Raw genomic sequence first — 72,089 nt, 5'->3', positions numbered from 1 at the left:
CATGAAGAACCTCTTTATACACAGTTCTACAGTAAATTTGACTTGGTAAAGTATTCATATACTACATACAAAACAATAAAGACCTTGTAAGTATTACAAGACACAAAGGCAGTCATATCTTCACATGTATAGGCTACATGCTTCAATGTGTCATGAACACATCACCTAGTGAGGTAACAAATTATTCTTCATGAGTGATCAAATCATTCATGAATAACAGGAAATGCATATCTCTAAAGTTGATTGTACAGAACGAACTGTTAAAGGTCAATTCCGTCACTTTTCAACCTCATATTCATTATCTCTAGCAACATACCAACGTCTACATCCCAGCCAACATTTCCATGTGGTGCCCATATGGGTTAATGGAGGGCTGTCCCACGGGCCCTATGAGGGATACCCAACAGGGACCCACAAAGTTTTGTCCTCAACATCCATATTGGCCCCACATGTGGTTGCCATGTTGGAATTTATGTGGGTTAATGTTGGGCTTCATAAGTTGCCCTAGTGGTTTACCCAAATGTGTTACATCTGGGTAAAGGATGGGTGTGTAGTGAGACCTACGTATATTGGCAATAAGTAGGCTGTGCATGTGATTTTTAATTGGGCTGATAAAGGTTCAATGTTAGCTAGCTAGCTAACATTGAACCCAGCTGGTTAGCTTTAGCTACATGCAGATTCATACTACAGCTTTGACAATCAGTTTGTATTCGCGGTAGTAGTATGAGTTGGGATTATGCAAGTTCAGTGTTTAGCTAGCAAGCTATATGTCTAAACAAAAGACTCCACTTCGCCAGATGATTACATGACCCATCAAGTTAGCCAGGTGGGTCTGGGGGAGATTATGGCCATTAATTGTATTTCCTGAACATGTGTACATGTCTAGACAATTGTGATGCATCCACTTAGCTAGATGTGGCTAGGGGTTGTTATAGCATTTATTTCACATTACCCATTAATTTAGACAAGTGTGTCTGGGAAAGCGTCATCTAATAATGATAAAGTATTTATAAAATATTTTTATCTGGACACTTTCTGTTTTTGCTGCTATGCACATATGCAAATAACCATTTCACTGTACCGTTTACACCTTCTGCCTCCTGTGCATGTGACAAATAAACTTAGATTTTCTTTTATATAGTGTGTGTTTACCCCAGATGGTAATGTAAAGAACAACATGACGTGCACCAAAATCATACTAGGCTATAACTAGCAATATGGTTAGTAGCCCATCAAAACATTTTGCCAACTGATCTGTCGATAGTGCCTGCTAAATTCAGGGCATCAATGTTGTTAAGAAAAGTTGTACAACTTTTGTAGTTCTCGATGGCTAACGTTATATCTTAAAAAAAAAGCCGCGGTAGGAAGGATTATCAACACATACTGAGCAGCTCACGTTATAAACAGAAGCCTGCTACATGGCAGACCAATTCAAACTCATCTCCCGGCATGTCCAGCACATCCATTATCTCAGCCAATCATGGCTAGCGGGAAGGTTCCTGTTTTTTCCTTGGCTAAATCAACTAGTAAATCAACTCGTAATTTAACAATTTAATTCATATTTACAGATGGGGGCGGGTACTTTTTTGGATCCCACGTCACCATAAATCTCATAGTGTTTGAAAATCTTTTTTTTAAATGTTTAAACTTTTGATTATGTCATTAGGTAGAACTTCTAAACTTTATATTTTTTCTACAAAAGATAGAAATGTGCCGTTTTCACATATGTAGACACGGTATTGTGCTGGAGATAATGACAATTAGGTTGAAAAGTGGTGGAGTTGCCCTTTAAAGTTCTGTTTCATAATCTACCTCACAAAGTATGTATGTAACAATAATGAAGTTGTACAGTATTACCAGCCAGTAAATAACAAATAACTATTATTCTTCAAGCTGTTGACGCGCTCCACTGAAGATGGTGGGCTCTTTCATTCCTTTGAATCGTGGTGGGAGAGAGAGAGCTCACAGAGGGCTTCTGCCGTCTGTTTTCTGAAATGTTGTTCTGAACTCAAAAGACCCTCCTGGACTAGCAGGCTGGGGAATCAAATCCTGCTCCACACAAAGGAGACTGATTTCTGATGAGTAAAGCAAACACCATGCTTGTACATTTTATCAGAATCTGCTGACAGTTCTCTTGAAGTTTTGGCCCCAAGGGATCTCACATAAAAAACAACAAGACATCATCTGCACATGGCAAAACACAAGCTTCTCACTGTTACAAATGAAGCTAAAAAGAAAAACTCAGCCAAAGCAAATAAATGTGAGAGGGATAAGATCTGTGTGTGTGTGTGTGTGTGTGTGTGTGTGTGTGTGTGTGTGTGTGTGTGTGTGTGTGTGTGTGTGTGTGTGTGTGTGTGTGTGTGTGTGTGTGTGTGTGTGTGTGTGTGTGTGTGTGTGTTCACAAGCAAGCAGTTTGAAAGTACAGTACAACACTACCAACCCCTGGTCTATTCATAGACCCCAACTTTACCTTTGACTTTGCATACCATAATTCAATGGAGTTGAAGTTGGGGACAATTTAAGTTGAAACAACATGTTAAGGCCACGGGCCTCCTGCATCCCACACCTTTGGTTGCTGAGATCATCAACCATAGACAAGTAACCTTTTAATGATCTAAAAACACACAACTTAAGAAATAAAGGAGGCTTTATCAAACATAATGTGCTCTATCGTGTACCTCATCTGCATCAAAGCCATAGACACAGAGCCTTTCGATTCATCTTTATTTCACAAAAAAAGAAAAAAACTGCAAATCAGCTCACATAACAATGATGGTAAACATGCATTTAGCTGATCTAGGGGGTAATCATTAGTCCAACAAGTTGTAAACAAGAGATTCTATTGGACAAATTCAGGTATGTTTATCCCTGTTTTGTTCTGTTTGCTTCCGTTGAAGAAACATTTTTCAACAGAGTTAACGGAATGAATACACCCCTGATCACACGCAAACAAAGTTCACTTTCATAGCAGCCACATACAAACAGCATGATCATTTTGCTCATTGTATAATTTCTTCTCGCATCTACGCGCTCTGCTCCTCTCACCTTTTCCCTTCCCTTGTGGACTTCAGCACACAACAAATCAGCTGTCTGTGACCAGGAGGAAATTAAACGTTCCAAGCCAAAGATTCATATGCTAACCACTACACACAGCCTACATTGTTTTCACTATATTAGCTAACGTCAAAGTCAACATAGCTTAAAGAACTAACGTGTTAGTAATAAAACCAAAAGCTTACCTTGACTTGGAAGAGTTCCAGTGTCGGATAGCCAGCTAGTTAACACAACATCCCTTTATGTTTGAGCTGGTTGTTTGAGTAGGCTTAACTAGCTTGCAGCATTCACTAGCTAAATTAAAGATTAAAAAAATACTCTCACTCTCTCTCGCTAGCTCTCTTGCTTCTCTTTCATTTTAAAATAAAATTAATTTATTCAAAACTGTTCATCTATTGTATTTCTGTCTCTTTGAGTCAAATACTCACCAAATATTATGCACTGGAGTGCTAGCTAGCTGTAGCTTATGCTTTCAGTGCTAGATTATTTATCTGATCCTTTGATTGGGTGGACAACATGTCAGTTCAAGCTGCAAGAGCTCTCATAGGTTGGAGGACTTCCTACGGAAGTTGTCATAATTACTGTGTAAGTCAATGGATGGGGGTGAGAACGATGAGCCTCCTAGGTTTTGTATTGAAGTCAATGTACCCAGAAGAGGACGGAATCTAGCTGTCCTCCGGCTACACCATGGTGCTACCCTACAGAGTGCTGTTAAGGCTACTGTAGACCTTAATTGCTGAACAGTATGTTTTAATCAAATATTTGGTGATGTGACTATATTAATATAGTGTTATCTAAAAATGCTAACTTTTTTAATGTTTCACCCTTTACATTTTTATGAAATTCACTGAGGATGGTCCTTCCCTTCCACCTCTAAGGATCCTCCACTATTTTAAGCAGACCACCATAGTCCCTGTGCCCAAGAACACAAAGATAATCTGTCTAAATGACTACAATTCGTATACCGCCCCAACAGATCCACAGATGATGCAATCTCTATTGCACTCCACACTGCCCTTTCCCACCTGGACAAGAGGAACACCTATGTGAGAATGCTGTTCATTGACTACAGCTCAGTGTTCAACACCATAGTGCCCTTTAAACTCATCACTAAGCCAAGGACCCTGGGACTGAACACCTCCCTCTGCAATAACAATGACAGCAAGACAAAGGAGCTGATCGTGGACTACATGAAAAGGAGAGCCGAGCACAGCCCCATTCACATCGATAGGGTTATAGTTGAGCAGGTTGAGAGCTTCAAGTTCCTCGGTGTCCACATCACTAAGGATCTATCATGGTCCACACACACCAACACAGTTGCGAAGAGGGCACAACAACACCCCTTCCACTTCAGGAGTCTGAAAAGATTTTGCATGGGCCCTCAGGTCCTCAAAAAGTTTTACAGATGCAACATTGAGAGCATCTTGACTGGCTGCATCACCACTTGGTATGGCAACTGCTTGGCAGGGTATCAAACTGTAGAACCCAGTTCCTACATTTGAATATAAAAATTGATTTTATCAAACAAAACTATGCTATATTTTATCTATGGGACCCTCAGGATGACAAATCAGAGCAAGATTAATGATTTGAGTACATTATTTACATTATTTACCTTCAGAGGTGAATGTTTCAAACCAAATGCCGTGATAAAAGTTTTTTGTTGTGCACTCTCCTCAAACAATAGCATGGTATTTTTTCACTGTAATAGCTACTGTAAATTGGACAGTGCAGTTAGATTAACACGAATTTAAGCTTTCTGCCCATATAAGACATGTCTATGTCCTGGGAAATTGTATTGTTGCTTACATCATGCTAATCACATTAGTGCATGTTAGCTCAACCGTCCCGTCCCGTAGAGGTTAACCAAACAGCCACCCAGACTATCTGTCAGACTATCTGTACTGACCTTTTTTGCACAAACTTTTTTGACTCATCACGTACGCAGCTGCTACTGTTTGTTATCTGTCCCTTATTCCTAGTTGTATGTAAAATATATGTTACATTTATCATTACCCATTGTGTATTTATTATTACTTTTATATTACATGTTTTACTTTTCTAATATTTGTCTACATTCTTTCTCTCTGCATTGTTGGGAAGGGCCTATAAGTAAGCATTTCACTGTTAGTCTACACCTGTTTACGAAGCATGTGACGAATAACATTTTATTTTATTTGATGGACACGGCTTGCCGCGTACTTGTGGCTTGTGTGTGTGTGCATTTTATGTGCTCTTACCATGCGCTGTGCGCAGCAGCTTGTAGGAACAGAATAGTTGGATATACAGATGTCTCTGTCCTTCACAGGCTCACTGAGGCCTACTGTACATCCAGTCAGTGCTACTGGAGACAAGACAAAGCAGCAGTCCTGTTCATACAACGTACTGTACGGTTCAGAGCAGATTATTACTGTAGTCGATAGCAGTGTTTTTTTTTACACCAGGTGCTTGTGCTGGCGGGACTGGATGTATATTGACCCATAGGATGATGCATTCAAATGTGTTTAAGTGATGCCTTTGACACACATCATGATTTATAATGTTTTGAACAAAAGGCCCAAGCCTAATTCCCTAAAAGACAACCTATGGTGACAGTGGCATGAGTGGATAAAGGGGTATAATGGCAGGGAAATGGGTTAGTGGTCAGAGGGTTACTTCACTGTTGAAAATTTGTCAGGGTAATAACTTCAGAAGAAAGTTGGGATCTTCCCAATTAGTTGTGATGAATATAGTTGTGCTGGTTTTTGGTGCAGTGCGCTATGCATAACTTTCACTCTAAGAAAGAGCTCTGGCGCCATCCTGTGCAAGTTAAATATATTGCACTCTACATGTTTTGACAAACTCTTGGCATTTGAATTCCACACAATGCACACAATTACCTAACATAAATGTTTTTCTGAGATTGTATAGAACCCCAAATATATAAGACAAGCACTTTTCTTTCATTGAAAGTAATACGGGTTATTCTCATTGAGATAAAGTATAGGCCTACAAGGCAGCAGGTAGCCTAGCGGTTAGAGAGGGTTGCCAGTTTGAATGCAGGGTCTGACAATAAATATTTGTCTGGAAGTGAGCTGGCAACTGGAGGGTTGCTGGTATCAAATCTTAGATGCCATTGCCTGCTGTTGTGCCCTTGAGCAAGGCACTTAACCCCCCAGAACAACTGCTCCACGGGTGCCCAGTGTGGCAGCCTCCTGCACCAGCATCTCCAACCATGTATCTGTGTCTTTCTGAGGGGTTGAGATAAAGCAGAAGTCACATTTCGGTTGGACCTTGTGTACAATTGATTAATAAATAGATCTTAATCTTAGGAGATGGCAGTTTAGAGTGTATTTTGTTTAGACATTTTGGGGCCATACTTGTGTACATTAGAAAAAGTAAAATTTTTACCTGGACCTCTGTCTCAAAATGCCTATGAGCCAATTAAAATGGTCAATTTACTTGCACGTGATAGAACGCTACATTGTGTACAGTAGCTGGTCCCATCAGATAACCTGGCACACGTTAAGCCCCATGCAATCTCACCAGGTGGCAGTGATTATTTCCTGTAACAAATTCAGCGTCGGCCTATCAAAGATCTTAAACCTTTTCTTCACAAACCAATGGCATTTCTTAAAATAGGTCAACCTGGCCACCAGAGGGATATATTTAAAACTCCAAATTCAATGTTTACTTTTGTTCCCCTTCACTTAGTCTGTCTCAAGTGTAGAGAGTGACAATATTGGTCCTTGGTCATGATGCACTAGCGGGAGTTTAACGCTAGCGGGAGTTTTTCGCCCACCCTCAGCTCCGGTATCTGCTCTATGCAAATTGTTTGAGTTAATGTCTAATTATGCAAACTCTGAATTATTGATTATTGGAGTTCTCAATCTGGACTGGCTGATGCCAGCATCGTTTAAATTAAAAGACATTTGTAACGAACTAAATCTTACTCAACTAATAACTATACCTACCCGCCCTAATCCAAAAGACCCCCAAAAAACTACATTAATAGACCTTATCTTAACAAATACACCTCACAAATATATAGCTAATGGGTTATTTGCTAATGACATCAGTGACCAATGTATCAGAGATACTAGGCTAAAAAACCCTGACCCCCGTATAATTCTAAAGAGAAACTATAAACACTTCTCAGAGTAAGCCTTTATCCATTACCTTTATTATTCCGAGCTTTTATCCGTAAACTGCATAATGCACCCAGTTTTAGCGTTCTCTTTCTTTTCATAAATTTTTACCTTCATGGCTGATAAACACGCCCCGTTAAAGCGACTTAGGGTAAAAAACCGAACTAATCCTTGGTTCTCCTGTGATTTGAAAATCATTTTCCTGCAAAAAAATCAAGCACGGGCTTTGGCGAGGAAAACTGGTGAAACAGCTGATTGGCTGTATAAAAATAAAGAAGGAATAAAGAAGGCAAAATCTAGGTATTTTCTTGATGCTACGACAGAGTCTGCTGGTGATCCCGCTAAATTCCGAAAACTGTTAACTCACTTAAACGAGGAAATTCCTTGACTTCCCTGCCGAAGCAAATTACATCAGAATCTGGGATCATCAGTGACCGAACTGAAATTTGTGATGTTTTTAATAAGCATTTTATTTCTGCTGGTTTTCTTTTTGAAAGAAAAAATGGCCAACATGATCCTGACCGACCTATTGTTTCAGTCCCTCGGCCTTCAGCTGATGTGGAAAACAATAAGCCGGTTTTTAATTTTCAAAAAGTCACAGAAGATGAGGTCTTATCTGCACTATCTGCTATAGATTCTAAGAAATCATTAGGCGCTGACAATCTGGATCCATATTTACTCAAGTGTGCGGCACCTATTATTGCTGGTGTAGTGACGCATATCTTTAGTCAAACATTTGTCGTAGGAAAAATTCCTAAATCTTGGAAAACAGCTTTTGTTTTACCACTCCTCAAGGGAGGTGATGGTAGTGAATTGGATAATTATCGGCCCATCTCTACGCTCTCCTGTTTGGCTAAAATTCTAGAGTCATTGGTGAATAGGCAACTACAATGTTTTTTAACTGTTAACAATACTCTTTCTAGTAATCAATCTGGCTTCAGACCTAAACACAGTACAATTACGGCCACTGTACATGTTGTAAATGATACTACTAATGCCCTAATAATAGAAAGTACAGTGCCGCCTTGTTCATAGATTTATTTGAAAACTTTTGACACTGTAGACCATGCAAAACTTTGGGGTAAGCTGTTGTCAATAGGACTGGGATTGGATGCCTGTCGTTGGTTTCATGACTATCTAAAGGATAGAAGTCAGGCTGTTAGAGTCGACGGCATCCAGTCAGAGCCATTGGAGTTGGTTAAAGGGGTCCCACAAGGTTCTATTCTTGGTCCATTACTGTTCACTCTCTACATAAACAATATCGGTGATGAGATAAAAAAGTGTCAAATTAATTTATATGCTGATGACACTGTCATGTACTCTATCGCTTCAACGGCTGACCAAGCATTATCATTATTGGAGACATATTTTAAGATATTACAAGGGTATTTTATACAGCTGAAACTTGTTTTAAATGCAAAGAAAACACATTTTATGATTTTTAATAGGTTAAAAAAGTTGGTTGAAAATACACTTGCACTTACGAGCTTAGATGGTTCTCGAATTAATCAGGTCTCTGCATATAAATACTAGGGATATGGTTGGATGATAAACTGTCTTTTAAAATGCATATTGACGAACTTTGCAAACGGCTAAAAATCAAGCTAGGCTTCCTCTATAGAAACAGGAAATGTTTGTCCTCTACAAATAGAAGACAAATTGTGCAAGCTACTTTTATGTCTGTTATAGATTATGGGGATATTATTTACATGCATGCTACGGCATCAACACTTAAATTGCTGGATGCTACTTATCATTGCGCACTTAGGTTTATTACGGGTGCTAGCTACAGAACTCACCACTGTGTTTTATATCAAAATGTGGGTTGGACTTCGCTGTCCATGAGACGAGAACAACATGCTCTCGTGTTTGTCTATAAAGCACTTCTGAATAAACTACCTTATTTATCATCACTCATCAATATTAGAATTATAATTCCTAAAACCAGGTCTCAAGCATGGATTACACTTGAGGCCCATGCGATTTCCACAGAGTTGGGTATGGCTGCCTTTTCTTGTTACACTCCGTGCCTATGGAATAGCCTGCAGACTAAACTTAAACTTGAGACTCTTGTCCTCCTTGCCCATTTTAAATTTTTATTGGAGGATTATTATTTTTGTATTGCTTGTAACTGTTTCGGGTAATGCAAGTTCTTGTGCTGTTAGGGGAATAACCTATGTGTAAATGTAATCTGTTGCTGTATTGTTTGTCTTGTGTAGTTTCTTAATCATTGTACCTGTATGGGTAAACATGTATACGCAGGGCCCAGCTGTAAAAGAGACCTTGGTCTCAGTCTGTGTTCCTTGTTGAAATAAAGGTATAATAATTGCATGATCATTGAATCCTTGACTAGGCTACTTACTAACGTTACGTTAGGCAAACTAGTTTTCAAATATATGACAAAATCCCACGTTTTTGCCTATCTGTTTCACACACATTCCTGTTCTTTCACAGCAATAAAGCTGTAGGGGGATGCTACTGTACATGATGCAAGTTTATATTTGTATTCGTATAAAATGCTGTAAAATCTTGTAAAATAGATGTAATTTAATTTATAAATGAGTGGGGTGAACTGAGTGTGGCTAATGCAGAGACGGAAGAGAAAGCGAGACGTTACACTGCCTCCTTTATCCAGTTTTTGCTCCTCATAGGAAGTAATCCATCCACCTGTACTTAGACCATCAATCTACAACTTCACAGATGTAGCTACACTTTCAACCCCATCCCCTCCTCCCTTCTCCAGGCCAACTCTGGAGATGTTCTCCCATTCCTCACTTCCCTCATCCCTGACCACTGTCTGCATACCCTCTGACTTCAAACTGTCCGGTGTCGCTCCCCTCCTCAAGAAACCAACACTCATGTCAAAACTACAGACCGGTATACTTTATTTTTTTTCTTTCCAAAACACTTGTGTGTGCTGTCTGACCAAGTCTCTCGCTATCTCTCTCAGAACAATCTTCTTGACCCTAACCATGCTGTCTGACCAACTCTCTCGTTATCTCTCTCAGAACAATCTTCTTGACCCTAACCATGCTGTCTGACCAACTCTCTCGCTATCTCTCTCAGAACGATTTTCTTGACCCTAACCATGCTGTCTGACCAACTCTCTCGTTATCTCTCTCAGAACAATCTTCTTGACCCTAACCATGCTGTCTGACCAACTTTCTCGCTATCTCTCTCAGAACGATCTTCTTGACCCTAACCATGCTGTCTGACCAACTCTCTCAGAACGATCTTCTTGACCCTAACCAGTCTAACTAATGGTTAGAGCGTTGGACTAGTAACCGAAAGGTTGCAAGGATGAATCCCCGAGCTGACAAGGTAAAAATCTGTTGTTCTGAACAAAGCAGTTAACCCACTGTTCCTAGGACGTCATTGAAAATAAGAATTTGTTCTTAACTGACTTGCCTAGTTAAATAAAGGTAAAAAAGACTTCAAGATGGGTCACTCAACCAAGACTGCTCTCCTTTGTGTCATGAAGGCTCTCCGCGCTGACTCTGTCTTCTCATCCTCCTAGATCTATCTGCTTCCTTTGACAACGCTGCCTACTTTTCTCCTCGCCCCTTCTGAAACCCAGGTGGTGACACGCATCCCTGCGTGCCTTGCAGATATCTCAGCTTGGATGTCAGCCCACCACCTCAAATTCAACCTCGACAAGACGGAGCTGCTCTTCCTCCTGGGGAAAACTGCCCTCTCCAAGACCTCTCCATCACGGTTGACAACTCCACGGTATCCCCCTCCCAGAGTGCAAAGAACCTTGGCGTGACCATGGACCACACCTTGTCATTCTCTGCAAACATCAAAGCAGACTCAATCCTGCAGGTTCATGCTCTACAACATCCGTAGAATATGACCCTACCTGACACAGGAAGCGACGCAGGTCCTAATCCAGGCACTTGTGCTCTTTCATCTGGACTACTGCAACTCGCTGTTAGCTGGGCTTCCTGCTTGTGCCATCAAACCCCTGCAACTTATCCAGAATGTCGCAGCCCGCCTGATGTTCAACCTTCCCAAGTTCTCCCATGTCACCCCGCTCCTCCACACACACCACTGGGTTCCAGTTGAAGCTCACATCCACTACAAGACCATGGTACTTGCCGACGGAGCAGCAAGAGGAACTGCCCCTCCCTACCTTCAGGCTATGCTCAAACCCTACACCCCAACCCAAGTACTACATTCTGCAACCTCTGGCCCTATGGGAGGGTAGCTCCTGCTCAGCCCAGTCAAAGCTCTTCTCTGTCCTGGCACTCCAATGGGGGGGGCCAGCAGAGTCCCTGCCCAACTTCCGAAAACATCTGAAACCCTTCCTCTTCGAAGAGTATCTTAAATAATCCCACAGCACCCACCCCCCAAAATGCCTTTTGTGAGTTTACACTTGCACTTGACCTTTTTCCCCCCTACTAGCACTGACTTTCCTGATAGCTACTTTATTGAGGAAAAATGTACTTACTATGACTGAGATATGTGGTTGTCTCACATAGCTATCTAGAGATGAATGCACTTACATTCATCTAGAGATTAATTGTTAAATTACAAAACATTTAAATGTAAGGCTACTCTGAAATGTCTATTTTGGCTAGCCATGTGGTGGAGAAAGAGATGGTTGTTTGGTTTGGCCTACATGGAATGACGTGGGACCCAAGACCCTTTGATAGACATTTTGATGTATTGCACACGTTGGTATCACAACAACTGAACGACCAAACACTTCTGGAGCTGGCCGGCCCAGATAGTCAGTGCTGTCAGTCAGAGGTCAGCAGCTGGAGAAGGTAACATGCCTTGTACCCAGATTTGACTTGTACCTGTACAAATGGTTGTAGAAACTTCACTATTCCAGCAGGTGGTAGCAATGCAGCACCATCTTCAATCCAGAGACCACAGTGATCATCAGCTGTTCAGAAATTAAAGCCTTTGGTCCATAAATGAAAAGCAACTATTCAAAGATGTAATTTGAAAATGTCCTAATAAGCAAGATGCAAACTATTGTTCAATATACCATAGAAGTGTGAAAACATGAGATCATTAAAAGTGCATATGGATATCTTCCAATGGAACAACACGTGGCTCAGACGGGCAGCTCCATTAGCCAAGTAGGCCTACATCCCCTAATAAAGAGAGGATCCATAATAGGGAGAGAGGACGCCCATTGCGTTTGAGCCATAATGTTCTTTGACTTTCCCTGGTACAGAGGCAATCTCAGTGCATTTAGATGAAACTGCTCTGATGCCTCTCAGTGCACACAGAGAGAAAATGAGGTCCGCTGGGTTCAGCGCACACAATTACTCTGTCTGCTATGGATGCCATCCATTGCACTGCCTACTTGTGCATGTCATGCACGATTGGCCATTCGCAAGTTTTCTGGCCGCAAATACTTTTTCATGGCCAATAGCGCTTTAGGGAAAAGGGATTTGAATGGGAATTGTATTTTCCATCGCTACATTTTACAAATGCTATGCTCATTTTATTTTGTTATAGAAGTGATACATTTTGTTATCATCCATTTATCAATTCAGGTGGGAATTTCATTGAATCAATTAACAGTCAGTGCATTCTATTTAAATTAGGGTGTCTTATATCCTCTTGCCTTCCACTGTAGTCCGCGGCGCCACTGCTTTTTCACTCTGGCTAGCACCTTTGAGGTTATCATGCTATGGAATGATAGGCTGGTCATATAGAATGAAACACCTTTTCATAGTGGCAGAATGTGGTGATGAAATAGAATGCTTGCCAAAGTGTTCTGGAAAGATCAAGGTCATTAGATAGGATTCAAGGTCTTACCACTATCTTTCATCCACTGCACTCCGTTAATTAAGTGTATGTTCACTGTTTAAGACATGACACAAAAGTCGCCTTTACCAAGGAAACCAACCACTTTGTAAAAAACAATATATTCAGTAGTTTAACAGCTTTCTTCTGGATGTTCAAGGCACACTAGAAGGCAGCAAGTTTGAGTTTAAAAATACTATTATCTTGGCGTTTCTAAAGAACTTGTTAAATATAGACAAGCAATCAAAATGCCAATTTGTTTCAGCACAGCCCGTTTTGACATCAGGCCTACATCATTTACCTTTTCCTTTCTACTCAAAAGGGCTTCAATAAAGATAGGCTATTCAGAAAGATTGGGTTAAGGACTAATAAACAGCTTTGAGAGAACACAAAGTCTGAATATCTCAGAGGAAGCACTCAAATGGCTGTCACTTACGGCTGGAGATGGGGGAGTAGATTGAAATTCTGTTGATTCTGTGGTGGGATGTGTTACGAGTTGAAAACTGGTCAAGGTGTGGAGAAATGCCAGATGCAAAAGATAAGGCTAACAACTTCTATATTTAAAGGTTTAATAGACAAAGACAGACATGCATATGGGGAGACAGACACGTTCCTCTACGAAGTTCACAGCAATCTACCACCCTCCAGAGGTGAGGACAGAACTAAATACTCTTTCCTTATCTGTTCGCTCTTTCATCCTTCTGTGCACTCAAGCATTAAATCAAGGCTGAGACCTTGGGGTTGAATAGACTACACATTTTTGTCAGAGTCGTGTGTATAGGTGGCAGGGAAGTCAGGCGCAGGAGAATCAAACTTAAGGTAATGGAGTTGTTTAATAACAATAAATAAAACATAACTCCAAAACTATAGTAACAATAAAACAAAGTGGGTACGAGGACCTGTCGCGCACCAATACAAACAACACTAAACTGAACATCAAACAATCTCTGACAAAGACATGAGGGGAAACAGAGGGTTAAATACACAACAGGTAATGAGTGTGATTGAAACCAGGTGTGTAGCTTCCTTCCTATCGGTCTGGTTGTTCCAAGACAAAACCAATGGAAAATGAAAAATGGATCAATGATGGGGCCGCCCGAACAAGGAGAGGCTTCGACTTCGGTAGAAGTCGTGACAATTTTTAACATCTTTATCACTTAAAGTGAAGATTGCAGAATTACTGTTTAACATTCTGATTGGTTTCATCCTTCAAACTAAAAGTCCCAATATGACATATCACTTTACATTTGTATTTTGGGAGAAATGTATATTGTAATGACCTGACTAGATCATAAATGAACAATTGTCCAGACAGAGGCTTGAGTTTGCGAATTGACGGTTTATTAAACCAACTTTACACAGGCTACTGTTTGGGCCGTAGCACACGCCAAATAGATGACAGATAACCCACAAGCCAATCGTGACCTTCTCTTGTGAAGCCCAGACGTAAGAGAGAGAGAACAAAGGCTGAACCTGGTCTTAACTTCCAATGCTCCACCCCCCTGCCCAACCCCCCTCCACGCCACTCCGCCAACCACCAGGATGCCCGGCATCAGAACATTCCAGGCATTCCCGTGATTGGCAGATAGCAGGTTGATTGACATGTCGGACCCCGCGAACACCGGGTACTGGTCAGTACAACACAACCACCTCCTAGCCTAACACATAACACACAGCTGTCTGTGCGGGTCGCTACAATATTTTATCTGAATTTGACTGAAGTTATGTCGGAAAAGCATTTGAAAAAGTGACGCAAAGAGAAGAACAAGCGTGTGAATCCACAGCAGGAGTGGAGCCACTGTCCACATAAGACGGTAAAGTCCCACATCATAGTAGCTATAGCTAGCCATATGCTAAACTGAGTGCTAACGTTACTAACGTTACTAGCAGCAGTAAATCCAGAGTAAATCCAGGTATAATGGCTAACACAAACATTGGCTACCATCATACCCTTTACGTTATATCGGCCAATAAAGATCAGGCAGTTCAGCAAAAATAAAGGGATACCTTAAAATAAACAGACATTAATCCGATTGGTATTTGACCATTTATTTCTGCAAAATGTGCAGTGTTGATGCAGTTGTTGTAGCTTGCTTGCTGGATTATTCCATCCCCTAAAACCATGCTAGATCCAAGAGGGCCAGTTCATTTTGCATGGTGTACTTATCTTTGTTTTTTTCATCTACTAGCAACATAACATGACAAAACTCTTTGGGCACTTTAGTACCGACTTACCTGATTCACCTCCATCACCAAAGCCACCAGCAGGCTGTTCCTTTCTTGACGCCAAAGCCGCAATGTATTGTTGGTATATGAGGTTTTGATAAATGTAATTCAAATTGCAAAAATAGAAGTGTATAATTATTTTTTTATTCACTTTTGCATTAAAACAGTTTACGTTGATCTCTGGTCTTAAGGGCTGTCCACACCAAGGAAGATAACTATAAAGGTAACTATAACGATAAAACAAAAAATCTTGAACAGGGGCGTTCACTACAACAAGAGTGAAGAAGAATAACGAGAGCTATCGTTTGGATCACTTTCAGAGGTATTTTTTCCCTGTCCCGCCGACGATAAAACAATTGACAACCAATCAAAAACATGTTCCGTTGAAGAGTTCTTACTTCTAGGTGCACGAGGCTGCTCGGAGAGAAGGTTGAACGCAAGGTAAGTTTGCCTGAATAACTGGGCATGTGTGAGCATATTGGTGGCCCCATTAATTATAGGATGACTTGGGAGAATGATGATCCACGACAAACAGCCTATGAGAAAGCTGGTAGGCATATCTGTTATCACCAATACAACCTGACAAAATACACACTATGACTGGCATGCTAATATGCCGTTCTGGACCTTGTAAACTGTCGAGAATAGAATCATAACAGCATAATCAGGCCTAGGCTGTATGCATTCATTTCAGCATGATTTTGGTTATTAAAATTAGCCTACATCGCTGCAGTTTACAGCCATAGACAAAATGGTGTACTCACTTGATAACAATAACACATCCCTCATTGCATTGTGTTGTTGTGGCCTAAGTAGAATAATTTTCTTGTCTAAAAACGTAGACCTAATCAATAGTGGAGCTTTGCGTATCTGGGACTGCAGACCACAACCTGGAGGAATGCGCATCTGCCATTTCATAATCTGTGAACTTTTTATTCTTGCATTTTGAAGGGTAAATATTTATAGCCCTACTATTTATCTAATGAATGGCCTAATATCTAGCAAATATTTAGCTTCTTAGTTCAGCTACACATCCCCAGCCTCTCTCTTCCAGCTGTTCCCGTGCATAATAGGCTATAGGCTACGCAAGCCTCTCCGCTATTCTTCTTCACGTGAAATCCAAGGAAAGCTATAGTCTACAAAAGCAATTGAACATTTATTTAAAAAAAAAAATATATATATATATATATACAGGTCTGGAAACAAAAGAGACCACTGCAAAATGATCAGTTTCTCTGGTTTTACTGTTTATAGGTATGTGTTTGGGTAAAATTAACATTTTTGTTTTATTCAGTAAACTACTGACAACATTTCTCCCAAATTCAAAATAAAAATATTGTCATTTAGAGCATTTATTTGCAGAAAATTACAACTGGTCAAATAACAAAAAAGATGCAGTGTTGTCAGACCTCAAATAATGCAAAGATAATTTTTTTAACAACACAATACTAATGTTTTAACTTAGGAAGACTTCAGAAATCAATATTTGGTGGAATAACCCTGATTCTCAATCACAGCTTTCATGCGTCTTGGCATGCTCTCCACCAGTCTTTCACATTGATGTTGGGTGACTTTATGCCACTCCTGGCGCAAAGATTCAAGCAGCTCGGCTTTGTTTGATGGCTTGTGACCATCCATCTTCCTCTTGATCACATTCCAGGGTTTTTCAATGGGGTTCAGGTCTGGAGATTGGGCTGGCCATGACAGGGTCTTGATCTGGTGGTCCTCCATCCACACCTTGATTGACCTGGCTATGTGGCATGGCGCATTGTTCTGCTGGAAAAAACAATCCTCAGAGTTGGGGAACATTGTCAGAGCAGAAGGAAGCAAGTTTTCTTCCAGGGCAACCTTGTATGTGGCTTGATTCATGCGTCTTTCACAATGACAAATCTGCCCGATTCCAGCCTTGCTGAAGCACCCCCAGATCATCACCGATCCTCCACCAAATTTCATGGTGGGTGCGAGACACTGTGGCTTGTAGGCCTCTCCAGGTCGTGAATTTTAGTTGAGGATCGGTGATGATCTGGGGGTGCTTCAGCAAGGCTGGAATCGGGCAGATTTGTCTGTGGGCTTCCAATTAGAGATCATATCCGGAGGTACCTGCGCCTTCATCCTCTATTCTGTCTCCCTCTCCGGTGGCTTCTACCTCGGGTTCAGATCCTCAGATCTTCCCCTTCATCGGACCGTGAGGCTGTCTGATACTCCGGCCCATTCATCATCCACGATGGTTACTACAGCTGGCTTGGGAATGCAGAGGGTGTTCTTTAATGGAAGCCTTTCCAACATAATCCAGGTAGAATCAGGCATTCCCCAGGGCAGCTGTCTAGGCCCCTTACTTTTCTCAATATTTACTAATGACATACCACTGGCTTTGATTAAAGCCAGTGTGTCTGTATGCGGATGACTCAACACTATAAACATCAGCTACTACAGCTAGTGAAATCATTGCAACACAAAGAGCTGCTTGGAGTAACCCTGGATTGTAATCTGTCATGGTCAAAACATGTTGATGCAACAGTAGCTAAGATGAGGAGAAGTTCTGGCCATAACAAAGCGCTGCTCTACCTTCTTAACCTCTCTTGGGTACGTAAGACGTTAAAGTCCCACCTCTTCAACAGCCAGTGAAACTGCTGGGCGCCAAATTCAAATACAGAAATACTCATTATAATAATTCAGAAAACAAAACATATTTTACATAGGTTTAAAGATGAACTTATTGTGAATCCAACCACGGTGTCAGATTTAAAAAATGCTTTACGGCGAAAGCATACCTTACGATTATTTGAGAAATAGCCCAGCAGACAAATCATTACAAACAGTAACCAGCCAAGTAGAAGAGTTACACAAGTCAGAAATAGAGATAAAATTAATCGCTTACCTTTGATGATATTCATATGGTTGCACTCAGCAGACATTCATTTACTCAATAAATGTTCCTTTTGTTCGATAAAGTCTCTTTATATCCAAAAACCTCCGTTTTGTTTGCGCGTTTTCTTCAGTAATCCACAGGCTCAAACGCAGTCAAAACAGGCAGACAAAAAAATCCAAATTGTATCCGTAAAGTTAATAGAAACATGTCAAACGATGTTTATATTCAATCCTCAGGTTGTTTTTAGCCTAAATAATCGATAATATTTCAACCGGACAATAACGTCGTCAATATGAAAGGTAAACAAGAAAGACACTCTCTCGGTCTCGCGCATCAAAAAGCTCCGTGACACTTTAGGGTCCACTCATTCAGACTGCTCTTACTTCCTCATTTTTCAGAATACAAGCCTGAAACAATTTCTAAAGACTGTTGACATCTAGTGGAAGGCATAGGAACTGCAATTTGAGTCCTAAGTCAATGGATACTGTAATGGCATTGAATAGAAAACTACAAAACCAAAAGAAAACTACTTCCCGAATGGATTTTTCTCAGGTTTTCACCTGCCAAATAAATTCTGTTATACTCACAGACACTATTTTAACAGTTTTGGAAACTTTAGAGTGTTTTCTATCCACATCTACCAGTTATATGGATATCATATCTTCTGGGGCCGAGAAGCAGGCAGTTTAATTTGGGCATGCTTTTCATACAAAATTCTGAATGCTGCCCCCTACCCTAGAGAAGTTAACAACACTATCAACAAGGCAGGTCTGCAGGCCCTAGTTTTGTCTCACTTGGACTACTGTCCAGTCGTGTGGTCAGGTGCCACAAAGAGGGCTCCGATCAGGGCAGCACGGCTTGCCCTTAAATGTACACAGAGAGCTAATATTAATAATATGCATGTCAATCTCTTATGGCTCAAAGTAGATGAGAGGTTGACTTAATCACTACTTGTTAATGTAAGAAGTATTGACATGCTGAATTAACAGATCTGTCTGTTTAAACTACTTTCACACTGCTCAGACACCCATGCATACCCCACAAAACATGCCACCAGAGGTCTCTTCACAATCCCCAAGTTCAGAACAGACTATTGGAGGAGCACAGTACTACATAGAGCCATGGCAACATGGAACTTGTTCCACATCAGGTAACTGATGCAAGCAGTAGAATCAGATAAAAAAAGAGATACAAATACACCTTATGGAACAGCAGAGACACACACAGGCACAGACGCACGCATACACATGCTAACATCCGCAATCTACACATACGTACACATGGATTTTATTATTGTAGATATGTGGCAGTAGAGTAATGCCTCGAGGTCACACACTTAATGAAAAGTGTTGTGAAATGTAATGTAATGTCCGCTGGTGTGTTATCCGCTGGTGTGGATGCTCGCCAACGTTTATATACTGAACAAAAACATAAACGCAACATGTAAAGTGTTGGTCCTATTTTTCATGAGCTGAAATAAAAGATTCCAGACATTTTCCATTTGCACAAAAAGCTTATTTCTCTCAAATTGTGTGCACAAATGTATTTACATCCCTGTTAGTGAGCATTTCTCCTTTGCCAAGATAATCCATCCACCTGACAGCTGTGGTATATCAAGAAGCTGAAAACAGCATGATCATTACACAGGTGCATCTTGTGGTGGGGGCAATAAAAGGCCACTCTAAAATGTGCCGTTTTGAGCAAGTTTTGAGGGAGCGTGCAATTGGCATGCTGACCGCAGGAATGTCCAACAGAGCTGTTGCCAGATAATTCAATGTTAATTTCTCTACCATAAGCCACATCCAATGTTGTTTTAGAGAATTTGGCAGTACATCCAACCGGTGTAACCACGCCAGTCCAGGACCTTCTTCACCTGCGGGATCGTCTGAGGAGGGGGGATGCTGAGCAGTATGTCTTTTGTGGGGAAAAACCTATTCTGATTGGCTGGGCCTGGCACCCCAGTGGGTGGGCCAATGCCCTCCCAGGTCCAACCATTGCTGCGCCCCTTCCCAGTCATGTGAAATCCGTAGATTAGGCCTAATGAATTCATTTAAATTGACTGATTTCCTTCTATGAACTGTAACTCAGTAAAATCTTTGAAGTTGTTGCATGTTGCGTTTATATTTTTGTTCAGTATTTTTATGTATAATTTATCATTATAGTTATTGCTATAGTTATCATCCTTGGTGTGGATGGTCCTATAGAAAGGGTACCTACAGTACAGGCCAAATTCCAATAGGGAATGATCATCAGAAAATAGTATTCTTAAACGGTCCGCTGGTGTGGATGCTTGCCAACGTTTATACATTTACATTTACATTTAAGTCATTTAGCAGACGCTCTTATCCAGAGCGACTTACAAATTGGTGCATTCACCTTATGATACCCAGTGGAACAACCACTTTACAATAGTGCATCTAACTCTTTTAAGGGGGGGGGGGGGGGTTAGAAGGATTACTTTATCCTATCCTAGGTATTCCTTAAAGAGGTGGGGTTTCAGGTGTCTCCGGAAGGTGGTGATTGACTCCGCTGACCTGGCGTCGTGAGGGAGTTTGTTCCACCATTGGGGTGCCAGAGCAGCGAACAGTTTTGACTGGGCTGAGCGGGAACTGTACTTCCTCAGAGGTAGGGTGGCGAGCAGGCCAGAGGTGGATGAACGCAGTGCCCTTGTTTGGGTGTAGGGCCTGATCAGAGCCTGAATGATAGTTATGTATCATTTATCATTATAGTTATCATTGTAGTTATCATCCTTGGTGTGGATGGCCCTTTAGAGAGGGTACCTAGAGGCCAAATTCCAATATGGAATAATCATCAGAAAATAGCATTCTTAATAGATGTTAATGTTGAATGTGTATTGAGTGTGCTGAGAGTCGGGAAGCAAGTACAGGGAGTGAGTGTTTAAATAAATAAACAAAATAATAAACACGAAACACAAACAACACACCTACATGAAAGCTGAGTTGCCTGACTTTTTGACACATGGGAAGTCTAGGTTCACCTAGATCATATTACTCAACTTCTTCAAAAATATTCCCACAATATTTTTTCCTTGGTGCTAAAATAATGGGCATCGTGGAATTAAATGTACCTGCTGTATTGTAGACCAAAATAAATGCTGTTACGAATGAGGAATGGGGATATGTACGGACTTTGAGGAAATTTTCATACTGATAGATTTGTGTATACCTGTATTAGTAAATATATCAGTATGAAGACTGAATGAGAGACTGTAAATGGAGAATCCTGTACTGTGAAAAGCTGTCAAGCGAAGTTAAACAAGGTTGTCCACTATCTCCATATCTATTTGTTATGGCCATCAAAATGTTAGCTATTAAAATCAGATCCAACAATGACATTTAGAGGTTAAAAATCCAGGGCTTAAAAGTGTCAATGTATACCGATGACTGAAGTTTTCTTTTAAATTCGCAATCTGGATTACTGCAAGGTCTCATTGAGGATGTTGATCATTTCTCTATCTATTTGGACTAAAACATAGGCTGGGATTCAATCAAACTTGCCATAGCAATGTTTACACAGTGTGTTTATTTTTATAATATTCATCCCTTGCCTAAACTTCTAATTCTGAAAAGTGAAAGCATACCTGTGAAAGGAGTTGCCCTGGCAATAGTTGTAGGTTTTTATACAGTAATTTGACCATTGGAAAAAAGATCTACTGCGTGAATACTGCAATGCGGGTTTGATTGAAATGAGCTCCTAATTATGATGTGTACCATATTACATATTGAATTGTTAACTGTTACAGTACCCTCTAATTTACCAATAAACTGGTCTGATGGTGAAGTAGACAAAATTAACGAACTCACCAAATTCTATAAAAAGTTAGCAAAATTAGACAAGATCTTGCAACCATGGTGAGGTAAATACCAGTCTATTTATGGAAAAATCACACTGATGAACTCTTAAGTCATATCACAGTTTACTTATTTACTTATGGCGCTGCCTACTCCAGATTACTTGTTATATATAAGCAAAAAATATTTCACTTTATTTTGTATTTTGTTCGGCCAAGGCAGCAGCTACTCTTCATGGGGTCCACACGGGAATAAAACAATTACATCATAATAAAACAATATATCATACAATAACTTATTACATTATTACTCCATTATTGCACATTTACAGTATACATTTTACAACACTACAATAATACAATATTACAATGTGTGTGTGTGTGTGTGTGTGTGTGTGTGTGTGTGCGCGCGCGTGCGTGCGTGCGTGCGTGTGTGTGTGTCTTCACAGCCTGTGCTGTTCCCTGATGTGTTGTTTTATCTGTTTCTAAATTAGATTTTACTGCTAGCTTTCACTTTATTTGGAACAGTAAGCCAGACAAAATTAAACATGCATATTTACGTAGATAATGAATATGAGTTTGGGCGGCTAAATGTATTAAATATTAATGCATTAAACCTCTCACTAAAAGCTTCTGTCATACAAAAATTATACTTAAACCCAATCAGGTTATCCAGTAGATTAGTAGGAATGGCTCACCTTTTGTTAAAAAAATTCATTTTTGCCTTTATCCAGATTACAACCTCCAATTCTTGGTTATTTTAAATTACACCTTGTTCAACGTATCGCCTTTTCTAAAACAAGCCATACAAAGCTGGTTACAATTTCAACTTAATCCTCTAGAAAAGACAGAACAAGTATTCCCCAAAATATTATGGTTAAAATCAAATATACTGATTGATATTTTTTTAACATTATTTATGGAAAATAGGTGTTAAAAAATATGTATTAATGATATTATGCATAGGAATGGTGGAGTTATGTCACACGTGTAGCTAACAAAATATATGGGAATGTTTGCTCTATCCAAAGTTACAACCAACTGATTGCAGCACTATCGCAAAAATGGAGGAGGGAATGGGAAGGGGGAGAAGGTAGGGAACTTGTTTGTCTGCCTTATATTAAAGACCAAAATTTGCTGAAAAAAAAATCATAAATAGAAAAATATACCAGATTCATTTCAGGACCAAAATGTTGATAGCTGCAGGTTGCAAAATAACTGGGAAGAGATTATCGATGTTCAGAATCTATGGCACATTGTTTATTAACTGATAGATGAAACAAATCTTGTTTCAACAAGCTCTTCAATTTAAATTATTATAAAAAATGATTGCCACCAACAGAATGTTATGTGCAGTATATGTGGCATACAGCCAATTCAGCTCTGCATATTTTGCTGTGAAGAAACAGATAATCATTAGATAATTTATTCCGGTATTGCTCCCATGTAGCTAGTTTATGGTCACAGGTTCAGCAGTGGCTGAAAAATTACAACATTCACCTAAAAACCTAACCCTACAAATAGCGCTGTTGGACAATTTGGAAAGCCATTGTCAATCAATAATCTAATAATATTCTTGTCACGCCCTGACCTTAGAGATCATTTTTATTCTCTCTTTTGGTTAGGTCAGGGTGTGACTAGGGTGGGCAATCTATGTGTTCTATTTCTTTGTTGGCCGGGTATGGTTCCCAATCAGAGGCAGCTGTCTATCGTTGTCTCTGATTGGGGATCATACTTAGGCAGCCTGTTTTCTACCTTAGTTTGTGGGATCTTGATTTTGTTAGTTGCTGTATAGCCTGCAGAACTTTACATTCATTTTTGTATTTTGTTGGTTTTTGGTGTTCATTTGAAATAAAAGTAAGATGTTGCCTACCACGCTGCAACTTGGTCCAGTCTATCTTTCAACGGACGTAACAATTCTTAACAAAAATATTGATCTTTAATTTACAATCTATGGATACTATGGGATTAGAAAAACACCACAGCACAGTTGAAAAATAAATGCACATGGAAATCAAGAGAGGGGGAATCCAAGGAGATAGGTGGGATGGGCTGAGTGTAGCTGAGGGCTGGGATTAAAAGCTCATGATCTGTAATCGCCAGGACCGAATACACCATATCATGTACACCAAATATGTCTGAGTACCGTGTAATGTGTATATCAAACTATATGTACTGTATGTCATGTAATACTGTGTATAAAAGTAACATGTATGTAAAAGGCATGAATAATGTACTGTATATGTAACAAAATAGCTAAAAAATAAATACAACAAATTCAAACAAAGTTACTTTTGTCCTCCGAAGCGGTTGATGGGCCAATAATTTTTTTTGTATAATCTATTTGCAATGAAAATTAGAATCCACAATGTGAGAAACAGAAGGAAATGCTCTTTCTGGCTGTGGAGAAAGGGATTGGGAAGCGTTTTGTCACCATGTTGACTGTTCCTGTGGGTTTTAAAGTCACATATTATTTAGCAGATGGAGTCGTCCGTTTGGACCGTCAATTCAACACAGACCCCCTGTCAGTCCAATAAAGCTGTTTGGCAGGCTACCACACAGGGGGTCCATTATGCGTTCACGTCACTATTTTAACCCTATTATTCACACTGTAAAGTGTTGCTGAGAGAAAGAAGAGTGAGATGACAGACAGACCTGTTCTAGTAGGTAAGGCAATCAACATGATGGCCAACTATACACTTGTCACTCTGGATGCAGAAATTCAGAGCTGTCAGTGTTATAAGGAAAAGTGGTTTAAGTTTGGATATCATTAATTACTATACTTCACTTTGCATCCCCCTGAGAAATGCTTCTCATACTTTACTTTTTTCCAAAGATGCATAATTTATTAGACTTACCCTGGGCAACTTTTCTCCAAATGCTTTTCTAACATTTTAGAGTAGAGTATCCTTAAAGCTAGAATCCTTGAAACAATAACAACTCTGTCACCCCGTCTGTGTTTTGGTAAAAAGCGGAGGGGTGAGCCTGGAGAATTCTAACCACTCTCAAATTCATAGACAGAGCTATGGATGCAAGGACTGACCATCCATGATATCAAAATTATATGTTTTGAGGCTATACTGTGTTTGTTTATATTTACATTGTTTACAAACATTGGAGTAAAACAAGCTTGTATTTTGGGTTCTGATTTGGTATGACAGTTGAACTAAGCTCACGAGGCATTAAAGTTATATTCTTAAAGTACTTAATTCTATAGCTAGAGTCCTGATATCTTCACGAGTGAAAAGTGTAATTTATTTTGTCTTCATCTGTTGTTGTCTAGTACTGTCTTTTTGCTAGCTAGGGCCATCTACTTTAAGTGCTGCTTGACTTCCCAGCGCCCTACTTGATGTGGGAACTGATGACTGCTCATAATTTGCAGATAGTTGATGACTCATCAACCAGGATCAAGGTGCAGAGCAATTTGTGTCTTGTTTTGGTAATCAGTGGCTGTATTGGAGGGGGAGTCGTTTCACCTCTCCTAAGCAATTAGCAATTAGTACAGGGAGGCGTGCTCTCCACCTCTGCTAGGCAATTAGCAATTAGTGTTAGTTCTTCAGTCGCCCCTGGTTCCTTAGCGGAAAACTAAGACCGTCGCCGAAACAAAGACGGTTCTGCGGAGTTGTTCGAGGAGGGAAAGAGAGGAAAGCTCCACTCTCTCACTTGAGTATTTTACAGATGATCTAATTTTGGTATTTTGTAGCTTTGTCATCTATGTGTTTCTTTTCTATACCTGTTCGCACCTCTCCATGTAGGCTTTACAGGCGTTCCCCACCTCTTGGCTGCAACCCTTCTAATTTAGTGTACCCTGTGCGCACAACCCGTGTGGAATTCCGGGTCTCTGGCAGCATTTGGAACTGCCGAACTGCAGTCAAGAACACAGAGTTCATCTCGGCCAATGCTGCCCTTCAGTCCCTTTTACTTTTTGGCCCTGACAGAGACAGGGATCACCCGAGAGAACACTGCCACCCCCAGCTGCTCTCTCTTCATCTGACTATTTTCTCTCATAGTCCGAGAGCATCTGGTCATCACGGTGATGGCACAGGTCTACTCATTTCTCCTAAGTGGAGATTTTCTCTTCTCCCTCTCTCAAATGTCCATCTCTTCATTTTAATTCCATGCTGTCACTTGTCCACTCAAGCTTAGCATTGTCATCTATTGCCCACCAGGTGCCCTTGGAGAATTCCTCAATGAGCTTGACACCTTGATAAGGTCATTTGATGACGATGGTTCATCGCTCTTCATTCTTGGCGACGTCTCCCTTCGATTCATTTCCTTACAACTCTTTCCCCTCGTCTCTTTGACCTCACCCTTTCGCAATATCCTCCAACTCACAAGGCAGGCAATATGCATCTTTAGTAGGCGAGCGGCCTCTAGTAATCTCACTAACTCCCCCTCCAGGTGTCTGATCACTACATTGTTTCCTTTTGTCTCCCTTTCCACCAACCCTAACCACTCAGCCGCTACCCAGATGATCATGCACCGCCGCAATCTTCGCTCTCTCTCTCCCACTATTGTCTCCTCTTCTATCCTATCATCTCTCCCTTCTGCTAAATCCTTCTCCCTCCTATCTCCTGAATCTGCCTTTTTCGACCCTACTCTCCTCCCTTGCCACATTCTTTGACTCTCACTGTCCCCTTTCCTCCCAACCGGCTCGGCTCTCCCCTCCTACTCCATGGCTGAGTGACTCATTGCGAGCTTACAGAACAGGACTGCGGGCACCTGAGCGAAAATGGAGGAAAATTAAACTTCCAGTGGACCTATCATCCTTTCACTCCTTTCTCTCTACCTTATCTTCCTCAGTATCCACTGCTAAAGCCACTTTCTACCACTCTAAATTTCAAGCTTCTGACTCTAACCTTAGGAAACTAATTTCCAACTTCTCCTCCCTCCTTAATTATCCACCCACTCCCACTGCAGATGATTTTGTCAACCATTTAGATTTTTTTTTGATGACATCCGCTACTCATTCACTCAGCCTATTGAGTCCACTGGTCTCTCCCACACACAGAACTACCCTATGCCTTGACCTCTTTCTCCCTCCCTCTTCAGATGACATTCTGCAACAAGTGATGTCTGGCTGCTTGACAACCTGCCCGCTTGACCCCATTCCCTCCTCCAGACCATCTCTGGAGACGTTCTCCCATTCCTCACTTCCCTCATCAAAATGCCCCGAGTTGCTCCCCTCAAGGAACCAACAATCATCTCATCTGACGTCAAACTATAGACCTGTATCCCTTTCTTTCTAAAATAGTTGAGTGTGCTGTCTCTGATCAACTTTCTTGTTATCTCTCTTTGAAACAATCTTCTTGACCCTAACCAGTCAGGCTTCAAGACGGGTCACTGTTCTTCTGTGTCATGGAGGCTCTCCGTACTGCCAAGGCTGATTCTTTATCCTCTTTTCTCATCCTCCTAGATGTCTCAGGTCTGGGTGTCTCAGGCTCTGCCCACTCTTGGATTGCATCCTACCTGGCAGGCCGCTCCTAACAGGTGACATGGAGAGGATCTGTGTCTGTACCACATACACTTTTTACTGTTGTCCTTCAGGGCTAGGTTCTAGGCCCTCTCTTCTCTCTATACACCAAGTCACTCGGCTCTGTCATATCCTCACATGGGGTCTCCTGTCACTGCTAAGTGGATGACACTCAACTACTTTTCTCCTTCCCCCCTTCTGATACCCAGGTGGCGACATGCATCTCTGCATGCATATCTCAACTTGGATGTCGGCCCACCACCTCAAGCTCAACCTCGACAAGACGGCACTGCTCTTCCTCCCGAGGAAGGCCTGTCTGCTCGAAGACCTCCAACACGGTTGACAACTCCAGTGTCGCCCTCCCAGAGTACAAGAACCTTGGCATGACACTGGACAACACCCTGTCATTTTCTGTAAACATCAAAGCAGTGACCCGCTCCTGCAGGTTAATGCTCTACAACATCCATAAAGTACGATCCTACCTCACACAGGAAGCGGCGCAGGTCCTAATCCAGGCACTTGTCCTCTCCTGTCTGGACGACTGCAACTCTCTGCTGGCTGAGCTTCCCGCTTGTGCCATCAAACCCCTGCAACTTTTCCAGAAAGCTGCAGCCCGCCTGGTTTTCAACCTTCCCAAGTTCTCTCAGATCACCCCGTTCCTCCGCACACTCCACTGGCTTTCCTACAATTATACACATTTTGCCATGGGGCTTAGAGGAAAAAAATGCAGTTTCATAGCTATTCTAGACATTTTACAATGAGACAGAGAATTTAGCATTTTTAAGCAAATTTTCTGCTATTCTACAAATTTGGTGCCATGTCTTATGACAGATGTGATCTGTGGTGGGGTTATATATTATACAATGCCTTTCAGAAAGTATTCTCACCTCTCACCAAAATGTTCTTTCTACACTCTGAATTTAAAATGCATTACATTTAGATGTTGTCACTGGCCTACACACAGCAGGACTGTGAAGCAGCACAGACGCATGCATACACACAATAACATACCCACTATACATACACATGGATTTAGTACTGTAGATATGTGGTGGAGTAGGGGCCTGAGGGCACACAGTGTGTTGTGAAATCTTTGAATGTTTTTAAAATTGTATAAACTGCCTTAATTTTGTTGTACCCCAGGAAGAGCTGCTTTGGCAGCAGCTAATGGGGATCCATAATAAATGCAAATACAATACCCCATAATTTCAATTAAATTTTTGCAACTAATGTAATAAATGAAAAGCTGAAATGTCTCATGTATTCAACCCCTTTGTAATGGCAAGCCTAAATAACTCCAGGAGTAAAGATTTGCATTACGTAGTAAGTTGCATGGACTCTGTGTTCAATAATAGTGTTTAACATGATTTTTGAATGACTGACTCATCTCTGTACCCCACACATAAACCCAGCAAAAAAAGAAACGTCCCTTTTTCAGGACCCTGTCTTTCAAAGATAATTTGTAAAAATCCATCCATGCTGCAAGGAGGCATGAGGCCTGCAGATGTGGCCAGGGCAATAAATTACAATGTCCATACTATACTACGAGACGCCTAAGACAGCGCTACAGGATAGACAGCTGTTCGTTCTCGCTGGTGGCAGACCACGTGTAACACCTGTACAGGATTGGTACATCCGAACATCATACCTGCGGGACAGGTACAGGATGGCAACAACTGCCCGAGTTATACCAGAAACGAACAATCCCTCCATCAGTGCTGAGGCTGGACTGAGGGCTTGTAGGCCTGTTGTAAGGCAGGTACTCACCAGACATCACCGGCAACAACGTCGCCTATGGGCACAAACCCACCATCGCTGGACCAGACAGGACTGGCAAAAATTGCTCTTCACTGACGAGTCGCGGTTTTGTCTCACCGGGGGTGATGGTCGGATTCGTATTTATCGTCGAATGGAATGACCGTTACACCGAGGCCTGTACTCTGGAGCGGGATCAATTTGGAGGTGGAGGGTCCATCATGGTCTGGGGCAGTGTGTCACAGCATCATCGGACTGAGCTTGTTGTCATTGCAGGCAATCTCAGCTCTGTGCGTTAGAGGGAAGACATCCTCCTCCCTCATGTGGTACCCTTCCTACAGGCTCATCCTGACATGACCCTCCAGCATGACAATGCCACCAGCCATACTACTCGTTCTGTGCGTGATTTTCTGCAAGACAGGAATGTCAGTGTTCTGCCATGGCAAGCAAAGAGCCCGGATCGCAATCCCATTGAGCACGTCTGGGACCTGTTGGATCGGAAGGTGAGGGCTAGGGCAATTCCCCCCAGAAATGTCCGGGAACTTGCAGGTGCCTTGGTGGAAAAGTGGGGTTACATCTCACAGCAGATACTGACTGTTACTTTTGATTTTGACCCCCCCCCCCCCCCGTTGTTCAGGGACACATTATTCAATTTCTGTTAGTAACGTCTGTGGAACTTGTTCAGTTTATGTCTCAGATGTTGAATATTGTTATGTTCTGACAAACATTTACACATGTTATGTTTGCTGACAATAAACACAGTTGACAGTGAGAGGACGTTTCAGTAAGGTCCCTCAGTCGAGCAATAGATTTCAATGGATTTCAATGGATTTCAAACAAAGACAATGGAGGTTTTCCAATGCCTTGAAAAGAATGGCACCTATTGGTAGATGAGTAAAAATGAAAAAAAGCACACACTGAATATCCCTTTGAGCATGGTGAAGCTATTAATAGTGTATTAATACACCCAGGCACTACAAAGATACAAGCGTCGTTCCTAACTCCGTTGCCAGAGAGGAAGGAAACCGCTCATGGATTTCACCATGAGGCCAATGGTGACTTTAAAACAGTTACAGAGTTTGATGGCTGTGATAGGAGAAAACTGAGGATTGATCAACATTGTAGTTACTCCACAGTACTAACCTAATTGACAGAGTGAATACAAATATTCCAAAACATGCATCCTGTTTGCCACAATGCACTAAACTAATATTGCAAAAAATGTGCCAAAGTAACTTCTTGTCCTGAATAAAAAGTCTTATGTTTGGGGCATATCCAATACAACATATTATTGAGTGCCACTCTCCATATTTTCAAGTAAAGTTAGTGGTGGCTGCATCATGTTATGAGTATGCTTGTAATTGTTAAGGATTGGGGAGTTTTTCAGGAGAAAAAATAAACAGAATGGAGCTAAGCATAGGCACAATCACAGAGGAAAACCCGGTTCAGTCTACTTTTCACCAGACACTGGGAGATTAATTCACCTTTCAGCAGGGTAATAAACTAAAACACAAGGACAAATCTACACTGAAGTTGCTTACCAAGAAGACAGTGAATGTTCCTCAGTGGCTGAGTTACAGTTTTGACTTAAATCTGCTTACATCTTTGGCAAGACCTGAAAATGGTTGTCAAGCTATGATCAATAACCAACTTGACAGAGCTTGAAGGATTTTGAAAATATACAGAAAGACTCATAGCTGTAATCGCTGCCAAAGGTGCTTCTAGAAAGTATTGACTCAGGGGTGTGAATACTTATGTAAATGAGATATTTCTGTATTTCATTTTCAATAAATTTCACAAATGTTCTAAAAATCATGTTTTCACTTATTCATTATGGGGTATTGTGTGTAGATGACTGATAAAAATATTAATTGTATCAATTTTGAATTCAGGATGTAACACAACAAAATGTGGAATAAGTCAAGTGGTATGACTTTGTGAAGGCACTGTATAATTAATTAAAATGTCCAAAAATGTATATGGCAACTAACGATTCCAGCTTTAATTCAGAACCCTTGACTTTAAGGTGGATAGTGCTCTTCGAACTTAGCTGTTACCTGGGGCTCTATTAAACTAGATGCGCTTTAGTTGACAACCGCATTGCGGTTGTTTAGGCGGTGTCGGAGGTAGAACTGCGTTAGAGCTGTCAAATCCACAAGCAGCTCCTGGTATTATACCTAAATCGGACATTGCCAGTGGCTGCACGGAGTTGCTTTAATAGAATTCCCATGCAGCCTTGTTTACAAGTTCGAACACTGGAATTCTTGATTATGCTGATAGAAATCATCATTATTTCATTTAATCATTTTAAATTTGAGCGTCATTGTTTCTATATTACCTACACTTTCTCGTTCTGAACTTCTAATGCGAGTGGGACACGTGTGGCTTCGTAACAATGATGAAGAGCAGCTGCTCACCGATTTGACAGCTCCAACGCAGTTACACTTCCGACTCTGCCAAAACATCAGCTATGCGGGTGTAGCTATCGCAGGTATACGCTTGATCTGACTGAATCTAGGCCTTGATTTTATAGTCCCAAAGTTGTTTCTTTTGGATTAAACCAATAAACTACACCGCTGAAAAAGAAAAGCTGCATTTGAAAACACATTGAGAGCAATGCATTGAGCTGACTATAGTTCAATGAGCTAGTTACACTATAGTTGTCACGCTTGTGCCATGGTTAGATGTTGTAATGACTGAGTTACAGACTCAGCTTTTTGACAGATGGGTTAATAGTATCATTGAGGGTTTTGATAGGAAGTGTTTCAACATCTTGACTCAGTGGCTTAGAGCCCACATCACTATGCAAATGCGTTGTAACACACCCCAAAAACTCAACAAATTCTAATTTAAATGATAGGGTTCAATGAGTTGATTAGTTTTCCGTTGTCTTTGTGTGAAATTCTTTATATTCTGTCATCAGCCAAACACAATGGCAGACAGCCAGAGAGTTGCACCATATTTATTTTCTAATTAGTCTGTGTTTGTTTTGTTCCACAACTATGCCGCTAATCTACATAAACAGATGCCAGTGCTGCCGTCTGTCTGTGCATGGATCCAGCTTTTAGATTCATTAATATGACCAATTGTTTGTTTGTCTATCTTCAAATACCTTTCTGGCCATTATCTTCCCAATGTGTTGACTTGTTGTTTGCAGTAACAGACTGAACATTAAGCATGTAATTAAAAATTATATAATTTGGGAAAATATCTTGCACTCAAGTGTCCATATTCTATTCTCAAGCGGTGCACTTTCCCCTATAAACATGGGAAAGCTACTAGACCAAATTAGACCAAAGCTATTAGACCAGCCACAATTTGTACAAGATATGGTACACAATGCTACGAATGGGCTGTTTAGCCAGTACAATGTCACTTTACGTCTCTCAGAGGAATGGAAGCCACTTACAAACTGATACAACTACAAACAAACAAAAAAGCCTGCATAAGACCAAACACCTCAGTTTCACTACCCACTGACTACCACAACAAGATATGAGTCATCATTCAACCAATAATGAAAAACCTGACAATAGAGCTAAACATAGGACATTTAATTAGCAAAAGTCCAATACAACAACCAGATTACATTGTTGGATGGCATGTTTTCTGTTTAACCGCCCTCTATCAGTAAAACTGATATTAAACATTACAAAAATCCCAAACAAATTCAAACAACCTATGATTCCAATACAAGCTAAAGGACTCACAGTCTACAATGCTTGATTGAATTGTTTGTGCAGACAGGCAATTGTTCCATACTCCTAATGCCTGCAGTAAAAAGGGGAATGTGTCACTTTCAGCAGGAGCTGTAATATTCAGCAATCTTTTCATCCCAGTGAAACTGACAGTTCACACTAAAGTCTAACTCAATGTTATTCCACAACTCTCTGCAGCTATTCACAGTGGGTTGGCAATGTCAAGTGCATCATTGGTGTGTTCATACAGTCACTTTCCCTCTGAGCCACTCTTCTGGAAATGTTTTGTAGCTGACAGAATTCTTCAACACATCTAAAAACTTTCACCCAACCATGCTAATTAGTTGGCTGGACAAATCCCGTTGGAGTGGTGGCAGAGATTGCACCTTCCCCCTTCATTTGTTGTCATGTCCTTTCGGGCTGTAGTGTGGATGAGCTGGTGATCATCTGGGTTAGTATTTGTGTGGCAGGCCATTGTAGTTCCTGTCCCTCAGGGCCTGGTCCACCGTGAGGATGTAGGAATCGATGGTGCTCCTCATCTCTGCTGTAAAGGGGTCGAAGGAAGGCCGCTGGGCCCCCCCAGAGCGTTTGAAGTGTCCATCCTGGTTGCTTTTGGCACACATCAGCCTCTCCTCCATCATGGTGGCGTTGAGGAACAAGGTGAGGAGGCGGAGCTGGGGGAAGAGCGCCCTCTGCAGGTCCTCGTAGTGTACCACCAGCAGGCGACGGCCAAACTGCAACCAGCTCAGAGCGTGGGACGCCCACCAGGGGGCGTAGCTGTCAACAAACTCTGGCCATTCTGAAGTAAACAGAGGAGAGGGGGAAAATAGGTACACTTTATATACAAAAGTATGTGGACACCCCTTCAAATTAGTGGATTCGGCTATTTCAACCACACCCGTTGCTGACATGTGTATAAAATTTGAGCACACAGCAATGCAATCTCCATAGATAAACATTCGTAGGAGAATGGCCTTACTAAAGAGCTCCGTGACTTTCAATGTGACACCGTCATAGGATGCCACCTTTCCAACAAGTCAGTTCATCAAATTTCTGCCCAGTCACCTGTAAGTGCTGTTTGTGGGAAGTGGAAGCTTCTAGGAGCAACAACGGCTCAGCCGCAAAATCTTAGGCCACACAAGCTCACAGAACTGGACCGCCGAGTGCTGAAGCTCGTAGAATGTAAAAATCGTCTGTCTTCGGTTGCAACATTCACTACCGAGTTCCAAACTGCCTCTGGAAGCAATGTCAGCACAATAACTGTTCATCGGAAGCTTCGTGAAATGGGTTTCCATGGCCGAGCAGCCGCACACAAGGCTGAGATTACCATGCGCAATGCCAACCGTCAGCTGGAGTGGTGTAAAACTCATTGGACTCTGGAGCAGTGGCAGGAGGACCGAGCATGCCACCATTCTCATCGACGGGGCTGTAGTGGAGCAGTTTGAGAGCTTAAAGTTCCTTGGCGTCTACATCACCAACAAACTAACATGGTCCAAGCACACCAAGACAGTTGTGAAGAGGGCACGACAAAACCTATTCCCCTTCAGGAGACTGAAAAGATTTGCATGGGTTCTCAGATCCTCACAAGGTTCTACAGCTGCACCATCGAGAGCATCCTGACCGGCTGCATCACTGCCTGGTTATGGCAACTGCTCGGCCTCCGACCGCAAGGCACTACAGAGGGTAGTGGTGTAGAGGTCTGCCATCCAGGACCTCTATACCAGGCGGTGTCAGAAGAAGGCCCTAAAAATGGTCAAAGACTCCAGCCACCCTAGTCATAGACTGTTCTCTCTGCTACCGCACGGCAAGTGGTACTGGAGCACCAAATCTAGGTCCAAGAGGCTTCTGAACATATAATCAAATTGCTACCCAGACTATTTGCATTGCCCCCCTCTTTTAGCTGCTACTCTCTGTTATTATCTATGCATAGTGACTTTAATGACTCTAACTACACGTACATATTACCTCAATTACCTCGACTAACCAGTGCCCCCGCACATTGACTCTGTACCGGTACCCCTTGTATATAGCCTCGCTATTGTTATTTTACTGCTGCTCTTTAATTATTTGTTTACTTTTATAAAAAAAATTGGGCGGGGGTATTTTTCTTAAAACTGCATTGTTGGTTAAGGGCTTGTAAGTAAGCATTTCACTTTAACGTCTACACCTATTCGATTTGAATTGAAAAGCTTCACCATCTGGCAGTCCGACAGATGAATCATAGTGCCAACTGTAAAGTTAGTGGTCTGGGGCTGGTATTCATGGCTCGGGCTAGGCCCTTTAGTTCCAGTGAAGGGAAATCTTAACGCTACAGCATACAATGACATTCTAGATGATTTGTGCTGCCAACTTTGTGGCAACAGTTTGGAGAAGGCCCTTTCCTGTTTCAGCATGGATATGTCCCCATGCACAAAGCGAGGTCCATACAGAAATGGTTTGTTGAGATCGGTGTGGAAGAACATGACTGGCCTGCACAGAGCCCTGACCTCAACCCCATCAAACCCCTTTGGGGTGAATTGAAACGCTGACTGCGAGCCAGGCCTAATCACCCAACATCAGTGCTCGACCTCACTAATGCTCTTGTGGCTGAATGGAAACAAGTCCCTGCAACAGTAGTGGAAAGCCTTCCCAGAAGAGTGGAGGCTGTTATACCAGCAAAGGGGGGGACCAACTCCATATTAATGCCCATGACTTTGGAATGAGATGTTCGAAGAGAAGGTGTCCACCTACTTTTGGTAATGTAGTGTATCTTATCAATGTGCGATGTGTAGAGACTATGCTGACATCTCACGTTCAGAGTCTATGCAGTGAGGTATAGCAGCTGACGTGAACATTTGTCACCATATTTCCCTAAACACTGAGCTGTGCTTGTTGTGTGGTGTTACCTTTGCTCCTCCACTGTGCGTCTGTGGCATAGCCCAGGTGTCCAGCACACCTCCGGTTGAACTCTGCCATGAGGGAACGGTAGGGGTTACGGATCAGCAGGATGGCAGAGTCAAACATCTCTATTTCTCTCTGACCACTCTCATGTGTCTTAACACAGATGCTACGCCCACTCTTCCAGTAGTCCTTCTCCCCTTTGAAACCTGGTAGAAAAACCCAGATACCCAAGATGATCAAACATCTGAAAACGTATGCGTCACAGAGCATTCAAGCTGTTATTGCCATTTGTAAGTACTGTACACGTGCATTCATTGGAAATTCTCTATGAGAGCTCCATGGTATAGCAATTTTTAGCGCATACTTAAAAACATGCAATGATACATTTCAGTAGAGAAACATCAAGCATTCACAGTATGTGCTATTATCCATCACAACACCTGAGCTGTGTTCACAGCCTCACCTCTATTGTAAAGCGCGCCATCGAAGTAGAAGCTACCAGTGTAGTAGCCTGTCACTAGCTCGATCAGGTGGCGTACCCAGGTGTTTCCAGCTCCGGGGAAGCTTGAGAGAGCCACCAGGGAGGTAGACCTCTCAGGCAGAAATGTCCTCTCTTTGCACCTAGAGTCTGAATGAGGCAGAACCAGCAGGGTTGAACATCGCCATAGAAACACGCCATTGATCTATCTCTGAGATACGGTATTGTAGCATGCTGTTGCTAAGAGTTTAATTACAGTTGCAGTGAAGTATAAAGTCCATATATTTTTTATGGTTGAAAACTTGGACTGCAGTATCAGTGAAACTAAAGGTTATTCAAGGCTCTCACCAAGTACAGGTGTCTGGTAGACCTGGTAGTAGTCTTGGTCAGATGGGGAAGTGGAGATGGAGGAATCAGTGTGTTCTGTGCCATTAGTCTCCAGACATGGCTGGTCCAGTGGCAAACGTTGACTCAGTCTAAATAGAAACGAGGCCCGGATGCAGTAACAATGTGGCTTCCTCAACACAGCCAGTGGGAGCTCCTGCAGTAGAAACCGAACCAGGATCAATAAAAAAACATCAGAGGCATAACTTCAAGCAGTAATTTACAGTGCAAGGAACATGACTGGTCACTCATTCCTCCTCTGGTGGATTGGATGTGATTTTACCATTGGGTGACATGATGGGTGGGTTATATAAGATGTCTGAACCACTCCTGCTCCATTTTCTTTGATTCCTTTTTTTCTAAAGTTCAGATGTTTTTTGCACAAGTTGTCTTAGTTTTTTCCTATTCAATATTGTAAAGCCCCCATCACCTCCACACAAAATGGAATTACAATTTCTATCGAGACTGACTCTGGAGAGAGGCAATTGTGTTATATGCTGGTACAGTTCTCTTTGTTTATTGACACTGGGCACTGGAAGATGCGCTAATGTAAATACACACAAAGCACAAACGTACACACACATACAGAGTGAATAGGCTAAATCAAATACACGATTATCATCACATAGACAAGTCTGTGATATTTCTTCCAACCATTTGTGTGTAGAGCAGAGCAGAGGACCACCTCACCCAACATCCTAGGCCCACTACAATTGGCATATCACCCCAACTGATCCACGGACGACGCAATCACCATTGCACTGCACACTTCTGCACACTTCCCTATCCCACCTGGACAAGATAAATAGTTATGTAAGAAGGCTATTCTTCGGCTACAGCTCAGCCTTCAACACCATAGTGCCCTCCAAGCATTATTAAGCTCAGGGCCCTGGGTCTGAACCCCTCCCTGTGCAACTGGGTCCTGGACTTCCTGACGGACTGACCCCAAGTCGTGAAGGTAGGCAACAACACCTCCGCCACGCGTGCTCAGTCCCCTCCTGTACTCCCTGTTCACCCATGACTGCGTGGCCACACATCTCCAACTCAATCATCAAGCTGCTGACGACACAACAGTGGTAGGCCTGATTACACACATTGATGAGACAGCCTACATGGAGGAGATGAGAGCCCTGGCAGAGTGGTGCAAGGATCGTAACCTCTCCCTCAACGTCAACAAAACTTAGGAGCTGATAGTGGATTACAGGAGACAACAGAGAGAGCACGCCCCCCATCCACATCGATGGGGACGCAATGGAGAGGGTCAAAAGCTTCAAGATCCTCAGCGTGCACATCACTGACAACCGGAAATGGTCCCTTCACACAGACAGCATGGTGAAGAATGCGCAACAGCTCCTCTTCAACCTCTGGAGGCTGAAGAAATTTGGCTTGGCCCAGAAAACCCTCAAAAACTTCTACAGATGCACCATTGAGAGCATTCTGCCAGGCTGTATCACTGCCTGGTAAGGCAATTGCACTGTCCGCCACTGCAGGGCTCTCCAGAGGTTGGTACGGTCAGCCCAATGTATCACTGGTGGCACACTGCCTGTCCTCCAGGATATCTACAGCACCCGGTGTCACAGGAAAGCCAAGAACATCATCAAGGACCTCAGCCACCCGAGTCAATACCTGTTCACCCCGCTACCATCTAGAAGGCGGAGACCGTACAGGTTCATTAAAGCTGGGACCGAGAAGCTGAGAAACAGCTTCTGACTGTTAATCAGTCACCACTAGCCGGCCTCCGCCCAGTGCCCTGAACCTCAGTCACTGTTCTAGCCAGATTGTGCGACCTTATATAGACAGGTGTGTGCCTTTCCAATTTATGTCCAATCAATTGAATTTACCTCAGGTGGACTCCAATCAAGTTGTAAAAACATCTCAAGGATGATCAATGGAAACAGGATGCACCTGAACTCAATGTCAAGTCTCATAGCAAAGGGTCTGAATAATTATGTAACTAAGGTATTTCAGTTTATTTTTATTTGTATAAATTTGCTAAAATGTCTAAAAACCTGTTTTCGCTTCATCATTATGGGGTATTGTGTGTAGATTGATGAGGAAAACATGTAATTGAATCAATTTTAGAATAAGGCTGTAATGTAACAAAATGTGGAAAAAAGGTTGGGGTCCGAATACTTTTTGAATGCACTGTAAATATACTATATTCTATTCATGGCTCATTCTACATAACTACTGCTGTACACAACTTTCTATTCATATACTGTTCACACTGTATATACACACCATTATAAGTACATGTACAGTACCAGTCAAAAGTTTGGACACACCTACTCATTGAAAGGTTTTTCTTTATTTTACTATTTTATACATTGTAGAATAATAGTGAAGACATCAACTATGAAATAACAGATATGGAATCATGTAGTAAATAAAAAAGTGTTAAACAAATCAAAATATATTTTATATTTGAGATTCTTCAAATAGCCACCCTTTGCCTTGATGACAGCTTTGCACACTCTTGGCATTCTCTCAACCAGCTTCATGACCTGGAATGCATTTCAATTTACAAAATGGCTCCGACAGAGAGGGCTGCCTCGCTTTTAGTCCTTAGGAAGGGTTGCAGTATTTTGTTGTTCTATGTATTATTTATTACATTGTTATCCCAGAAAATCTTAAGTGTTATTACATACAGCCGGAAAAAACTATAGGATATCAGAGCGGCGTCAACTTTCCAGCACTACGACCAGGAATACAATTTTCCCGAAGCAGACCCTTTCTTCGCACCACCCAGGGCATTTGAACTGATCCCAGAGGCAGACCCAAAACAACGACGCCAGAGGAGAGGGAGTCGGAGCGGTCTTCTAGTCAGACTTAGGAGGTGTGCACACCACCCACCGCTTCCGAGTATATTACTCGCTAATGTCCAGTCCCTAGATAACAAAGTAGACTAGATCAGGTCAAGGATTGCTTTCCAGAGACATCAGGGATTGTAACATACTCTGTTTCATGTAAATATGTCTCTCTCGGGATATGCTGTCGGAATCAGTACAGCCACATGGTTTCTCAGTGCATCGTGCTGAAAGGAATAAACATCTCTCCAGGAAGAAGAAGGGCAGGGATGTATGTTTCATGATTAACGACTTATGGTGTAATTGAAACAACATACAGGAACTCAATTCATTTCGTTCACTTGACCTAGAATTCCTCACAATAATATGCCAAACATATTTTTCTCCCAAGATAATTATTATTGTTGTCACAGCCGTGTATGTCCCCCCTCAAGCAGATACCACGATGGCCCTCAAGGAACTTCACTAGACTTTATGCAAACTGGAAACCATATATCCTGAGGCTGCATTTATTGTAGCTGGGGATTTTAACAAAGCAAATTTGAGGAAAAGGTTACCTAAATTCTATCAGCATATTGACTGTAGCACTCGTGCTGGAAAAACACTTGACCAATGTTACTCTACTCTTTTGGGATGCATATCAGGCCCTCCCCCGCCCTCCTTTCGGCAAATCTGACCACGACTCCATTTTGCTCCTCCCTTCCAATAGGCAGAAACTCAAACAGGACGCACCCGTGCTAAGGACTATTCAATGTTGGTCTGACCAATTGGAATCCACGCTTCAAGATTGTTTTAATCACGAGGACTGGGATATGTTCCAGGTAGTCTCTGAGAATAATATGGATGTGTACACCGAAACGGTCACTGAGTTTATCAAGAAGTGTATAGGAGATGTTGTACCCACTGTGATTATTAAAACCTACCCTAACCAGAAACCATGGATAGATGGCAGCAAGGGTTAACACAAGGGTTAACCCGGCCCAGATGGCATCCTTTGACGTGTGCTCAGAGCATGTGCTAACCAGCTGGCTGGTGTGTTTACGGACATATTCAATCTCTCCCTATCCCAGTCTGTTGTCCCCACATGCTTCAAGATGGCCACCATTGTTCCTGTACCCAAGAACGCAAAGTTAACTGAACTAAATTACTATCGCCCTGTAGCACTGAATGAAGTGCTTTGAGAGACTAGTCAAGTATCATATTACCTCCACCTTACATGTCACCATAGACCCACTTCAATTTGCTTACTGCCCCAATAGGTCCACAGATGATGCAATTGCCATCACACTGCCCTATCCAATCTGGACAAGAGGAATGTAAGAATGCTGTTAATTGACTATAGCTCAGCATTCAACACCATAGTACCCATTAAGCTTGAGGCCCTGGGTCTCAACCCCGCCCTGTGCAATTGGGTCCTCGACTTCCTGATGGCCCGCCCACAAGTGGTGAAGGTATGAAACAACATCTCTACTTTTCTGATCCTCAACACTGGGGCCCCACAAGGGTGCATTCTCAGCCCCCTCCTGTACTCCCTCTTCACCCATGACTGCGTGGCCATGTACGCCTCCAACACAATCATCAAGTTTGCAGACGACACAACAATAGTAGGCTTGATCACCAACAACGACGAGACAGCCTACAGGGAGGAGGTGAGGGCTCTTGGAGTGTGGTGTCAGGAAAATAACCTCTCTCTCAACATCAACAAAACAAAAGGAGATGATCGTGGTAGCACCCCCCTATCCAAATCGACAGGACAGCAGTGGAGAATGTGGAAACAGCCATCACTAGCATAGAGAGGCTGCTGCCTATATACAGACTTGAAATCATTGGCCACTTTAATAAATGGAACACTAGTCACTACAATAATGCCAATTTAACAATGTGTACATATCTTGCATTACTCATCTCATATGTATATACTGTATTATATACTATCTATTGCATCTTAGCCTATGCTGCTCTGACATTGCTCATCCATATTTCTATACATTCTTATTCCATTCTTATTACTTTGATGTGTGTGTATTATGTTTTTGTTGTGTAATTGTTAGATATTACTTGTTATATATTGCTGCACTGTCGGAACTAGAAGCACAAGCATTTCGCTACACTCGCAACATATGTTAACCATGTATATGTGACCAATAAAATTTGTTTTGATTTGGAATTAACTGGTGTGCCTTGTTAAAAGTACATTTTTGGAATTTCTTTCCTTCTTAATGCGTTTGAGCCAATCAATTGTGTTGTGACAAGGTAGGGGGGTATACAAAAAATTGCTCTATTTGGTAAAAAAGACCAAGTCCTTATTATGGCAAGAACAGCTCAAATAAGCAAAGAGAAATGACAGCCCATCCTTATTTTAAGACATGAAGGGCAGTCAATCCAGAACATTTCAAGAACTTTGTAAGTTTCTTCAAGTGCAGTTGCAAAATCCATCAAGCGCTATGATGAAACTGGCTCTCATGAGGACCAACACAGGAAAGGAAGACCCAGAGTTACCTCTGCTGCAGAGGATAAGTTCATTAGAGTTACCAGTCTCAGAAATTGCAGCCCAAATAAATGCTTCACAGAGTTCAAGTAACAGACACATCTCAACATCAACTGTTCAGAAGAGACTGCTTGAATCAGGTCTTAATGATCGATTTGCTGCAAAGAAACCACTACTAAAGGACACCAATAAGAAGAAGAGACTTGCTTGGGCCAAAAAAAAGAAGGAAAAAAAAGCAATGGACATTAGACTGGTGGAAATCTGTCCTTTAGTCTGATGAGTCCAAATTTGAGAATTTTGGTTCTAACCGTTGTGTCTTTGTGAGACGCAGAGTAGGTGAATGGATGATCTCCGCGTGTGTGGTTCCCACCGTGAAGCACGGAGGAGGTGTGATGTGTGGGGGTGCTTTGCTGGTGACACTGTTAGTGATTTATTTTGAATTCTAGACATACTTTACCAGCATGGCTACCACAGCATTCTGCAGTGATACGCCTTCCCATCTGGTTTGCGCTTAGTGGGACTATCGTTTTTTTCAACAGGACAATGACCCAATACACCTACAAGCTGACAAGTGCTCAGCATATGTGGGAACTCCTTCAAGACTGTTGAAAAAGCATTCCAGGTGATGCTGGTTGAGAGAATGCCAAGAGTGTGCAAAGCTGTCATCAAGGCAAAGGGTGGCTGCTTTGAAAAATCTAAAATCTAAAATCTATTAAACACTTTTTTGGTTATTACTTGATTCCATATGTGTTATTTCATAGTTTGGATGTCTTCACTACTATTCTACAATGTAGAAAATAGTAAAAAAATAAAAATAAGAAAAACCCTTGAATGAGAAACCTTTGACTGGTACTGTATACTATATATTTATATTCCTGTCTCTGACATTGCTTGTACTGATTTTTTTTTTTTTAACTGCACTGTTGGAGTTAGACGGACACACATTTTGCTGCACCTGAGATAACATCTGCTAATCTGTGTACGTGACCAATAAACTTTGATTTGATTTGATTTGACCCAACTGATGCACCCATTCAGCGTGAAGGACTGATTCCAGAGCCCATCTATTTCTCCTTAGAGGGACATTAAACCTTAAACAGTCAAATGGTGTTCCAGGCGCTCAATCACACAGAGCCATGCCATTCCCATCTCCCATCTCCAGGGAGCAGAGACAGAGACAGGCCATGATCGATGATACCTCACTCCTAGGTCTGTGTGAGGAAGACTGGGGTCTGGGCTGGTAGTGAAGATGAAATAAATGGTTCAGTGGTTTTCAGAGTTTCTTTTTGGTAACAGAATCAAACCTTATCTGTGCAGGTCTCGATGCAGGTCTGTGAAGTGGAGTTTGGTTGAAAGGAGTAGACAGGGAAGGTGTTGGTGGTGTTCTTTGGAACCTTGAAGCAGCCACCATAGCGGACGTTTCTGACTATGAGTAGAACAGAGGTATGCAGACATCAGACCACATCTTATAAACATAGCTACATTTCTTGAATTTATCTATATGTTTCTCTGTATTGATAATGGCAAATGATCTACAAGCATAGTCTTACACTGCCAAGCTTAAAGGAAACATTGGCCATAGAAATCTATCTATTATCAACTTAACAAATTGCTAAATCAAATTTTCACATCAAATTTTATTTTGTCACATGCTTCGTAAACAACAGGTGTAGACTAACAGTGAAATGCTTACTTACTGGCCCTTCACAACAATGCAGTGACATGTTAAAAAAATATATAGAAAAATAGAAACAATAACACGAGGAATAAATACACAACGGGTAATGATAACTTGGCTATATACACGGGGTGACAGTACCGAGTTGATGTGCAGGGGTACGAGGTAATTGAGGTACATATAGGTATAGATAAAGTGACTAGGCAATAGGATTTCTCTCCCAGGCTGATACAGAGAGACTCATCTATGCTTTTATTACAAACAGGCTTGACTGCTGTAATGCTCTTCTGTCTGGGCTACCCAAGAAAGCCATTGGTCATTGCAAAACATACAGAATGCTGCAGCACACATTACACCGGTTTTAAGTCTCTGCACTGGCTGCCTGTAAGTTTAGAATTCATTTGAAGATTCTTCTATTTAAATCAATCCACAATTGTGCACCCCAATACATGTCAGACATGCTTTTACGTTATGTACCCAGTAGGTCCCTCAAGTGCTCTGGCACTGGCCTTTAAACTATCCCAAAGCCTAGGTCCAAGAGGCATGGAGAGGCAGCCTTTAGTTATTATGCCCCTGCCTCTGGAATAGCCTGCCAGAGAACCTGATGGGGGCCGAAACTGTGGACATTTTTAAAATAAATCTTAAAACACACCTTTTTAGCTTTGTTTTCCTTAGGGTGCTTTTTAGTTGTTCAGTTTTTATTGTTATTCTTTAGTTATTTATCCTCTTATGTTTGTGTAGTAAATATTTTCTATTTTCTATTTTCCTGTGAAGCACATTGTGGTGCATTCCATGTCTGAAATGTGCTGTAGAAATAAAGCTTGATTTGATTTGATTAGGCAAAAGGATAGATAATAGACAGTAATGGCAGCGTATGTGATGAGTCAAAAGACAATGCAAAAAGGGTCAATGCAGATAGTCCGGGTAGCTATTGGTTAATTACTCTCTGAAGCGCCTTGCGATCGGATGCCAAGCAGTTGCCGTACCAAGCGGTGATGAAACTAGTCAAGATGCTCTCAATGGCACAGCTGAAGAACCTTTTGATTATCTGAGGGCCCATTCCGAATCTTTTCAGCATCCTGAGGGGGAAGAGCCGTTGTCGTGCACTCTTCACAACTATGTTGGTGTGTGTGGACCATGATTATTTCTTAGTGATGTGAACACCGAGGAACTTGAAGCTCTTGACCTGCTCCACTACAACCCAGTCGATGTGGATGAGGTGTGCTTGGCCTTCCAATTCCTGTAGTCCACGATCAGCTCTTTTGTCTTGCTGATGTTGAGAGAGAGGTTGTTGTCCTGGCACCACACTGCCAGGTCTATGAACTCCTCCCTATAGGCTGTCTCATCGTCGGCGGTAATCAGGCCCACCACCGTCATGTCGTCGGCAAACTTAATGATGGTGAGTCGTGTGCGGCCACGCAGTCGTGTACAGTAAGCATTATTAAAGCACTGGTCTCTCTTGACACTGTTGGTCAGCGCTCATGAGATGTGGTTCTGGGTTCAGAGATTAGTAAAGTTTTACAGCCATTCTATCAGCCAGTGCTCTATCCAGATTGAATGTACTTACATTTCCTCTGTCCCGGGAGCTGTTCCTCCACCTTGTAGATGGAGAGGCGCCCCACACCCCCACAGGGGACTCCCCTCTCGCCCCTCTCCCCCCTGCAGACCAGGCTACAGTCCTCCTCCTGGGCCCGCGAGCTGCTGATGTGGTTACCACAGTGACATTCTGCTCCGTACTCCAGACCTGCAAATCGGTACCCACTGCATAGAGGAGACAAGCACATAGGTCACACACACACACACACACACACACACACACACACACACACACACACACACACACACACACACACACACACACACACACACACACACACACACACACACACACACACACACACACACACACACACACACACACACACACACACACACACACACACACACACACACACAGACCCTCTCACCTCAGTGCCTTAGCCCAGAGCTGTCTTTAACCATCATTAGCCTTGGGATAATTTGCCCCAAAGGACACCAGATTGCATAACCCCAGGCCAGCATGTGAATAAATAATAAACATTTTATTTGAATCAATCAGGGCAGGCAGCAGAGAAGCACAGCATTCATTGCTCTGTGGTGCTGGCTGGTAACAGTTTTCACCGTTGACTAGATCACAGTAATAGCTCTGGGTGGATGATGGTCCTTTCTAATCCCAAGGGCGACATGAGTCATCCTACCTCAAGTATCTTTATCCTCTCTCCTTGGAAAGAGAGGACCTATTCAAAATGACCTTCTTGCATTTGCTTTGAGCTCCACCAAACATTTCCCAGACTTTTATTTGACAGCTAAAAGCTTGACTCTACTCTCCACATGGGTGGGGGAAAGGCTGAGCAGACATATGATTCTGGCTGAATATCCTCCCAGCAGTCCACATTGATTGATTCTATTTGCTTTGCCTATTTGTTTTTGTGGCAATCATTTCCTGTGTCTAAACGTACTGTGGAATATTGCACTGCTAACGGTTTTGGCATAAATTGATTTATACAGTTTTGTCATTAATTTGAATGTATACTAACACTCCTCTAATACCCATTATATCTTATTCTGCATCTTTAACGCAGATCTGGCCTTCCACTACACACACACACACACACACACACACACACACACACACACACACACACACACACACACACACACACACACACACACACACACACACACACACACACACACACACACACACACACACACACACACACACACACACACATACGCACACACGCACACACGCACACACACACACGCGCGCACACGCGCACACACACTCACACACACGCACACACACACACACACTCACACCACCATTCTTCCCCATTGGAACACAGGATCTATTCATCCCAGCGACTGAGACAGAATAATTAACCAAATAGCCGCAGCTCTCCATGGTCCAGACTCATTACCTTTCTGAGCAGGTGTCTTGACACAAAGAGCTGGTCATTTTGCGCAGGTCATACAACACGGTTCCCCCCAGGGCTTGATCATTGGCATCATGCATGAAGCAGCCCATGTAGGTCCCTTGCCATGTCAAAACAAAGCAGTTAATGAAAAGCCATATTATATCCATTCAAACAACAATATTAATAATTTAGTACAACACACTATTGAGAAGTGATGGCAACGAAGGTTTGCAGCAGATTTTAGGCTCAGTCCTGTCAGTGAGTACTATTTAACTCACAAATACTATTTAAACCAGGTCTGGTATGCATTCAGCGGTTAAACTACACCTATGTTGGCAATAAAGTAAACAATGTTGCAGTGGGTAGGTGGTACCTTTGTGCCTGGTATTGCTTTGTAGGGGACCCCTCTGCTCCTGTGCGTCTGGCATCAGACCGTGGAACCAGCGGCGGTGCAGATGTTGGACCCTCAGGTGCCGGGATGTGGGCCAGTGCCGCCCCATCTTGATGCCCATTCCACCACCCAACACGCCCTGGGGGGCTGCCCATCTGGAGCGCGCCCTCATGCCCAGGCCGGGGGCAGCCCTCACGGCTGTGGGAGGCGCTGGCAGTGCCATGAGAGAAGAGAGGCTGGCGCTGCCTGGTGGCTGGGTGGTCCTCAGGGTCAGGCTGGAGCGCTGCAGCAGCAGAATGCTCCCTGCCATCAGGTAGGCGATGCCCAAGAAGAGGAGGAGCATCTGAGCTCGCCGCAGGAAGCAACGCAGCCTGTAGAGGGGCGTGGCCATTCCCAATGTCCAGCTGGTGGCTATTTGATCCTTAGTGAGCCACCATTCCAGAGAGAGGGGTGAGGGATCTACAGCTTCATTATAACCCCATCAGTCCAGTGACAGTAGGTAGGCTACCTGGCTGCAGCTTCAGATGGTTAATGAGGCTCCACGCTTAATAGCCATGCCTCTGGACAGGAGACCAAAAAGACCACTGTGTAATCAGATCCCTCAGATGAGTCACAGCAGCGCCAGACTTTACAGTAATCTCCAAGGCAACAGAACAGCCAGCAAACCCTGGAAGCCAGTAGTTTCACCTAGGGCAACAAAATAGAAGCAAATAAGATTTTAATTGGCAGAATATAATTATCTTTGTATACAACCCCTATAGAATATACGAGGGAAACGTATATACAATAGCTTTGTGGATTAGATCTACAGTTCATGTTGACATATAAGATTGTATTTCTGTTCTAGAGCAGTGAGCATAAAGTAATTTCCCTTGCTATTTGTTGTTTGTCTTTCCTCTGAACCTGGTGTGATATTATATCTGGTGTCAGAGGGTGTGTGGGAAGAGGTTATCTTCCTGTTAGCTACAGAACAGTTTCTCAGCTTTACGCTTGTCTTGGCTTAGAAAATATCCATCATTCTGCCTCAATTACACTGGCAGCATGACAGCATCACAGCACCATCTGTATTATGTTCTTGTTTCCCTGACTTTTCTCAGTGTGTTGGTACATTTGTAAAGCTCCACAGACATGGGTTTGTGAACCATCTTTTGACGATTTGTACCATATCAAACCAATTATGTTTAAGCGGCAACTCAGATTGAGAGTTATGGAAATTAGTGATTTTCAAAAGCATTTTCAACTGGATTTGTGACCCACATCAAAAGCATTAAAGGGATAGTTCACCCAAATTACAAAATTACATGTTGGTTTCCTTACCCTGTAAGCAGTCTATGGACAAGGTATGACAGTAATCCATGCTTTGGTTTTGTTTCCCTGGCACTGTTTCCAAATGCTAACGTTTTAGCATTTGTGGCACAAATCCAATGCAAGTCATGGTACCTACAGTATCTTAGCATTTTTTGTCCAAATCATCCTAAATTATCTCAAATTGATTAGGTAGCTCAATTAAGTCACTTATAGATGATTTGGACATGATGAGCGAAATATACTAATACAGGTACCATGAATTAGATCTATGTCACAAATGTTAAAATGTTTTGGAAACAGTACCAGCTGTAAACAAAACCAAAGCATGGATTGCTGTCATACCTTATAGGTTAAGGAAACCAATATGCCATTTTGTAATTTGGGTGAACTATTCCTTTGAAAGTAATAGTGCTCTCAGATAACATGTTAATATCTGCCTGCTGCTTCCAAATCTAAATAAAGTTCCTAATAGATGATTTCACTAGATACACTATTACCACAGTGGGAAATTATGACGTGATAAAACTGTCTTGAGGGGGGATATTTATGGTTGGCTCCAATGAAACAAGATTATCATAGCACACATGTCACCCGACTTTAGAGTTTTATCTTTCAAAATATGGATAAATCAATGGCTCTGCTCCTCCACCTACACAGGTTAAACTCTACCATGAAGATTGGAGAATAATGTGATGCAGGAGGGTGTTAAAAATAATAAACTATTTTCAGTATTTTGGTCATGTATAGCAGTGAATGAAGTGTTTAGCTGTGACCTGTAACACTCAAAGAGAGTATAGGCCAGTGGGAAATCGTAAGGGCCTTCTAAGCTTTCAGAGCACAGGAGGTTGCTGGCACCATAATTTGGGAGAACGGGCTTGTGGTAATGGCTGGAGCGGAATAAGCGGAATGGTATCAAACACATGATTTTTATGTGTTTCATGCCATTCTATTCGCTCCGTTCTAGACATTATTATGAGCCATCCTCCCCTCAGCAGCCTCCACTGCTTCAGGGAAGGCCTAAGGATTTATAAAAGGATTTATTATTTTTAATAACTTCAATTTCAGATTTTCTATCATTTAAATTATATTCTGATATAATTTCTTCAGTTTGTTTTGGAAAGAGGAAGAGTTAACGCTGAAGCAAAAACAAAAAGATCCAATCAGGATTTTTATTTGATGGTCTCTAGGGAGAAAAATCTACTTAGCTAAGTCAGCCATTGGATAGGCTCTCAGAATCTAGACAGAAGGCATCAACTGTATTAGGGCAGAATTTTGGAGAGACAGGGAAATCTCAAATGCCTAGAAGACCTAGACATGTAACTCCTGATAGCATGAGAATTAGCTTAGTGTTCCAACAGTCTACCTAGCTTTTGTTGTAGTGCGCGGCTAGGAACATAGGTGTGATGCGGCTGCAGCCACAAGTGTTATTGAGGAGAATGTGAAACTAACACTGTAAAAAGGTGAACAAAAATAGATTGGTGTTATTTCCTGATAGTTGCTGGTAGAAAATATAATCTACCAAATAGTTTTGGATTTCCATGGTGACATTACCATGCAGTGAATCTGTTAATAGACCAATAACAAATGGGTCTCCCCAATTGTCCCCAAGAAGGGAAATAAGAGATTTGAATGTTTAGAGTTGAGATAACATTTGTCAAAAATTACTGCTCCAAAAGGATAAAAGTTATATATACAGTTGAAGTCGGAAGTTTACATTCACTTAGGTTGGAGTCATTAAAACTCGTTTTTCAACCACTCCACAAATTTCTTGTGAACAAACTATAATTTTGGCAAGTCAGATAGGACATCTACTTTGTGCATGATACAAGTAATTTTTCCAACAATTGTTTACAGACAGATTATTTCACTTATAATTCACTGCATCACAATTCCAATGGGTCAGAAGTTACATACACTATGTTGACTGTGCCTTTAAACAGCTTGGAAAATTCTAGAAAATTATGTCATGGCTTTAGAAGCTTCTGATAGGTTAATTGACATAATTTGAGTCAATTGGAGGTGTATATGTGGATGTATTTCAAGGCCTACCTTGTCAGTGCCTCTTTGCTTGACATCATGGGAAAATCAAAATAAATCATCCAATACCTCAGAAAACAAATTGTAGACCTTCACAAGTTTGGTTCATCCTTGGGAGCAATTTCCAAACGCCTGAAGGTACCACGTTCATCTGTACAAACAATAGTACACAAGTATAACACCATGGGACCACGCAGCCGACATACCGCTCAGGAAGGAGACGCGTTCTGTCTCCTAGAGATGAACGTACTTTGGTGCAAAAAGTGCAAATCAATCCCAGAACAACAGCAAAGGACCTTGTGAAGATTCTGGAGGAAACAGGTACAAAAGTATCTATATCCACAGTAAAATGAGTCCTATATCGACATAACCTGAAAGGCCGCTCAGCAAGGAAGAAGCCACTGCTCCAAAACCGCCATAAAAAAAGCCAGACTACGGTTTGCAACTGCAATGGGGACAAAGATCGTACTTTTTGGAGAAATGTCCTCTGGTCTGATGAAAAAAAAATAGAACTGTTTGGCCATAATGACCATCGTTATGTTTGGAGGAAAAAGGGGGGATGCTTGCAAGCCGAAGAACACCATCCCAACCGTGAAGCACAGGGGAGGCAGCATTATGTTGTGGGGGTGCTTTGCTGCAGGAAGGACTGGTGCACTTCACAAAATAGATCATGAGGCAGGAAAATTATGTGGATATATTGAAGCAACATCTCAAGACATCAGTCGGGAAGTTAAAGCTTGGTAGCAAATGGGTCTTCCAAATGAACAATGACCCCAAGCATACTTCCAAAGTTGTGGCAAAATGGCTTAAGGACAACAAAGTCAAGGTATTGGAGAGGTCATCACAAAGCCCTGACCTCAATCCTATAGAAGATGTGTTGGCAGAACTGAAAAAGTGTGTGCGAGCAAGGCGGCCTATAAACCTGACTTACACCGGCTCTGTCAGGAGGAATGGGCCAAAATTCACCCAACTTATTGTGGGAAGCTTGTGGAAGGCTACCTGAAATGTTTGACCCAAGTTAAACAATTTAAAGGCAATGCTACCAAATACTAATTGAGTGTATGTAAACTTCTGACCCACTAGAAATGTGATGACAGATATAAAAGCTTAAATTAATCATTCTCTCTACTATTATTCTGACATTTCACATTCTCAAAATAAAGTGGTGATCCTAACTGACCTAAGACATGGAACTTTTACTAGGATTAAATTCCAGGAATTGTGAAAAACTGAGTTTAAATGTATTTGGCTAAGGTGTATGTAAACTTCCGACTTCAACTGTATAATAATACAATTGTCAGGTCTTTTACCTAATCGCGGCGCTCTAAACATGCAACAATTCCCATAGGAACACACCCATTTTAAATGTGCAGGGCTTGTGCAATTTTTTTTGGTCTAACATGAATGACCTTTTGACCTTTTTAACATTTTGTTGTGTTACAGCCTGAATTTAAAATGGATCAAATTGAGATTTTATGTCACTGGCCTACACACAATACCCAATAATGTCAAAGTGAAATTATGTTTTTAGACATTTTTACAAATTCATTGAAAATGAAAATGTGAACTTTCTTGAGTCAGTAAGTATTCAACCCCTTTGTTTTGGCAAATCTAAATAAGTTCAGGAGTCAAAATGTGGTGAACAAGTCGCATAGTAAGTTGCAGTGTTTAACATTATTTTTGAATGATTACCTCATCTCTGTACCCCACGCAGAGGTCCCTCAGTTGAGCAGTGAATTTCAAGAACAGATTCAAGCACAAAGACCACAACACAATACAACCTAAATGACAGAGTGAAAAGAAGGAAGCCTGTACAGAATAAAAATATTCCAAAACATTCATCCTGTTTGCAACGAGGCACTAAAGTAAAACTGCAAAAAATGTGGGAAAGACATTTACTTTATATCCTGAATACAAAGTGTTATATTTGGGTCAAATCCAACACAACACATCACTGAGTATCACTCTTCATATTTTCAAGCATTGTGGTGGCTGCATCATGTTATGTTACTCAAATTACTCAAATGTTACTGCTGGCAATGTCATAAAAAGTCTTTAGGAGCTTTGCACACCTGGATTGTACAATAGTTGCACATTATTCTTTAAAGAAATCTTCAAGCTCTGTCAAATTGGCTGTTAATCATTGCTAGACAGCCAAGTCTAGCAATGATTTCAAGTCTTGCCATAGATTTTAGTCAAAACTGTAACTCGGCCAAGGCACTTAGGAACATTCAATGTTGTCTTGGTAAGCAACTCCAGTGTATATTTGGCCTTGTGTTTTAGGTTATTGTCCTGCTGAAGGTGAATTTGTTTCCCAGTGTCTGTTTGAAAGCTTGTCATCGGCAAGGACTTGGGAGTTTTTAGGATAACAATAAACGGAATAGAGCTAAGCACAGGCAAAATCCTAGAAGTGAACCTGGTTCAGTCTGCTTTCAAACAGACAAATATTGTACAATCCAGGTGTGCAAAGGTCCTAAAGACTTTTTATGACATTGCCAGCAGTAATATTTGAGTTTGATTTCCAAAAAGACAAGGCCTGTAGCTTTCAAATAGCTTTCAAATGGCCCCTGTACAGGGCCCAAAACAACCACTCAGAGTGAAATGCAGCGGCCATGACTAAAGCTAAACGAGAGTTGTCTTGGGGGATGGTTTAGTGTGGGTGTTCGCACGTGGCAAGCGTTTGTACATTCACTCTGCCAAAACAGTACACAGTTACAGTCACTCACCGTTCTACAGTAGATAACACTAAACAGTCTAACCAGGTATTGTGTCTTGAAGTCGCCTAGGCTAGCTAGAGCTAGCCAACTTCTTTTGCCAATTAGCTTCAGCCGGTTGGTGTGCGACCATGGCAAAGTTGTTTTGACATTGGATAGTCTATCTCTGGGGCTAGTTAGGGACCGATAAATAAATTACATAAGGTAAATCGGACAATATTTTCATGTTGCACTTCTTTTAGTTGTCTCATTAAATGCTTTCAAATAAGGGGTTACCAACTGAGCATAGTTTGAGGTATTGGCATAATGCATGTATTCCAATTCAAGCTAACTCCATGGTATTTTCTAGTAGGAAGTTAACTGTTGAACATGGCATGTTTGTTTTAGAAACTTTGTATGATCTGAAATCCTGCAGCTGCAGTCTTAGTCTGATTCATGTACTGTAAATGACAGAAATTTGATTTCTAAAATGTATTGTATTGTAACTCTGGCATCTCAAACCAATCCGGACATTCTGGTTATAACTGAATCTTGGCTAAAGAAGTCTATGCTGGACTCTGATGTGTATCTAACTGGTTATAATGTTTTTAGATCTGATAGAGTTAAATGTTTCTGTAACCATCACCACCTTTGTCCCTAAGAAATGTGAATGTCTAGTCCTAAACACGGGACTTGGTAAGAATGCACATCTGACGCTAAATGGGAATTTATCGCCGTCCCTTGGCCTCCATACGTGCTCTTAGCAAATTGTTGACCTACTGTATAACTATGCTCAATCTGAATTACTGATAGTGGGTGATCCTAATCTAGATTGGTTGATTCCAGTATCTGATGTGCTGAAAGATATTTGCACTGAGCTAAATCTAACTCAGCTGATAATTAAACCAACTCGCCCCAACTTTAAACACCCTGAATAATCTACTCTATTAGATATTATTCTAACAAATTCCCCTCATAAATTTACAGCCAACAGGATATTTGCCAAATAGTGACCATTGTTCCTTTGCTTGTATAAGACATATTAAACTTCCTAAATCTTGCTCACGCATTATTACAAAGAGACATTTTTGGAATTTTAATGAGCAACATTTTTTGTCTGAGCTGGGGTTGAGTGGCTGGGGGATTGTGTCAACTATCACTGACTCGGATCAGGCCCTTCATTGTTTTATTTCTGTTTTATTTCTGTTGCAGATAAACGGGCCAAACAAAAAACTAAGGGTAAAAGACTGATGTAATCCTTGGTTTCCGCATAAACAATCTGAGCAATTATAGGAAATACATTTAGCTTGAGTTAAGGCTAGACTAATTGATTCTACGTCTGATTGGCCATTAAGATATTTGAAAAATGAAGGTCTATCCTTGGTTAAAAAGAAAAATCAATATACTGTATTTCTTGAATTGTGTTTCAGAGAGTGGAGGTAATACGTTACTTCCGGCGCCGAACAGGATGGCTGCCTCGCTTCGCGTTCCTTGGAAAATATGCAGTATTTTGTTTTTCTATGTGTTATTTCTTACATTGGTACCCCGGGTGATCTTAAGTTTCATTACATACAGCCGGGAGGAACTACTGAATATACGATTAACGTCAACTAACCACCCTTCCTACCAGGAATATGACTTTCCCGAAACGGATCCAGTGTCTTGCCTTCCACCCAATACAATGGACCTGATCCCAGCCGGCGAAGCTACACGACGCCGAAAAAGGGGCAAACGTAGCGGTCTCCTGGTCAGGCTTCGGAGACGAGCACATCGCGCTCCACTCCCTAGCATACTACTCGCCAATGTCCAGTCTCTTGAGAATAAGGTCGATGAAATCCGAGCACGGGTAACATTCGAGAGAGACATCAGGGATTGCAACGTGCTCTGCTTCACGGAAACATGGCTAACTGAAAAGACGCTAACGGAGTCGGTGCAGCCAGCTGGTTTCTTCACGCATCGCGCAGACAGAAACATACATCTTTCTGGTAAGAAGAGGGGCGGGGGGGTATGCCTCATGATTAACGAGACGTGGTGTGACCATCATAACAACACTCAGGAACTAAAGTCATTCTGTTCACCTGATCTAGAACTCCTCACAATCAAATGTAGACCGCATTATCTACCAAGGGAATTCACTTCGGTCATAATCACAGCCGTATATATTCCCCCCCAAGCAGACACATCGATGGCCCTGAACGAACTCTATCTGACTCTCTGTAAACTGGAAACCACACACCCTGAGGCTGCATTCATCGTAGCTGGGGATTTTAACAAGGCTAATCTAAAAACAAAACTCCCTAAATTCTATCAGCACATCGATTGTCCGACCAGGGCTGGCAGAACTCTGGACCATTGTTATACTAACTTCCGCGACGCATATAAGGCCCTCCCCCGCCCTCCTTTCGGAAAAGCTGACCACGACTCCATTTTGTTGATTCCAGCCTACAAACAGAAATTAAAACTACAAGCTCCCGCGCTCAGGTCTGTTCAACGCTGGTCCGACCAATCTGAATCCACGCTTCAAGACTGCTTTGATCACGCGGATTGGAATATGTTCCGCACGGCGTCCAACAACAACAATGATGAATATGCAGATTCGGTGAGCGAGTTCATTAGGAAGTGCATTGACGATGTCGTACCCAGAGCAACGATTAAAACATTCCCAAACCAGAAACCGTGGATTAACGGCAGCATTCGCGTGAAACTGAAAGCGCGAACCACTGCTTTTAACCAGGGCAAGGTGACCGGAAACATGACCGAATACACACAGTGTAGCTATTCTCTCCGCAAGGCTATCAAACAGGCTAAGTCCCAGTACAGAGACAAAATTGAATCGCAATTCAACAGCTCAGACACAAGGGGTATGTGGCAGGGTCTACAGTCTATCACGGATTACAAAAAGAAAAGCAGCCCCGTCGCGGATCAGGATGTCTTGCTCCCAGACAGGCTAAATACCTTTTTTGCCCGCTTTGAGGATAATACAGTGCCACTGACACGGCCCACTACCAAAACCTGCGGGCTCTCCTTCACTGCAGCCGAGGTGAGTAAAACATTTAAACGTGTTAACCCTCGCAAGGCTGCAGGCCCAGACGGCATTCCCAGCCGCGTCCTCAGAGCATGCGCAGACCAGCTGGCTGGTGTGTTTACGGACATATTCAATCAATCCTTAGCCCAGTCTGCTGTTCCCACATGCTTCAAGAGGGCCACCATTGTTCCTGTTCCCAAGAAAGCTAAGGTAACTGAGCTAAACGACTACCGCCCCGTAGCACTCACTTCCGTCATCATGAAGTGCTTTGAGAGACTAGTCAAGGACCATATCACCTCCACCCTACCGGACACCCTAGACCCACTCCAATTTGCTTACCGACCCAATAGGTCCACAGACGACGCAATCGCAACCACACTGCACACTGCCCTAACCCATCTGGACAAGAGGAATACCTATGTGAGAATGCTGTTCATCGACTACAGCTCAGCATTTAACACCATAGTACCCTCCAAACTCGTCATCAAGCTCGAGACCCTGGGCCTCGACCCCGCCCTGTGCAACTGGGTCCTGGACTTCCTGACGGGCCGCCCCCAGGTGGTGAGGGTAGGTAACAACATCTCCACCCCGCTGATCCTCAACACTGGGGCCCCACAAGGGTGCGTTCTGAGCCCTCTCCTGTACTCCCTGTTCACCCACGACTGCGTGGCCATGCACGCCTCCAACTCAATCATCAAGTTTGCGGACGACACTACAGTGGTAGGCTTGATTACCAACAACGACGAGACGGCCTACAGGGAGGAGGTGAGGGCCCTCGGAGTGTGGTGTCAGGAAAATAACCTCACACTCAACGTCAACAAAACAAAGGAGATGATTGTGGACTTCAGGAAACAGCAGAGGGAGCTCCCCCCTATCCACATCGACGGGTCAGTAGTGGAGAAGGTGGAAAGTTTTAAGTTCCTCGGTGTACACATCACGGACAAACTGAATTGGTCCACCCACACAGACAGCGTTGTGAAGAAGGCGCAGCAGCGCCTCTTCAACCTCAGGAGGCTGAAGAAATTCGGCTTGTTACCAAAAGCACTCACAAACTTCTACAGATGCACAATCGAGAGCATCCTGTCGGGCTGTATCACCGCCTGGTACGGCAACTGCTCCGCACACAACCGTAAGGCTCTCCAGAGGGTAGTGAGGTCGGCAGAACGCATCACCCGGGGCAAACTACCTGCCCTCCAGGACACCTACACCACCCGATGTCACAGGAAGGCCATAAAGATCATCAAGGACAACAACCACCCAAGCCACTACCTGTTCACCCCGCTATCATCCAGAAGGCGAGGTCAGTACAGGTGCATCCAAGCAGGGACCGAGAGACTGAAAAACAGCTTCTATCTCAAGGCCATCAGACTGTTAAACAGCCACCACTAACATTTAGCGGCCGCTGCCAACAAACTGACTCAGCTCCAGCCACCTTAAAAATGGGAATTGATGGAAATTATGTAAAAATGTACCACCAGCCACTTTAAACAATGCCACCTAATATAATGTTTACATACCCTACATTACACATCTCTTATGTATATGTATATACTGTACTCTATATCATCTACTGCATCTTGCCATCTTATGTAATACATGGACCACTAGCCACTTTAAACTATGCCACTTTATGTTTACATACCCTACAGTACTCATCTCATAGGTATATACCGTACTCTATACCATCTACTGCACCTTGCCTATGCCGTCTGTACCATCACTCATTCATATATCTTTATGTACATATTCTTTATCCCTTTACACTTGCGTGTATAAGGTAGTAGTTGCGGAATTGTTAGGTTAGATTACTTGTTGTTATTACTGCATTGTCGGAACTAGAAGCACAAGCATTTCGCTACACTCGCATTAACATCTGCTAACCATGTGTATGTGACTAATAAATTTGATTTGATTTGATCCAGCCCATTTATGGAAAGTGGTCAAATCTTTTAAATAAAACCTACTCTAGCAGGTTTTGACAGCCTCTGGACCCATTCTAGACAAAATTGTAATTTGTGATGCTTTTAATAACCATTTTGCTTCAGCTGGCCACCTGTTTGAAAGGATAATCTCATCCCACTAGAAGATCCTTTAGTCACCTGAGAACAGATTGTACAGAATGATGCATTAACAGACTTCCATACCTTATTTTAATTTCAACCCTTTGATGTTTATGATGTACTAAGTGCCTTGCTAAAGATTGGTGTTAAAAAACAACAACATAGGGGCTGATTCACTTGATCCCTTCATACTGCAGCTCTCTGCCCCACTTATTGCAGAACCCCATACCTACAGTATATTTTTAACTTCACAATTGTTTCTGATGTTATCCCTAAGATCTGGAAAGCGGTACATGTCTTCCCCATATGTAAAGGAGGAGATCCTTCTGATTTGTACTGTCCAATTTCCAAATGATCTTGCCTTTACAAAGTTTTAGAATCCCTGACTAACTTTCAGCTAAGAACTTTTTAAACTTCTCACTCTATTCTCAATGTGCACCAATCTGTTTTAGACCTGGACATAGCACAGTTTCAGCTGCCTCGCTTGTTTTAGAGGATGTGTTAAATTACTTGGATCATATTTATAGACCTTTCCTGTAACGTTCGTCTTCCTCCTCGTCTGAGGAGGAGCAAGGAACGGACCAAAGCGCAGCGTGGTTTGAATACATACTATCGTTTATTAAACGAAGACGAAAAACACTGGACAAAATACAAAACAAATAAACGACGTGAACAAACGAACGAAAACAGTACCGTGTGGCGAAACAAACACAGACACGGCAACAATCACCCACAAACCAAAAGTGAAACCCAGGCTGCCTAAGTATGATTCTCAATCAGGGACAACGATTGACAGCTCCCTCTGATTGAGAATCATACCAGGCCGAACACAAAACCCCAACATAGAAAAACACACATAGACAGCCCACCCCAACTCGCGCCCTGACCAAACTAAATAAATACAAAACAAGGGAAATAAGGTCAGGAACGTGACATTTCCAATGCCTTTGATACCGTTGACCATCACGTTCCTATTCAAAGGTTGACTGAAATAGGCCTAGATCAGGCTTCTTGCAAGTGGTTTGAAAATGATCAGTCAGACAGGACTCAATGTGTGATCTCTGATGGTGTTAAGTTTCCTGGATATTATAAAAGGTGTACCGCAGGGGTCGATACTGGGACCTGTTCTCTTTACTATTGATATATATAATATTGGTCTATCTGTTAAATCTTTTAACATTCATCTGTATGCAGACGACACTGTTATGTTGGCCATTGCCCCAACTGTTGACCAGGCTATGTTAGAGCTACAATCTGACTTTGTTACGTTACAGAAAGCCCTGGTTGGTTTAAAACTTGTAATTAATAGCGGCAAGACTAAATACATGTTGTTCTCTAGTTCTCACAAGAATGTTTCAGATGATCTATATATTTATTAATTGGATGGTTCTCCCATTGATTGGGTTCCCGCCTACAAATATCTGGGCATTTGCACTGACAAAGACTTAATGTTTACAAAACATACGGATGAGCTAGTTAAAAAGCTAGGATTTAAAGTAGACTTCTTTTTTAGAAATAGATCTTGTCTCTCCCTAAATATCAGGACGCAGATTGTACAGTCAACTTTCCTGCCAGTTCTTGATTATGGTGACACCATATACCAGATTGCAGCAGCAACTACTCTTAAACCTTAGGATGCAGTGTACCATAACGCCATTTGTTTTATCACTGGTGGCAGTGTTAATACTCACCACTGCATCCTGTATCAAAAGGTTGGCTGGTCCTCATAAAGTCCCGTAGATCAATTCATTATTCCCTCTTTGCTTACAAAACCCTACTAAACAAGCTTCCAACTTACCTAACTTCATTGTTAAATTTTTTATTTTTTCTTAAACATGAAATACCAAACCTGCTCACAGAGTTGGTTAACTCTTGAGGTTCCTCTCCACCAAATTAGGTAAATCCCCTTTTAGTTTTAATGCACCTCATTGCTGGAACCAACTGCAAAATAAATTGCAATTGGTCGCTCTGATGCTGCTTGGGCAATACAAAATATTGATTGCAGAATATGGCTGTTTTTCTTGATTGCTTGTTGTGCTGTATTTTAGTTAGTGTTTTTTACTGATATTGATTTTGAATTGATCTATGACTTGTATATGCAGGGCTCCCTTGTGAAAGAGACCCTGGTCTCAATGGTGACTTGGTTTAAAAAAATATATATATATGTATACTGTATATAGATTTGTATATTCATTTCTACAATTTATAGTTTATTTGTCATTGAAATTTGGAGCTATTGCCATTTTTAAATATTGTCCCATGTACATTGTGTAATTTACTGATGGTCCCTAACTAGCACCATAGGGATATCAAATGTCAAACCAAGCTGACCATGGGCATTACGATCGGGTTGCTGTGGAAATGTGGGCAGGATTGAAATAAACCCAACCAAAGGAAAACTGTTACAGTACCCTTTATTCCGTGACACACCATTTTTTTCTATCATCTTACATGACCAAAATTATCCTATCTACACTTTGTAGTCAATTTTGACAACAGAATAAATGTTTCTGACTCATGTAGATGCCACATAGGTCATTTTCAAAATTAGAAGTTGCTTTTTAGGGGCAGTCGCTTTTTAACATCGTCCTTCAAGATTAACTTTCAACAAGAAGTTAAGTATGAAATGATCATCATTTGGTGAGCAGCACTGTTTTTTTTGTAGCTCAATTGCTGTCAGCTCTCTCTTTGAAAATAATGTGTGTGAAAGATTGTTGCATTGAAACTTTAGATCACATGTTACTTTGTGTGCTGAACGTGATAAAATATGTTTGCAATGGGAAGTAATAGTTAAAAATTTTGATTTGTAAATGCTTAATGGTTGTGTTTTTGTTATGATTGGGGCCTACGGGGTTATTATGAATGGGTTTCTTAAAACAGTATGCTGTGTGTGACTGCTTTCTTTCTATCGGTCGTGTCTGTGTGTTTTACAAAAAGTGTTCTATCCTAAATGGAGTGAGCAGATTACGGTCGCTGTCCTTTCAGCACTACACGCCTGTCATCTTTGATGTGTCGTTGTTGTCATTACTAGGCTATTTGTGATAGTGTGATAATGATGGTGTAAAGGCTACCTGGTTCAGTTTGCTCCTAGCAGAACTCGGCTTGGCGAAGTGAATGTCTGTGCCTCGCATACTCCCTCCACTTGAACCTCCACTTGAATAAAAGAAAATAGCGGCAATAGTACTGTTTGTCCCTCTTGAAATGCCATAGCCAGTATAAGCTTCCTCAAAATAATCAGACTTAATGTAAGATAATTAGTAATTCATTTTGACGTTTTTGCTGAGGTCTTTGTCACGCAATTTTTCGAACTAAAATGTTTGGTGCAGTATTTCTCAAGTGAAAAAATGTGCATGAAAACGAGTCGTCTCTCGTTGAATGACAACAAATACTTAATTGAAGAATCCCTACTGTTGACCAATCACCAATGAAGGGCCGTGCACGTTGGCTACTATCAGGGTCGTGTGTATAGGTGGCAGGGAAGTCAGGCGCAGGAGAGTCAAACGGAGTGTAAATGGAGTCTTTTAATATATGTCCACTTAACATGCTCCAAACACTAATATGTACATATATAAAATAAACATGGGTACGAGGACCCGTCGCGCACCTATACAACCATAACAACACTGACATAAAACAATCTCTGACAAAGACATGAGGGGAAACAGAGGGTTAAATACACAACAGGTAATGAATGGGATTGAAACCAGGTGTGTGGGAAGACAAGACAAAACCAATGGAAAATGAAAAATGGATCAATGATGGCTAGAAGACCGGTGACGTCGACCACCGAGCACCGCCCGAACAAGGAGAGGCAACGACTTCGGTAGAAGTCGTGACAGCTACTGAACTTTGGCTTGTCTCAGGAAAAAAATGTTGTGTGCATGAACAAACCCTTGTCGAAGACCGAAAAGAAAAAAAACATCACAAAATGTCGTCATAGTATATGCACAAACTGTTTTGGATGGGAAGCAAGCGGGTGCCTTTAGGCTACCACAGGTTGTTTAAGTGATTGTTGTTGTTGTTGCTGGTAGCATGAGTGACAGCCGATGCGTTGCTCAGGCCTGTTTGATTAATTCATGATGTCATCAAAAAGCATTCCTACTCCTGCATGAGAGCTAGATATAATGTAAGGCGTATTAAGTGATGATGTTTCTGTTATTTTTCTTGATTTATGAATTTGAAGTTTGACGGCTTTGGAGATTATTTTCCCCCACTGAAGTCCTACATCTAATAATCAAGATTCGCCACTGGTGTAGGCTTTATACAATCTCATACAAACAATGTTTTATTTCTGTTTGTGAACAGCACTTTATACACGTTTTCTCTATAATTCTGTAATAGTAGCCTAATGGAGGACTGCCAGGTAGTGCATGACACGCAAATTAAGACTAAACAGTGGAAAACCTTTTAAGATTTTACGGCTTAAATGAAAGCCACAGGTTAGCCACATGAAAGGCAGCAGTGGGTGCAATTATTTAGGCTATTTATTACCCTCTACGGATCTAACTTCAACCCTGATCCAGGGGCCCAACTAAACTGGCCTGGAATCAAAACCCTGATCAGTTCAATTAGATGAGTTCACTTTAATTCTCTTTGTTAGGGTCGATCAGACCGGGGGCGTTGTTGTCTCATTGTGTGAATCTTATGGGCAGGCAGTGGTAGTGCCAACCACCACTAATTCTGTAATAGTAGCCTAATGGATAAATGCCAGGTAGTGCATGACGGGCTAAAGATATCCATTAACATGAGATATTTTGCTGTCCTATTATCTCTAGACCTTCAGCACAAATACAGCATTTGGACCAGATGTCATATTACAGAATTATTGTCATGACAGTTTCTTTTGGGACTTTTTCTGCCACTAATTCCAATTGTATGACTTTTCCACTGTTCCAACATTATCCCCAGTTCAATAGATATAACCTTCTGGGACAATCAGGCTACCTCATCGTGGGGTTCTTGGGAATAATAAGCTACCAGGCCAGCCAAGGGAAGCAACAGTTTGCACATACACTAGGCTTCCACCACAACACGGAATTTGCATCTATCCTTTCGGGAACTACCATTTTCTCTAACTCTGGTCAACATTGTCAGTAATTTCTAAGTATAAAGTGGCCACATTTTCGAGAATATTGCCCCTTGGAAAATAATAAACTATGCTTTTGTCAGCTTTAATCTGAGAGTAATGTATAATTCATAACAACATTATTAAACACCAGTCATTAATCAAAACAAGTTGCAAAGCGCACATTTACTCAGCTAGAATCATTGTGATAAAATACAAATCTGAATACCATTTAGCCTACCTTAGATGTGGAACCCTTTAGGAACTGCGTTTAACCATACAGAAAGCTATCAGGATCGAATCTCTCTCCCACGTACTCTGAAGATTTAGAACATTATTTCCTATTCTATATCCTAAAGAAGTGAAGACGCGTTTGTATTGTAACGATCTTTAAAAATTGCCTCTCGGCTCCTCTTCTTTCTCCCTACTCTCTCTCTCCCTCTCCGTGGCAGAGTAGAGCGTTACAAAACGAGAAGGCAGGGAATGAGGGAGCATACTCATTTGCATTGGCCATCCCCGATGCGTCACCAGCCCGCTGTGGTGTGGGAGATGTGTCCCCCAGCTGCCATGAACCTCTAGATATGGTATGTTATGATCCCGTGGTTACTGTAGAAAGCTGAGTGCATGTTGCCAATATCAACACATGAATGAAGTTCAAACCATTTAACCATCTCATGGTTACTGTGCTGTCCATCTGCTGCCCATTCTGACATTGAAAATGAACCATTCAGCCCTTGTGTTCATTCATTAGAAGCCTCTCCATTATCTGTGCAGAGAATGAATACATCAGATAAGGAGAGGAGCTGACTGTCGAAGCATGTAGCAATTTACACAAGACATCAGCACCACGGAGAGTGCAAGTTCTGACGGTTACTTCCAAGGTATGAGTTACCTTTCTTTCAGAGCAGAACTATTGTAGGTTAAGGAAGGTAGTACTTTCTTTCCACATAGAATTGACCAGATATTTTCCCAGAAATTGCATGGTAAAATGGTAACCACATATTAATGTAGATGTACAATGTAGATGTGTTTCTGTAGGATTGATTAAAACAAGCATCACTAACAGTGCACAAGTAGCCTTGCAGCAATTGTATTGAATTGGCTGCCCATTATGTATTTTTATCTAATTTGATTAACCTTAACATATGAAAATTGTAGTATGTAGACTTCTGAGTTTTTTATGACCAATATGTAATTGCTGACCAGGAATCTGAGCTGTTAGATCAACCGGTGGGCTTGCAGCTCACAAGATTTTGTACTTATCCTCACATTGATTAAGTCTTCTTCAACTGTTTAAAACATGCAACAGACTATTAAAGTAAGACATGTCTCATTTTGCACTAATATTCAGGGAAACATTATGGAATATGTGTAAATGACATATGCGTCTGGGGCATCAGTACATAGGGTATTCTCTTCCTGTCATATGTCTAAACTGTGGCTCAAACACCCTGCCTGTCAAGAGTCAAACAGAATTCTCCATGAGGAGGTGCGCCAAAATATAAGGGCCTATTACATGTAATAGATATGCAACCCTTCAATGATTGTGCCCTCTCTATTTCCTTCCTTCCCTGGCCTACATGTTTTGCAAAGAGCCCCCATTTACAATCCTCTTTCAATTTGTAATCTATTAATTTCCTTATGCTGTAGGGCAGTGCACCGTGGTGAGCCTGAGTTCCTTAGATGAGACGAGAGAGGGTAATTGCTGCGAGGTGATTCAAATAAACTGATGATTAGTCAGAATGACTCCTGCTGCCAGCTGTGGGTCTGTGGGGCTGTTTCTCTGGCTGCAGGCGTGGCTTTTTATGCAGGTGAGGGGACTTGTGGCTGCAGGCGTGGCTTTTTATGCAGGTGAGGGGCCTTGTTTTCAAAATGTGTATCTTTCCATTAAGAGCATAGAACATTCCATTTAATTGCCTTAAAAAGGAAAGGCATTTCAGGACATACATACATACATCAGCGGCAGGGACTGGGAGACTGTTCAGGATTGAGGGAAAGATAAACGGAGCATACAATACACACATATACAGTGCATTCTGAAAGTTTTCAAACCCTTTGACTTTTTCCACGTTTTGTTATGTTACAGCCTTATTCTAAAATGGATCAAATCAAATAAATTCCACATCAATCTACACACAATACCCCACAATGATGAAGCAAAAACAGGTTTTTAGACATTTTTGCAAATGCATTACAAATAAAAAACAGAAATACCTTATTTACTTAAGTATTCAGACCCTTTGCTATGAGACTCGAAATTTAGCTCAGATGCATCCTGTTTCCATTTATCATCCTAAAGATGTTTCTATAACTTGAATGAAGTCTACCTGTGGTGAATTAAATTGATTGGACATCATTCGGAAAGGCACACACCTGTCTATATGAGATACCACAGTTGACAGTGCATGTCAGAGAAAAAGAACAAGCCAGGAGGCCAAAGGAATTGTCCATAGAGCTCCCAGACAGGATTGTGTCGAGGCACAGATCTGGGGAAGGGTACCAAAACATTTCTGCAGCATTGAAGATCCTAAAAAACACAGTGGCCTCCATCATTCTTAAATGGAAGAGGTTTGGAACCACCAAGACTCTTCCTAGAGCTGGCCGCCCTGCCAAACTGAGCAATCGAGGGAGAAGGGCCTTGGTCAGGGAGGTGACCAAGAACCCGATGGTCACTCTGACAGAGCTCCAGAGTTCCTCTGTAGAGATGGGAGAACCTTCCAGAAGGACAACCATATCTGCGGCACTCCACCAATCAGGCCTTTATGGTAAAGTGGCCAGATGGAAGCCACTCGTCAGTAAATGGCACATGACAGCCTGCTTGGAGTTTTCCAAAAGGCACCTAAAGACTCTCAGACCATGAGAAAAACGATTCTCTGGTCTGATGAAACCAAAATTGAACTATTTGGCCTGAATGCCAAGTGTCACTTCTGGAGGAAGCCTGGCACCATCCCTACGTTGAAGCATGGTGGTGTTAGCATCTTGTTGTGGGGATGTTTTTCAGTGGCAGGGACTGGGAGACTGGTCAGGATCGAGGGAAAGATAAATGGAGCAAAGTACAGAGAGATCCTTGATGAAAAACTGCTCCAGAGCGCTCAGGACCTCAGACTGGGGAGATGGTTTGGAACCATCATGGGCTTGAGTGGCCCAGCCAGAGCCCGGACTTGAAAGTGATCAAACATCTCTGGAGAGAACTGAAAATAGCTGTGCAGCGACGCTGCCCATCCAAACTGATAGGGCTTGAGAGGATCTGCATAGAGAATGGGAGAAACTCCCCAAATACAGGTGTGCCAAATTCTTTCTTTTTTTTAATCTATTTATTTATTTATTTTTATTTTTTAAACTAGGCAAGTCAGTTAAGAACAAATTCTTATTTACAATGACGGCATTCTCAAGGCAGTAATTACTGCCTAAGGTGCTTCAACAAAGTACTGAGTAAAGGGTCTGAATACTTATGTAAATGTGATATTTCATTTTTTCATTTTTTATAAATTTGCTAAAATTCTAGAAACCTGTTTTTGCTTTGTCATTATGGGGTATTGTGTGTATATTGATGAGGGGGAAAAAACAATTAAAAAAGTATTGGAAAATTGGAAAAAGTCAAGGGGTCTGAATACTTTCCGAATGCACTGTACAATATTTATAAATGTCTTAATTACATTATTTTACTTTTAGATCTGTGTGTATTGTTGTGAATTGTGAGATATTACTTCACTGCTGACCTAGGAACACAAGCATTACACTACATCTACAATAACATCTGCTAAATATGTGTATACGACCAATACAATTTTATTTTCATTGATTTGACACACACACACACACACACACACACATACACACGCACACACATTAACTGGGCTCTGACAATAATAGGATCTTCTGGGACTAATGATCCTGTATCACCTCTATGTGTTGTGTTCTATAATTTTGAAAAGAAAATGGCTCTATTTTTTTTACTCCTCTAACAAATCTTTGTCGAGACATCTGCCTCATTTCTCTGTTTTATGACTAATCCTGCCAAGAGCTTTTCTACCCTCTAAAATTGGGCCCTGTCCAGCCACACAGGAACAAGCAGCTTGCCCACACACAGGGTTTGAGATTCTAATATTGTCTCTACACTTCTCACCACCACTGGATTCACTGGTTCATAGCAGGATACAGGCAAAGTTATACTACACGTTTGTATGCTCACGGCCAAATGTCCACAATTCAGTTCACGGTGACCTGTCCATTTAATAACTTGGCCACACCACTTCAGCAGTCACCACTGTTGTATACTCTGTGTTGACCTTGGCTATAAAAGCTGATGAAATCAGATAGGGAATGAGTGACATTTGTACCTACGTGATGTCCAGTGCATCGACCAAGCCTCCCAGACACTGTAAATCAAGTAGTGGTATTCACCACTGCTTTAATAGAGACCTCTTTGTTCAGATGGATTGCAAGCTCCTGGTGATGCTGCTGGTTTAGACTGGACTTTTCTATCTATTATTAGCTGATTGTTGAATTTGTCACATTGCTACAGGTGTACGCAAGGAGGCATGATCAAATTAAGATTGTAAACAGTTGAAAACCGTTCAAGATTTTACGGATTAAATTAAATCCACATTGGCTACATGAAAGCTAGCAGTGGGTGCAAGTCTTTAGGCTATTACCCTCTACAGATCTATTGCCAACCCTGATCTTAGGGGCCCAACTAAACTAGCTTGGAATAAAAACCCTGATCAGTTAAAGGAGATGAATTCACTTTAATTCTCTTTGTTAGGATCAATCAGCACAGGGGGCAATGTTGTCTCATTGTGTGGATCTCATGGGCAGACAATGGTAGTATCAACCACCAACTGCCAACCATGGCCCAGCTCGGATCTCGTCATTGTGAGTAATCCTATTATTGGTTTGCTCAAGGTCACAGAACAATCAAGAGATTGATTATGATCAATCCTCCATCTCTCCATGTCTGCCATTGGGGGATTAACTGGACTAAAGCACTTGAATGGCTGTGGAGTTAAGGCTTTAGGGATAGCAGCAAACACATTCAGTTTGTCTCTACAGATGTAGGATCTTCATTTGAGCCAGTTTGCTACAGCAGGGAAATAATCCTGCAGCAACAGGAAATGTGAAATATTATGTGGATTATAATTAACAAAAATAATTTTAGAGGTGGATGCATTTTTCGTTAGGGCAAATCAACTGACATTTTAAAGTGGAAATTGCAAACTTTGGAAGCCTTTTTAAACGTCATACACTGATGTGGAGAAGAATTCTCAGCAATAAAAGAGTGATCATATTAAGATCCTACATCTGTACATGCCTTTTCTGATTCAATCATCCACAAGTAATTACTGGAAGAAATGAAACTCCCCTGGTTTCCAAAGCTGATGGAAAACAGCTAGTGAGAGATGTGATCCTCATAATCTGTGTGACAAGAGGTTGTCTTGTAGGCTACTCACAGGGTCCTTCATGTTTCTATTCAATGTGACTATTGATGTTTAGTGGATGACTATTCACTGAGGCATTTACACTTTTTTTCTTTTTTGTATTGGTTAATGAAATATCTCTTTGTAGACCATCTTGTCATTTATCTTTGAGTTGATTTCACTAGATGGAGAGTATGTTCCCATTAGACAGTGTACAATAAGTTAAACATTGGGATTGTTGGTTGACCCTTTATTCAATCAGCCAATTAGACAAAGAACGAAACAAACAGAAGCATCAACTATGAAGTGTACTGTAGCACAGGCTCTGTCAGTGCCTGACAGCTGTAGTCCTCTGGATTTGTAAACATGATAATGAATAATGATGACATGTTCATATTGCATTTCAAGGCAGTGAGGCAGAGGGCTTTGTGTACTGTCCAATGTCTGTCCATTTACATTACAGTATTTAAGTATTTCAAGCTCAGACTGAGTCTTTATAATCCCAGTGAAAACCTTGTAGCGTCTGCATAATTTGAAATCTACATGAATGGCTGCGGAATACCAACTGAACTGAATGTGTGGTGTTTCTGGCAGTGAGTGAGTGAGCTGTTGGTCTTTCCAGGTCACGTGCTGTAGACGACCTCTGGGGAGGAAGAGTGAAGGACTTGCTTTAGAGGGTGGAGAAGGCATCTCACTCTCTCCCGTCTTCTATTCGTTGCTCCCCCTCTATCTCTCTCTTTCCCTTATTTCCACTCTCTTTCTCCTCTACCCATCGCTCTCTCTCCCTCTAACAGCTCTTCAGAGCAGGAACGATAGCCCCCAGTGTTTACACTTCACACTGCATTACTTATACATGAAGAAGATCCTCTTCATTCATCTCTGGGACTCCCGCAGCGCACAACGCTCTGTCGTCTGTATTAGTCTCATGCTATGTCTTCTCTCTTCTCTTCTCTTCTTTCTTCTCTTTTCATCTTCTCTTCATGACCAGAGTCAGAGCCAATGCACGACTTTTACTCAGGGCTGAGCCTCAGTCACTGGGAAAATAGCCGGGGCTGAGTGGAATTGAACTGGACAGATAGACCTGGCACTCATATTTGACCACTTTAGTCTTTCCAGGTATGTGCGTAGAGGGGCTTTCACGCAGCCTGTTTGATTTTCTGTCCATATTTTTTTTTTTTTTTTTTTTTTTTTTACCTTTCTTTAACTAGGCAAGTCAGTTAAGAACAAATTCTTCTTTTCAATGACGGCCTAGGAACAGTGAGTTAACTGCCTGTTCAGGGGCAGAACGACAGATTTGTACCTTGTCAGCTCGGGGATTTGAACTTGCAACCTTTCGGTTACTAGTCCAACGCTCTAACCACTAGGCTACCCTGCCGCCCCGGCATATGAGCCTTAACATCTACATTGAAACGTTTGGGTCTCATTATAACCTGGGATTTCAGTTGTTTATCTAATTGGTATGTTGTTGGTTTGTACCAAAAGACCCTTGTAGATTATTGTAGATTTTCTTCAGTTGAGCGGCTGAAAAAGGTATGTGAGTTCCAGTCTTCTTCAACAATTAAGAATTAAGGGCTCTATTCAATCTGTATCACTGAAGCGTTACAGAGAGCACGCTAGAAATTTAACAGCTATTTTCTATTAAGCCGACTTCTGCAGCATTTACTGTGAATGCAGTCTCTGCTAACGCTGGAACATTGCCTTTAAATTTCAATCACGCTGTAACGCTGAATTTCCGCGATGTGGATTGAAAAGTAAGAGGTTAAGAGGTTATCTGAAGAGATCATTATGAAAGATTGTGCTGCTAGCCTATTTCTTTATACAATGCAGACTCCAATTATCCCTTCTGATTTGTTTTAAGGATTCCTACCTTGCGCTCAGCTGCTCACTAAGCCAGCTACAATAGGGCTAATTATGGAATACAAATGTTGTGTAAGAGAATCCTTAACCTTAAAATCATTCATGTGTTTTAAATAAGTTTAATCAGCTGTCTAAAAGTTATATTGAAGGTGTGAATTCTTCAAAGAATGTCATATAATGTATTATTTAGGCCTTATCAGGACAGAGCTTGAGTGAAGTACTGCATTACTGATTAGTCTTTATGGATTCAGTTTCAGTGTACTGTATCTCTCATTATATCTTTCATATCTGTCATTGCATCTGCCCAGAAATAAAAACCTGTCAATGAGAGCCATTTGTAAGGTGAGGTGAGGACATTTTAATGCCTCCCTTGCTGAGATAATAAGGAAGACGAATGTAAAATCATGGCATTCCATAATATCCATGGTGGCTAATTAGAGACTGGCTGGTTTATGATCACAGACGGTAAACTTAAATCTTCCCCACCCCCACCTCTGCCACACACATGCACACACACACACACACACACACACACACACACACACACACACGCACACGCACACGCACACGCACACGCACACGCACACGCACACGCACACGCACACACACACACACACATACTTTTCACAGTTCTAATAGGCTTAGTTCAATAATGAACGGGTGTGTAAGGTACTCAAGGGTTGAATGTGTTTCATTTTATAATTAAGACATTAATGGCAACAGGGAGAGAAACCTGGCTGCATCCATGGGGGAAAACACCTCACTAACATAAACCAGATGGGAGAGAGGAGACTAAAACATGAGGGACGGTATGACAATTACAGTCAATGGGAAGGATTAGATCACATTGAGCTCTATCTGAATCTCTGGCTTGAAAATATACACTGAGTATACAAAACATTACAAACCCTTTCCATGACATAGACTGACCAGGTGAATCCAGGTGAAAGCTATGATCCCTTATTGATGTTACTTGTTAAATCCACTTCAATCAGTGTAGATGAAGGGGAGGAGACAGGTTAAAGAAAGATTTTTAAGCCTTGAGACAACTGACATTTCAGTCATTTAGCAGACACTCTTATCCAGAGCGACGTACATGAGGAGCAATTAGGGTTAAGTGCCTTGTTCATGCACCACTTCCAGATTTTTCACCTAGTCGGCTTGGGAAGTCAAACCAGCAACCTTACGGTTACTGTCCAAAGGCTCTTAACCAATAAGCTACTTGCCATTCAGGGGGTGAATGGGCAAGACAAAATATTAAGTAAGTGCCTTTGAACGGGGTATGGTAGTAGGGTCCAGGCACACCGGTTAGTGTCAAGAACTGCAACGCTTGTCACGGCTTCCGCCGAAGTTGGTTCCTCTCCTTGTTCAGGCGGCGCTCGGCGGCCGGCGTGGCCGGTCTTCTAGCCATCATCGATCCACTTCTCATTTACCTTTTGTTTTCACTTGTCTTCCCTCACACCTGGTCACAATTCCCTCATTACATGTTGTGTATTACCCTCTCCCACGTCCGGGAGCACGCGGCGATGCTCCACCATCTTGGCACTGCCATGGACCGCGTTGTCCAAACAATGGACCGCTGGGAGAGACAGGGAGTTCTTCCAGCGCCTCCACCAGCACAACCGGGGTCTCCACTACTCACCCCCCATTCTCCTGGTCCCAGTGGGATTGGTCTCGCCCTTCCCCGGGAATACGACGGGAAGGCTGCACGCTGCCAGGGGTTCGTGTTGCAGCTCGACCTATACCTGGCAACAGTCCACCCGGCTCCTTCGGGCCGTGAGA

The 72,089-nt window shown here is 41.9% G+C and overlaps 1 protein-coding gene across 1 annotated transcript; it reads right to left on the bottom strand.

The window, feature by feature from the left end:
- Positions 1–32,620: 32,620 nt before the first annotated feature.
- On the bottom strand, positions 32,621–63,511 carry LOC139532963 (sialate:O-sulfotransferase 1-like). Its single transcript, XM_071331110.1, has 9 exons — positions 63,275–63,511; positions 46,828–47,532; positions 46,458–46,572; positions 45,062–45,255; positions 43,121–43,242; positions 36,486–36,678; positions 36,123–36,287; positions 35,665–35,865; positions 32,621–33,578 (listed from the first exon to the last, which is right to left on the bottom strand). Exons 2-9 carry the CDS (start codon positions 47,234–47,236, stop codon positions 33,232–33,234), a joined length of 1,746 nt encoding a protein of 581 aa, XP_071187211.1. The 5' UTR covers positions 47,237–47,532; positions 63,275–63,511; the 3' UTR covers positions 32,621–33,231.
- Between the last annotated feature and the right edge of the window lie 8,578 nt (positions 63,512–72,089).

Source organism: Salvelinus alpinus, chromosome 1 (assembly GCF_045679555.1).
Source record: "Salvelinus alpinus chromosome 1, SLU_Salpinus.1, whole genome shotgun sequence".
In the NCBI taxonomy this organism is placed as follows: domain Eukaryota; kingdom Metazoa; phylum Chordata; class Actinopteri; order Salmoniformes; family Salmonidae; genus Salvelinus; species Salvelinus alpinus.
The sequence above is the reverse complement of the archived record's forward strand: the minus strand, read 5'-3'. Positions and strand labels throughout refer to the sequence as shown.

Coding starts and splice junctions, on each gene's coding strand:
- LOC139532963 (XM_071331110.1), bottom strand. CDS start 47,236: ATGGCCACGCCCCTCTACAGGCTGCGTTGCTTCCTGCGGCGAGCTCAG. Junction 35,866..36,122: donor TGGCGCGCTTTACAATAGAG/GTGAGGCTGTGA, acceptor TTTTTCTACCAG/GTTTCAAAGGGGAGAAGGAC. Junction 33,579..35,664: donor CGCACAGTGGAGGAGCAAAG/GTAACACCACAC, acceptor TGTTTACTTCAG/AATGGCCAGAGTTTGTTGAC.